We start from the raw sequence: 62481 nt of genomic DNA on the forward strand, positions 1-62481 counted from the left end.
TGTTGGCCCCTCACACAGAAATGATCGGTCTAACAATGGAATGTTGGCCCCTCACACAGAAATGATCGGTCTAACAATGGAATGTTGGCCCCTCACACAGAAATGATCGGTCTAACAATGGAATGTTCGCCCCTCACACAGAAATGATCGGTCTAACAATGGAATGTTGGCCCCTCACACAGAAATGATCGGTCTAACAATGGAATGTTCACCCCTCACACAGAAATGATCGGTCTAACAATGGAATGTTCGCCCTCACACAGAAATGATCGGTCTAACAATGGAATGTTGGCCCCTCACACAGAAATGATCGGTCTAACAATGGAATGTTGGCCCCTCACACAGAAATGATCGGTCTAACAATGGAATGTTGGCCCCTCACACAGAAATGATCGGTCTAACAATGGAATGTTCGCCCCTCACACAGAAATGATCGGTCTAACAATGGAATGTTCGCCCCTCACACAGAAATGATCGGTCTAACAATGGAATGTTCGCCCCTCACACAGAAATGATCGGTCTAACAATGGAATGTTGGCCCCTCACACAGAAATGATCGGTCTAACAATGGATTGTTCCCCCTCACACAGAAATGATCGGTCTAACAATGGAATGTTCGCCCCTCACACAGAAATGATCGGTCTAACAATGGAATGTTCGCCCCTCACACAGAAATGATCGGTCTAACAATGGAATGTTCGCCCCTCACACAGAAATGATCGGTCTAACAATGGAATGTTCGCCCCTCACACAGAAACGATCGGTCTAACAATGGAATGTTCGCCCCTCACACAGAAATGATCGGTCTAACAATGGAATGTTCGGTGTAACACTGAGAGACAGAATACAACAACAAATTCACCAGAAATGCGTCTAACAAATGATGCAAAAAACCAACAAGACTTTTGCACAAGAACAGACATAAGATCACCAATGAGGACGCTTCCCATCCCGCGATCGCTCAGGAAGGTGAGTTCTATTACCGCCCCCCCAATACTTTTCCTGCTTTGGTCTGATTCCCATCTTCGGATCGCTAGGGTTGTTTTCTCTCTCCTGACTATTCTAAAAATAAAGCACCTCCCCCCCCCCGCACGGTCCCTATAATGAGCCGGTATTAGTCATCTATATAACCAGGGAGCTGAATGCAAGGAGCACAAAGCCGGGTGTTCTGCCCTGCCGCAGTCCCAGGCCGCCCCCCCCCCCCAGTCCCAGGCCGCCCCCCCCCCAGCTCCAGGCAGTCCCCCCCCAGTCCCAGGCCGCCCCCCCCCAGCTCCAGGCAGTCCCCCCCCAGTTCCAGGCAGTACCCCCCAGTCCCAGGCCGCCCCCCCCCCAGTTCCAGGCAGAACCCCCCCAGTCCCAGGCTGCCCCCCCCCCAGCTCCAGGCAGTCCCCCCCCAGTCCCAGGCTGCCCCCCCCCCCACGGGTGAGCCCCGCTTTGTCTCCGATTCCTCTGTCAGGCGGTATTTAGGGGCCGCAGATGGGAGCATTGCTGCTAATTACAGGTTAGCCGGGAACTTGACATGTTCAGTGGGGTTGTGTAATCGCAGGGGGGGGCGGAGTGTACCATTCATTGGGTGCAGCAGGGGGCGACACACAGATGGAGCGGATTCTGCTGCATGACCTGAGTTACTCCGCGCTCAGCAACTTCACGAGTCTGCGTACATCTCCCCATCTACAGCAACACAACCATTCTACAGGAGCCTTCATTCCACCCCGGCTGAGGGGATGTCACCAGTCTGCTGCAGGCTGGGGGAAGCGTTTCCTCAGTCTCTCCTCCCCCAGTGATCAGACTGTACATTGTAACTTTGTAGGAGGAGGTGGCATTTCCTCAGTCCCCCCTCCCCCAGTGATCAGACTGTACACTGTAACATTGTAGAAGGAGGAGTAATTTCCTCAGTTTCCCCATCCCCCGGTGATCAGACTGTACATTGTAACTTTGTAGGAGGAGGCATTTCCTCAGTCTCCTCCCCCAGTGATCAGACTGTACACTGTAACATTGTAGAAGGAGGAGTCATTTCCTTAGTCTCCCCCAGCAAGTCACAAGGTGAGAGGCTGCAGCAGGGGCTGATCTGTGTCAGACATTTGTGAACACAGCCAGGAAGTGCTCCAGGATTTAAATAAATGTCATCTCAGTCCAGGAAGTAGAAGGTGGCCCTGGATGATGCCTGAACAAGGATGGTGCCACCCTCTTGCGGAGCAAAGCAGATGAAGGCGTTGTCAGGAGGAGTCCTGTGATCTGTGAGAGGTCTGGAGGCGTCTCTCTGACTTATTACGTAAAGTGCTTGTAAAGGAAAATAAATATATAAATCCCTAACATTACTTTCCTGCTCTGCGCAGTATATAGAAACGTTTTGTAGTGGGTGGAGCCTGCTGAGCCCCTCCCACAGCTCTGCTCTCTGCACAAGATACGCACAGCGCAGTGGTGCTGTCACTGTTACTTTTACAAGGTAATATCTGGGTTTGCACAGGGATTTGTGGCTAGAGAGGATTACATGGAAATGGATTGTGCCCAGAGATCGCAGTGGTAGACGTGACCGCGGCCCGACCTCTGGCTACACCTGTGCAAGACTGAAGGGGAGGAGCCACCTGTGCAAGAATAAAGGGGAGGAGCCATTACACCTGTGCAAGAGTAAAGGGGAGGAGCCGGCACGCCTGTGCAAGACTGAAGGGGAGGGGCTGGTACACCTGTGCAAGACTGAAGGGGAGGGGCTGGTACACCTGTGCAAGACTGGAGGGGAGGAGCCGGTACACCTGTGCAAAACTGAAGGGGGGGAGCCAATACACCTGTGCAAGAGTAAAGGGGAGGAGCTGGTACACCTGTGCAAGACTGAAGGGGAGGAGCCGGTACACCTGTGCAAGACTGGAGGGGAGGAGCCAGTACACCTGTGCAAGACTGAAGGGGAGGAGCCAGTACACCTGTGTAAGACTGAAGGGGAGGAGCCAGTACACCTGTGCAAGACTGAAGGGGAGGAGCCAGTACACCTGTGCAAGACTGAAGGGGAGGAGCTGGTTGGACATGTCTGTCCATCATCTCTCGGCATCTTTAAGTATGAATTAAAAAAAAAAAACGATTATTGGAGGATCGGTACCGTTGTGTCCACGGCAGGGACTGTGTTGGTGGCGATGTGCTTCTGGGGCGGGTCATCCTTGGAGACAATCACACATCCTTCCCCTCCCAGTGTCACCAGGACCAGGTGACACCCGCGCTCCAGCAGTGCACGGCCGGCCCTTCCTGCATCATCGCGGCTGCTCACCGAAATTCCCGTTAGGATCTCCGCCTGGGGAACAAACATGAGGCGGTGTCACTCAACTGATGAGAGTGACACCAACATTCTGTACATTACAGTCAATGGGAACCTGAATGTAGAAACCTTCACTACTGATACTCACCGCTGCAGCACCTCCACTACTGATACTCACCGCTGCAGCACCTCCACTACTGATACTCACCGCTGCAGCACCTCCACACCACTGATACCGCTGCAGCACCTCCCCACCACTGATACTCACCGCTGCAGCACCTCCACACCACTGATACTCACCGCTGCAGCACCTCCCCATCACTGATACTCACCGCTGCAGCATCTCCACTACTGATACTCACCGCTGCAGCACCTCCCCACCACTGATACTCACCGCTGCAGCATCTCCACTACTGATACTTACCGCTGCAGCATCTCCCCACCACTGATACTCACCGCTGCAGCACCTCCACACCACTGATACTCACCGCTGCAGCACCTCCACACCACTGATACTCACCGCTGCAGCACCTCCCCACCACTGATACTCACCGCTGCAGCACCTCCACACCACTGATACTCACCGCTGCAGCACCTCCCCACCACTGATACTCACCGCTGCAGCACCTCCCCACCACTGATACTCACCGCTGCAGCACCTCCACACCACTGATACTCACCGCTGCAGCACCTCCACACCACTGATACTCACCGCTGCAGCACCTCCCCACCACTGATACTCCCTGCTCCAGCACCTCCCCACCACTGATACTCACCGCTGCAGCACCTCCCCACCACTGATACTCCCTGCTCCAGCACCTCCCCACCACTGATACTCACCACTGCAGCATCTCCTTGCCACCCCTTCCGTGTCCTTTAGGATATGAGGGTGTATGTGAGCTCCTCCCAGAAAGCAGGGCTCAGGCCATTCCCCAGGTCTGAACATGTCATTTATTGAAGAGGAGGAAGGAGTTACCCTGTGTAAGCTCCATCACCACCCAACACAGAGCTTACACAGAGCGAACGCCTCCCTCCTCTTCATCAGATAACAGTGTTCAGGGCTGGGGATTGGCCCGAGCCCCGCTTCCTGGGAGGAGTTAGGACTCACGGATCCAATGGAGGAAAGCTGCGAAGGGTGAAGGGCGGTGACGGTATCAGCAGTGGAGCTTGCCCGCCATTTTGCCTGAATGTGCCGGGAGTGTCCAGAGTACAGTCATCCTTCTACCCCCTCCCCCACCCCCATGTATACTTACCTCACCTTGGCCATGGCCAGAACAGTCTGCGGCACCTTCACCCGCCTGCTGCTGTGCAGTACAACTCCATAGACTCCTATGAGGTCCACTGAGGAGCCAATCAAAAGGCAACTCCATAGAAGTTTATGGGGTTCCAAGACCAGCCAGAGGAAAGAAGAGCTTGTCTGGAGGAGATGAGGATTCCAAATGCAAATGGAAGTTTGGAAATAAACCCTTTCTGTTTTCAGTACAAATCGACATATCATCACTGGGTCTCTGTGCTTCTCAAGGCAATGCAGGCAGATCGTGGCCAGAGGGAGGGGGCTCTACATAGCTTCCTGACAACATCACAGCACCCTGCCTCAGTGCTCCTCTCAAAAGCCCTCACTCCTGACTCAAGCAGCCGGCTGGCCCTTGGAAGGAGCTAGCAAATATTCATTCCCTCGACCTTCTCGGCAGACGCACCACCTCCCTGTGTGGGTCACCCTGAAGCCTCCTTGTACAGGGCCAGCGGTGGGTGCCGATTGCTGGCGGAAGGAGACATCCGATGTATTATAGGATGGCGGTCTCACCTCGCTCTCATTACAGCAGAAGATGTCGGAGTGGGTGAAGAATTGCGCGTCCAGGTCCGCGACGGCCGGCGCCGGGTTGAAGATCGTCTTCACTAGAAATAATGGATGAAAAAGGACGGTAAGGAAACCGAGAACAATCTGTGTGTCTGCGAGAGTTGTCACCGTCATCTCTACAAGACAGGAAGTGAGGAAATATTTCCCCAAAAGGGGGACGCACCCAGCACTGAAAACCCCCACATGGAAAAATATTCTTCCCAAATATATTGCCATATACAGTGGGGCAAAAAAGTATTTAGTCCCCACAATTGTACAAGTTCTCCCCCTTACAGAGATGAGAGAGGCCTGTAATTGGCATCATAGGGAGACCTCAACTATGAGAGACAAAATGAGAAAACAAATCCAGACAATCTCATTGGCTGATCTGGAAAGAATTGATTTGCAAATTATGGTGGAAAATAAGTATTTGGTGAATATGAAAAGTTCATGTCAATACTTTGTTATATATCCTTTGTTGGCAGTGACAGAGGTCAGACGTTTCCTGGAAGTCTTCACAAGGTTGGCACACACTGTTGCTGGTATATCAGCCCATCCTCCATGCAGATCTCCTCCTCCATGCAGATCTCCTCCTCCATGCAGATCTCCTCTAGAGCAGTGATGTTTTGGGGCTGTCGCTGGGCAACACGGACTTTCAACTCCCTCCAAAGGTTTTCTATGGGGTTGAGATCTGGAGACTGGCTAGGCCACTCCAGGACCTTGAAATGCTTCTTACGAAGCCACTCCTTCGTTGCCCGGGCGGTATGTTTGGGATCATTGTCATGTTGGAAGACCCAGCCATGTTTCATCTTCAATGTCCTTGCTGATGGAAGGAGGTTTGCACTCAAAATCTCACGATACATGGCCCCATTCATTCTGTTCTGTACATGGATCAGTCGTCCTGGTCCCTTTGCGGAGAAACAGCCCCAAAGCATGATGTTGCCACCCCCATGCTTCACAGTAGGTATGGTGTTCTTTGGATGCAACTCAGCATTCTCTCTCCTCCAAACACGACGAGTTGTGTTTCTACCAAACAGTTCTATTTTGGTTTCATCTGACCATATGACATTCTCCCAATCCTCTTCTGGATCATCCAAATACTCTCTAGCAAACTTCAGAGGGGCCCCGGACATGTACTGGCTTAAGCAGGGGGCCACGTCTGGCACTGCAGGATCTGAGTCCCTGGCGGCGTAGTGTGTTACTGATGGTAGCCTTTGTTATGTTGGTCCCAGCTCTCTGCAGGTCATTCACTAGGTCCCCCGTGTGGTCCTGGGATTTTTGCTCGCCGTTCTTGTGATCATTTTGACCCCACGGGGTGAGATCTTGCGTGGAGCCCCAGATCGAGGGAGATTATCAGTGGTCTTGTATGTCTTCCATTTTCTAATTATTGCTCCCACAGTTGATTTGTTCACACCAAGCTGCTTGCCTATTGCAGATTCAGTCTTCCCAGCCTGGTGCAGGTCTACAATTTTGTTTCTGGTGTCCTTCGACAGTTCTTTGATCTTCACCATAGTGGAGTTTGGAGTGTGACTGTTTGAGGTTGTGGACAGGTGTCTTTTATACTGATAACAAGTTCAAACAGGTGCCATTGATACAGGTAATGAGTGCAGGACAGAGGAGCCTCTTAAAGAAGAAGGTCCAGGTCTGTGAGAGCCAGAAATCTTGCTTGTTTGTAGGTGACCAAATACTTATTTTCCACCATAATTTGCAAATAAATTCTTTCCAGATCAGCCAATGAGATTGTCTGGATTTGTTTTCTCATTTTGTCTCTCATAGTTGAGGTCTCCCTATGATGCCAATTACAGGCCTCTCTCATCTCTGTAAGTGGGAGAACTTGTACAATTGGTGGGGACTAAATACTTTTTTGCCCCACTGTATATGAAATGCTACAATTGTGGCCATAGTCAATATATTTAAAAAAAAAATATATATATATATAGATACAGTGCAGGAAATGTGTATTTGCTCCCCCCTGATGCTGAATGTTCGCCCATCCACCACCCATTTTCACTGCCCTGGCTGAGGGAAGAAGGTTCTCACCCAAGATTTGATGGTACATTGCCCTGTCCATCGTCCCTTTGATGCGGTGCAGTTGTCCTTTCCCCTTGGCAGAAACACCCCCAAAGCAGAATGTTTCCACCACCATGTTTCACAGTTGGGATGGTGTTCTTGGGGTCATAGGCAGCATTCCTCCTCCTCCAAACACGGCGAGTTGAGTTGATGCCAAAGAGCAGGATTTTGGTCTCCTCTGACCACAACACTTCCCACCAGTCCTCCTCTGCATCATTCAGATGTTCAGTGGCAGACTTCAGACGGGCCTGGACATGGGCTTTCTTGAGCAGAGGGACCGTGCGGGCACTGCAGGATTTCAGTCCTTGTCGGCGTAGTGTGTTACCAATTGTTTTCTTGGTGACTGTGGTCCCAGCTGCCTGGAGATCATTGACAAGATCCTCACGTGTAGTTCTGGGATGATTCCTCACTGTTCTCATGATCATTGACACTCCACGAGGTGAGATCTTGCATGGTGCACCAGACCTAGGGAGACTGACACTTGTTTTGTGTTTCTTCCATTTGTGAATGATTGCACCAACTGTTGTCACCTTCTCACCAAGCTGCTTGGCCATAGTTTGGTAGCCCAGTCCAGCCTTGTGTAGGTCTACCATCTTGTCCCTGACATCCTTGGACAGCTCTTTGGTCTTTGTCATGGTGGAGAGTTTGGAATCTGATGGTTTGATGGCTCCTGTGGACAGGTGTCTTTTATACAGGTAACACAATGAGATTAGCAGCACTCCCTTTAAGAGACTGCTTCTAATCTCAGCTTGTTACCTGTATGAGAGACACCTGGGAGCCAGAAATCCTGCTGAATGATAGGGGATCAAATCCTTCTTTCCCTCATGAACATGCAGATCAGTCATCATTTGTTAGACGCATTTCTGCTGAATTTGTTGTTGTATTCTGTCTCTCAGTGTTACACCGAACATTCCATTGTTAGACCGATCATTTCTGTGTGAGGGGCGAACATTCCATTGTTAGACCGATCATTTCTGTGTGAGGGGCGAACATTCCATTGTTAGACCGATCGTTTCTGTGTGAGGGGCGAACATTCCATTGTTAGACCGATCATTTCTGTGTGAGGGGCGAACATTCCATTGTTAGACCGATCATTTCTGTGTGAGGGGCGAACATTCAGCATCAGCCGGGGAGCAAATACACATTTCCTTCACTGTAGAGAACACAGTACACAGAGCACACAGTATATAGAGCACACAGTATACAGAGCACACGGTATACAGGGCACACGGTATATAGAGCACACGGTATACAGAGCACACGGTACACAGAGCACACGGTACACAGAGCACACGGTACACAGAGCACACGGTACACAGGGCACACGGTACACAGGGCACACGGTACACAGGGCACACGGTACACAGGGCACACGGTACACAGGGCACACGGTACACAGGGCACACGGTACACAGAGCACACGGTACACAGAGCACACGGTACACAGAGCACACGGTACACAGAGCACACGGTACACAGAGCACACGGTACACAGAGCACACGGTACATAGAGTACACGGTATATAGAGCCCCTGCAGTGATGAAAGGCTTCTGATCTGAATCAGCTGCAGCCGCTCTGTGGCCCCTTCTAACTAACGGCTCTGCAGATTCGGGGGCCCCACAGCTGGGGACAATCATCCCCTGTGAAGGGGGGGGGGTGTTCCTCTAACAACCTCTCCATTTTTTATAATAAATGTGGAATGTGCCCCCCCCCCCCCCCCCCCGGCACGCTCGGACGGCGGGCAGCAGATCAAACGCCTGGCGTATTTCATGGATCTCTTTATAGAGGGATCTGCAGGTCTACAGCCCGGGGTCATTACCTCTGGGGGGCCCCCCGCTCCCACATGGTGCTGGTACCTGACTCAATTACTGGGGCTTAGAGCCCCCCCAATGAGCCTCCAAGACGGCCTCTGGAGGAACACCAGATCTGTGCCATGGAGAGCTGTTAAAGCAGAACTCCGGGATAATAGATCCATCGGTCATGTGACTTCTGGAATCTCAGTGAGCTTTGTGTATATTCCAGATCTGGGCAGTAATCTGGTGTGAGACTTCCTGGAATAAAGACCGCTCGCTGCTGCCCTCTCTCCTTGTGCAGGGTGAGTGGTCTGGTCTCCGCCCCCTCCTGTAGTTTTCTGTAGTGGGTGGAGCCTTCTGGGCCCCTCCCCGCAGCTCTTCTCTGCCCTCTCTCCTTGTGCAGGGTGAGTGGTCTGGTCTCCGCCCCCTCCTGTAGTTTTCTGTAGTGGGTGGAGCCTTCTGGGCCCCTCCCCGCAGCTCTTCTCTGCCCTCTCTCCTTGTGCAGGGTGAGTGGTCTGGTCTCCGCCGCCTCCTGTAGTTTTCTGTAGTGGGTGGAGCCTTCTGGGCCCCTCCCACAGCTCTTCTCTGCCCTCTCTCCTTGTGCAGGGTGAGTGGTCTTGTCTCCGCCCCCTCCTGTAGTTTTCTGTGGTGGGTGGAGCCTTCTGGGCCCCTCGTACAACTCTTCTCTGCTCTCTCTCCTTGTGCAGGGGACTGGTCTGGTCTCCGCCCCCTCCTGTAGTGGGTAGAGCCTTCTTGGCCCCTCCCACAGATCTGCTCTCTCTCCTTTTGCAGGGGACTGGTCTTGTCTCCGCTCCCTCCTGTAGTTTTCTGTAGTGGGTGGAGCATTCTGGCCCCTCCCACTTCTCTGCTCTCTCTTCTTGTGCAGAGGGACTGGTCTGGTCTCCACCCCCTTCTGTAGTTTTCTTTAGTGGGTGGAGCCTTCTGGGTCCCTCACACTTCTCTGCTCTCTCTTCTTGCGCAGAGGGACTGGTCTGGTCTCCACCCCCTTCTGTAGTTTTCTTTAGTGGGTGGAGCCTTCTAGGCCCCTCCCACTTCTCTGCTCTCTTTCCTTGTGCAGGGTGACTGGTCTGGTTTCTGCCCCCTCCTGTAGTTTTCTGTAGTGGGTGGAGCCTTCTGGGCCCCTCCCACTGCTCTTCTTTGTCTCTCCTTGTGCGGGAGGACTGGTCTTGTCTCCACTCCCTCCTGTAGTGGGTGCAGTCTTTGGGCCCCCCCACTTCTCTGCTCTCTCTCCTTGTGCAGGGGGACTGGCCTGGCCTCCACCCCCCTCCTGTAGTTTTCTGTAGTGGGTGGAGCCTTCTGGGTCCCTCCCACAGATCTACTCTCTCGTGCAGCAAGACTGGTCTTGTCTCCACCCCCTCCTGTAGTTTTCTGTAGTGGGTGGAGCCTGTTGGGCCCCTTCCACATCTCTGCTCTCTGAAGATGTCACTGCTACATTTACAAGGTAATATCTGAGATCTGAGTTTGTAAAAGCAATCAGTGCACACCAAGTGAATGTACAGTTGTGGCCAAAATTATTCAACCCCCACTGAAATTGAGTGTTTTGGCCAGTTTGACATTGCTTTTGATCATTCAGTCATCTTGCTTACATTTACATTAAAGAGGCACTTGTAGGTCAGACAAATATAACATAACAGTTATAATGAAATAACCACAAATGTCTTTTCTGTGCTCACAGCATTATCAGTTTTATTCAACCCCCAAGTGACATTCAATCTTAGTACTTAGTACAGCATCCTTTTACAGTTATAACAGCTTTTAAACGTGAAGCATAGCTTGACACAAGTGTCTTGCAGCGATCTACGGGTATCTTCGCCCATTCTTCATGGGCAAAGGCCTCCAGTTCAGTCACATTCTTAGGCTTGCGCACTGCAACTGCTTTCTTTAAGTCCCACCAGAGGTTCTCAATCGGATTTAAGTCTGGTGACTGCGATGGCCACTCCAAAATGTTCCAGCCTTTCCTCTGCAACCATGCTCTAGTGGACTTGGAGGTATGCTTGGGATCATTGTCCTGTTGAAAGGTCCAACGTCTCCCAAGCCTCAGGTGTGTGACGGACTGCATCACGTTTCCATCCAATATCTCCTGGTACTGAAGAGAATTCATGGTACCTTGCACACGCTGAAGCTTCCCTGTACCTGCAGAAGCAAAACAGCCCCAAAGCATGATTGACCCTCCACCATGCTTCACAGTAGGCAAGGTGTTCTTTTCATCATAGGCCTTGTTCTTCCTCCTCCAAACATAGCGTTGATCCATGGGCCCAAACAGTTCTAATTTTGTTTCATCAGTCCACAGAACACTATCCCACAACTTTTGTGGTTTGTCCACATGGCTTTTGGCATACTGCAGTCGACTCTTCTTATTCTTTGGAGACAGCAAGGGGGTACGCCTGGGAGTTCTGGCACGGAGGCCTTCATTACGCAGTGTGCGTCTTATTGTCTGGGCTGAAACTTCTGTACCCACATCTGACAAATCTTTTCTCAGTTCCTCAGCAGTCACACGGGGACTTCTCTCCACTCTACGCTTCAGGTAGCGCACAGCAGTCGAAGTCAGCATCTTCTTTCTGCCACGACCAGGTAGCGTTTCAACAGTGCCCTTTGCCTTGAATTTGCGAATGATGCTTCCTAAGGTGTCTCTTGGTATGTTTAACATCTTTGCAATCTTCTTATAGCCATTGCCCTTCCTGTGAAGAGAAATCACCTCTTCTCTTGTCTTCCTGGACCATTCTCTTGCCTTCACCATGTTTGTAACCACACCAGTAAATGTCTAGAAGGAGCTGAGTATCACAGTCATTTTAAAGCTGCCTAATTGGTGCTTATTATGCTTGATTGCTGCTCGGTGACATCCACAGGTGTTTTCAATACCTGATGGAAAGCACCTGTATGAACCTCTGTTCTTCAGAGTGGTAGTCTTTAAGGGGTTGAATAATTGTGGCAATGAAGAAACCACATAAGAACCATTTACTACTGTATTACATAAACAATTGATGTCATTTTAGTTGCATTTGGGTAGTTACAACGTCCTTGTAGGATTTGATTCTGAATACAATTCCAAATGTACACTATAGTCCCTAAACCCCTTTACAGCATTGGGGGTTGAATAATTTTGGCCACAACTGTATATCCTTTGTGGCTATTCAGAAATACATCTGAGTACAGTTTTTGTGCCCGGGGTCCAGCTTGTAGAACTGATCTTAGAAGGGTTAAAACTACGTGAAATAGGCAATATATTCCTTCAGCATTCATCTCCAATTTTTTGTGTCAGAATGAGAATGTGTGTGTGCGAATAAAGCTTTGTACACACTGGCGCTGGATGCAGAAGCAGATCAGTCACCTCTGTGGCTCAGGAACATATTGGTGCTGGCCATCAGACTGTGGGAAAGCCTACTGAGAAGTATTGCTAGAAAATGGGCCTGCTACGCCACAGCAAAAAAAAATGTGGATTCGTACTCAACGCAACACGTTACATTCGTATTAAGCATTCCGTTTATTGTATATGGCCGAACGTTTGTGGACACCTGACCATCATACCTACCTATATAGCCAAAAACATGTGGACCTCCTCTGGGTGAAGAACCTTTTCTGTTTCAGCATGACTATGACCCTGTGTACAAAGCCAGCTCCATGAAGACATGGGTTGACCAGTTTGGACCAGCTCCATGAAGACATGGGTTGACCAGTTTGGACCAGCTCCATGAAGACATGGGTTGACCAGTTTGGACCAGCTCCATGAAGATATGGGTTGACTGGTTTGGACCAGCTCCATAAAGACATGGGTTAACCAGTTTGGACCAGCTCCATAAAGACATGGGTTGACTGGTTTGGACCAGCTCCATAAAGACATGGGTTAACCATTTTTGGTGTGGAGGAACTCCAGTGTCCTCCACAGAGCCCTGACCCCATACCTACTTAACACCTTTGGGATGAATTGGAACTACCATGGTGAGCCAGGTCTTCTCATTCAAAATCAGTGACTGACCTCACAAATGTTCTTTTGCCTTAATGGACATAAAGTTCCTCAGACACACTCCAGAGTTTTGATGGAAGCTTTCCCAAAAAAGTGGAGCCAGCTCCATAAAGACATGAGTTGACCAGTTTGGACCAGCTCCGTGAAGACATGGGTTGACTAGTTTGGACCAGCTCCATAAAGACATGGGTTGACCAGTTTGGTGTGGAGGAACTCAAGTGTCCTCCACAGAGCCCTGACCTCCTCCCTACTGAACACCTTTGGGATGAATTGGAACTCCAATGGTGAGCCAAGTCTTCTCATCCAACATCAGTGGCTGACATCACAAATGTTCTTTTGGCTTAATGGACATAAAGTCCCTCAGACACACTCCAAACGTTTGTGGGAAGCCTTCCCAAAAGAGAGGAGCCAGCTCCATAAATACATGGTTTGACCAGTTTGGTGTGGAGGAACTGACCTCAACCCTACTGAACACCTTTGGGATGAATTTGAACACTGATGGTGAATCAGGTCTTCTCATCCAACATGAGTGGCTGACCTCATCAATGGGCACACATTTCCACAGACACCCTCCAAAATCTTGTGGAAAGCCTTCCTAGAAAAGTGGAGGAACTCAAGAGTCCTGACCTCAACCCTACTAAACTCCTTTGAACTGAATTGTTAGCCGGATCTTTTTTTTTTTTTTGGCACCCAACATATGAGTCAGTTCTTCTCATCCAACCCCAGTACCTACGAGCACACATTCCCACAGATACCTTCCAAAATCTTGTTCAAAGCCTTCCCAGAAGAGCAGAGGAACTCAAGAGTCCTGAACTCAATCCTATTGAACACCTTTGGGATGAACTGAATGCTAATTGTAAGCAAGGTCTTATTCAACATCAGTACCTTACGTCACAAATGGGCACAAATTCCCACAGAGAAGCTCCAAAATCTTGTGGAAAGCCTTCCTAGAAGAGTGGAGGAAGTCAAGAGTCCTGACCTTAACCCTACTGAACACCATTGCACTGAATAGTTAGCCAGCTCTTTTATTTTGTGCCCAACATGGGGCCCAACATATGAGCCAGGTCTTCTCATCCAACATCAGTACCTGACCTCACCAATGGGCACAAATTCCCACAGACACCCTCCAATATCGTGTAGAAAGCCTTCCGAGAAGAGTAGAGGAAGTCAAGAGTCCTGACCTCAACCCACTGAACACCTTTGGGATGAATTAGATGCCAATTGTAGGCAAGGTCTTCTCATCCAACATCAGTACCTGACCTCACCAATGGGCACAAATTCCCACAGACACCCTCCAATATCTTGTGGAAAGCCTTCCCAGAGGAGTGGAAGCTGCCACAAAGAGGGTCAGTCCATATAGGTGCGATGGTCAGGTGTCCACTATATAGTGTGCAATTGGTGGCTGGTGTTTGGGGGCTTGCTGTGTTTGAAAGCATACAAATGAGGCCCAACGGAGAAGTTGGACAACTTACCTCCACTATTGCGCGCCATTTTTAAAGCTTCCAAGGACACCTGTGGACTTATCTCCAGCTGACACACCATCACCTTGGCACCACAAATAGCCTTAGAGGCCTTGGCCAAGTCTTCGGAATCCAGAAGTAGGTTGGCCCCAGCGACGATCACAATGGCGTTCTGGCCTGTGGAAGAAACAATGCTTATTGTGAAGAATAGCCGGCTCTAATCTGTTCAAAATGTGGATCTGAAGATGCCTATATTTACTATTGTATAGTATTCCATTCTTTTCTATTCCTTTTTTTCTATTCTATTCTTTTCGAAACTCGAATTTCGGAAGATGGCTATATTCTTACTATTTTATTCTATTATATTCTTTTCTATTCTATTTGTTTTTATTTTCTATTCTATTAGAAATTCTGGAAGATGGCTATATTCTTACTATTTTATTCTATTATATTCTTTTCTATTCTATTTTTTTTTATTTTCTATTCTATTAGAAATTCTGGAAGATGGCTATATTCTTACTATTTTATTCTATTACATTCTTTTCTATTCTATTTTTTTTTTAATTTCTATTCTATTAGAAATTTTGAAAGATGCTATTTTATTCTATTATATTCTTTTCTATTCTATTTTTTTTTAAATTTCTATTCTATTAGAAATTCTGGAAGATGGCTATATTCTTACTATTTTATTCTATTACATTCTTTTCTATTCTTTTTTTTTTTTTAATTTCTATTCTATTAGAAATTTTGGAAGATTGCTATATTCTTACTATTTTATTCTATTTTATTCTTTTCTATTCTATTTTTTTTATTTTCTATTCTATTAGAAATTTTGGAAGATTGCTATATTCTTACTATTTTATTCTATTTTATTCTTTTCTATTCTATTTTTTTTATTTTCTATTCTATTATAAATTTTGGAAGATGGCTATATTCTTCATATTTTATTCTATTGTATTCTTTTCTATTCTATTTTTTTTGTATTTTCTATTCTATTCTTTCAGAAGTTTTGGAAGATGGCTATATTCTTCATATTTTATTCTATAGTATTCTTTTCTATTCTATTTTTTGTATTTTCAATTTTATTAGAAATTTCGGAAGATGGCTATATTCTTACTATTTTATTCTATTGTATTCTTTTCTATTCTATTTTTTTTATTTTCTATTCTATTCTTTCAGAAATGTCGGAAGATGGCTATATTCTTACTATTTTATTCTATTGTATTCTTTTCTATTCTATTTTTTTTATTTTCTATTCTATTCTTTCAGAAATGTCGGAAGATGGCTATATTCTTACTATTTTATTCTATTGTATTCTTTTCTATTCTATTTTTTTTATTTTTCTATTCTATTAGAAATTTTGGAAGATGGCTATATTCTTACTATTTTATTCTATTGTATTCTTTTCTATTCTATTTTTTTTATTTTTCTATTCTATTAGAAATTTTGGAAGATGGCTATATTCTTACTATTTTATTCTATTGTATTCTTTTCTATTCTATTTTTTTTATTTTCTATTAGAAATTTTGGAAGATGGCTATATTCTTCATATTTTATTCTATAGTATTCTTTTCTATTCTATTTTTTTTATTTTCTATTTTATTAGAAATTTTGGAAGATGGCTATATTCTTCATATTTTATTCTATAGTATTATTTTCTATTCTATTTTTTTTTTATTTTCTATTCAATTCTTTCAGAAATTTCGGAAGATGGCTATATTCTTGCTATTTTATTCTATAGTATTCTTTTCTATTTTTTTTTAATTTTCTATTCTATTAGAAATTTTGGAAGATGGCTATATTCTTACTATTTTATTCTATTGTATTCTTTTCTATTCTATTTTTTTTTATTTTCTATTCTATTCTTTCAGAAATTTCGGAAGATGGCTATATTCTTACTATTTTATTCTACTGTTTTCTTTCCTATTCTGTACTTTTATTTTCTATTCTATTCTTTTTTGAAATTTGAACTTCGGAAAACAGCTATATGCTATTCTATTTGATTTTTTCTATTCTATTTTTATTTTATTCTATTCTTTCAGAAATTCGGAAGACGGCTAAACTCGAATACACAGTCTTTGAAGGAAAGCAATAGTCAGCAATATAATTACATTTCTAATTTGTTTTCAAATTTGTTTGAAATCAAGATAATTTGTTATTTCGGACGAAATTTCGTTTCGGCATTTTGGATTTGTTACTATTGTAATTCGGATACATCCGAATCTCGGCATAACGAATAGTTAGTCCGAATTTCGATTCAAAAGAAATGAACCACACGTGTCTAATACTGTAGGCCTGACTCCACCAGGTTCGTGTCAGACCTCTGCAGAGAGACCACTGCTTTCCCATGGAGAGAGTCCTTCTCTGCTGCATGCTGGCAGGGGACAGGCTTTTCTCCTCAGGCTGTGGCTACTTTCTAAAGAAAACATACGGTAAGACTTTCTACGCCTTTTGTTTTGATGCCCCTGGAATTGTTTAGCTGATCTAAGCTGATCTAAGCACAGTTGGGTTGGCCTCCAAGTTCTAAAGCCAAGTTTGTTTGTTCTGAATAGGAGATGGAAGGTCTGACGCGTCTTTTATTGCAGTCCGTGTTCATGCCGGGGGGCTCCAGCCCTTTATATTGATTCTGGTGACAAGTGTCCCCAGTTGTGGGAAAATCTAGAATTTCGGGCTGTCATTGGTACAGCGGTGACATATGTCTAAGATGGGGGGGGGTCAGCAACAGATCAGTGGTAATGGGCAGATTGTGACCTGGTCATTTGTGTGCCAGAAACACCCCCCCCCCCCCATTCCCCTCTACCCAACACAGTGAGCTTCCATTGGCTGCACCTATGGCACAGGAGGCAGGGCCAGTGCTAGACTATTTTGTGCCCTAGACAAGGTAGTTACTTGCACCCCCCAAAAAAAAAAAAATTAAAAATAAATAAAAATTTAAAAAACCAGTAGAAAATAATAAATAAATAAAACATGAAACTGCTAAATTTTTTTAATTTGCAAAAATAAGCGCCATGAGATGCCACCGACACCAATATTAACCCCTTGGCGCTGGCGCCTCCCGGCCCTTTAAGGGTTTCAGAAGCCGGGAGGGGGGGCGGAGTTTTAAGGTCATGTGACTGCCATGATTCGCTGTCACGGCGGTCACATGATCGGGAAACAGGAGATCGGGACCTTTCCGTGAGTCCCGGACATGTGTGCTGGGACCGCACAGGGCGTGCGCTCTCAGTACATATGTTTTTGTTAATTGCACCCAAATGTGCGGCTGCTCGGCATCTAGGCCCAGACGATGGGAGGTCACACATTTGTGTGCGGCTGGCATGAAGAGGTTAAAGACACAATCAGTGTCCCGGGCGGACGGTATCTGTGGCTGGCAGTGGCGGGGTGGCAGTCGATCTGTGGCTGTAAGTGGCGGGGTGACAGTCGATCTGTGGCTGGCAGTGGCGGGGTGACAGTTGATCTGTGGCTGGCAGTGGCGGGGTGACAGTCGATCTGTGGCTGGCAGTGGCGGGGTGACAGTCGATCTGTGGCTGGCAGTGGCAGGGTGACAGTTTATCTGTGGCTGGCAGTGGCGGGGTGACAGTTGATCTGTGGCTGGCAGTGGCGGGGTGACAGTTGATCTGTGGCCGGCAGTGGCGGGGTGACAGTCGATCTGTGGCCGGCAGTGGCGGGGTGACAGTCGATCTGTGGCCGGCAGTGGTGGGGTGACAGTCGATCTGTGGCCGGCAGTGGTGGGGTGACAGTCAATCTGTGGCTGGCAGTGGTGGGGTGACAGTCAATCTGTGGCTGGCAGTGGCGGGGTGACAGTCAATCTGTGGCTAGCAGTGGCAGGGTGACAGTCGATCTGTGGCCGGCAGTGGCGGGGTGACAGTCGATCTGTGGCTGGCAGTGGTGGGGTGACAGTCGATCTGTGGCTGGCAGTGGCGGGGTGACAGTCGATCTGTGGCTGGCAGTGGTGGGGTGACAGTCGATCTGTGGCTGGCAGTGGCGGGGTGACAGTCGATCTGTGGCTGGCAGTGGCAGGGTGACAGTTTATCTGTGGCTGGCAGTGGCGGGGTGACAGTTGATCTGTGGCTGGCAGTGGCGGGGTGACAGTTGATCTGTGGCCGGCAGTGGCGGGGTGACAGTCGATCTGTGGCCGGCAGTGGCGGGGTGACAGTCGATCTGTGGCTGGCAGTGGTGGGGTGACAGTCAATCTGTGGCTGGCAGTGGTGGGGTGACAGTCGATCTGTGGCTGGCAGTGGCGGGGTGACAGTCGATCTGTGGCCGGCAGTGGCGGGGTGACAGTCGATCTGTGGCTGGCAGTGGCGGGGTAACAGTCGATCTGTGGCTGGCAGTGGCGGGGTGACAGTCGATCTGTGGCCGGCAGTGGTGGGGTGACAGTCGATCTGTGGCTGGCAGTGGTGGGGTGACAGTCAATCTGTGGCTGGCAGTGGTGGGGTGACAGTCAATCTGTGGCTGGCTGTGGAGGGGTGACAGTCAATCTGTGGCTGGCTGTGGAGGGGTGACAGTGGCGGTGAGTGGAGGAGGATGGATCCACACTCTGACAGATCCCAGGCTGGAATTCCCCCGGCAATGGGGGGAAGTAAAACGCTGTGACAGCAGGCAGCTGAACTGAGCGATCCCACACAGTGACAGATCCGACACAACACACCACCACCAGCACAGACACAGATCAGCAGGCACTAGAAGAGCAGGGTGGGGGATCGCGATGATGTCATCACTCCCTGACACAGATCAGGAGGCACTAGAAGAGCAGGGTGGGGGATCGCGATGATGTCATCACTCCCTGACACAGATCAGGAGGCACTAGAAGAGCAGGGTGGGGGATCGCGATGATGTCATCACTCCCTGACACAGATCAGGAGACCCTAGAAGAGCAGGCTCTGGGATCTCGAAGATGTCATCACTCCCTGACACAGATCAGGAGGCACTAGAAGAGCAGGCTGTGGGGCCGCGATGATGTCATTACCCCCTGACACAGATCAGGAGGCACTAGAAGAGCAGGCTGTGGGGTCGCGATGATGTCATCACTCCCTGACACAGATCAGGAGGCACTAGAAGAGCAGGCTGTGGGATCGCGATGATGTCATCACTCCCTGACACAGATCAGGAGGCACTAGAAGAGCAGGCTGTGGGATCGCGATGATGTCATCACTCCCTGACACAGATCAGGAGGCACTAGAAGAGCAGGCTGTGGGATCGCGATGATGTCATCACTCCCTGACACAGATCAGGAGGCACTAGAAGAGCAGGCTGTGGGATCGCGATGATGTCATCACTCCCTGACACAGATCAGGAGGCACTAGAAGAGCAGGCTCTGGGATCTCGATGATGTCATCACTCCCTGACACAGATCAGGAAGTACTAGAAGAGCAGGCTGTGGGGTCGCGATAATGTCATCACTCCCTGACACAGATCAGGAGGCACTAGAAGAGCAGGCTGTGGGATCGCGATGATGTCATCACTCCCTGACACAGATCAGGAGGCACTAGAAGAGCAGGCTGTGGGATCGCGATGATGTCATCACTCCCTGACACAGATCAGGAGGCACTAGAAGAGCAGGCTGTGGGATCGCGATGATGTCATCACTCCCTGACACAGATCAGGAGGCACTAGAAGAGCAGGCTGTGGGATCGCGATGATGTCATCACTCCCTGACACAGATCAGGAGGCACTAGAAGAGCAGGCTGTGGGATCGCGATGATGTCATCACTCCCTGACACAGATCAGGAAGTACTAGAAGAGCAGGCTGTGGGATCACGATGATGTCATCACTCCCTGACACAGATCAGGAGGCACTAGAAAAGCAGGCTGTGGGATCGCGATGATGTCATCACTCCCTGACACATTGCACACGTGATAGCCGGTCGGGTCACACTCACACAGACATGAGACATCAGAGTCAGACATTACCTTCCTCCACAGGCGTAGCTCCGCCTCCAGTGATGAATGGGAAGAGAAGTGCTGGAACTCCACAGTGATCAGCAGCCACCAGCCCACATGCAGTAAGGGATGGAGTCTGAGAGGAACACTGGAAGGAGTGGTAGCTCAGTTGCTACACTGGCCCCAGACACCCGGCATCTTCCTCTGTCCTTTATTCCCCCTGTCTGCCACCCCTCCCCTCAGCTGAAGGATCATTCAATCAGAAAATGCTTTGCATTCATTGAGAGAATACAAAGCCTTCTCTGAACAGCGCCTGTGCCAAGTGGTCGACTCTCTGTGTTCACAATGCAGCAGGACAGCCACTCGGCACCACACTCAGAGGATAGTAGGGATCAGTGTAGTAGTGGCATAGACTTGGGGTAGTGGTGGTTGTATAGTGGTGGTGTAGTAGTGGTGAGGTGATTGTGTAGTAGCTGTGTGTTGGTGGTGTAGTAGTGGTGAGGTGGTGGTGTAGTAGCGGTGTGGTGGTGTAGTAGTGGTGAGGTGATTGTGTAGTAGCTGTGTGTTGGTGGTGTAGTAGTGGTGAGGTGGTGGTGTAGTAGCGGTGTGGTGGTGTAGTAACAGTGTGGTGGTTATGTAGTGGTGGTGTAATAGTAATGTATTGGTGGTGTAGTAGTAGTGTAGTGATGATGTAGTAGCGGTGTGGTGGTGGTGAAGAGGTGTGGTGGTTATGTAGTGGTGGCGTAGTAGCGCTGTGGCGGTGTAGTAGCAGTGTGGTGGTGGTGGCTTAGTAGCAGTTAAGTGGTGGTGTAGAAGTGATGAGGTGGTGCTGTAGTAGAGGTGAGGTGGTGGTATAGTAGCAGTATGGTTGTGGTGTAGTAGCAGTGTGGTGGTGGTGTAGTAGCAGCGTGGTGGTGGTGTAGTAGCAGTGTGGTGGTGGTGTAGCAGCAGTGAGGTGGTGGTGTAGTGGACTTGCCAATGGTGGTGGGACTCACCTGCCTTGTGGGCTGCAGTACCAGGGCTAGCCAGCGGGTGCTCTCAGCAACCAGAAGCTCACTCCTGCAATCAGCCATCACCTGAAGCTGATTGCAGGAGGTGTATTTAAGGAATGGCCAGACCTGCAGTCAGTGCCTTGGTGTTTGTTTCCCATGTGCCCTGTTTCCTGTCTCCTGCCTGCTCGACTCTCCTGCTTGACTCTGACTCTGATATAACTTCGCCTGCCCTGACCCCGGCTATTCCTGACCATTCCTCTGTCTGCTCCCGTTGTACCTTTCTGCCTGATTGTTCCTGACCCGGCCTGCCTGACCACTCCCCCTCTCCAGCCCTGACTGCACCTCTACCTATTAGTTTAAGGTTTGTTTTGTTTTGCAGCTCATAATAAATATTATTATTTAATCATTTCTGAAGTCTGCGTTTCCCTGTGTCAGTCCACACATCTCTGGTCATACCCGGATCCCTGACATGTAGTAGTGGTGTAGTAGCAGTGTGGTGGTGTAGTAGTGGTGTAGTAGCAGTGTGGTGGTGGTGTAGTAGCAGTGTGGTGGTGGTGGTGTATTAGCAGTGAGGTGGTGGTGTAGTAGTGGTGTAGTAGCAGTGTGGTGGTGTAGTAGCGGTGTGGTGGTGGTGTAGTAGCGGTGTGGTGGTGGTGTAGTAGTGGTGTAGTAGCGGTGTGGTGGTGGTGTAGTAGTGGTGTAGTAGCGGTGTGGTGGTGGTGTAGTAGCGGTGTGGTGGTGTAGTAGTGGTGTGGTGGTGTAGTAGTAGTGGTATAGTAGTGGTGTAGTAGCGGTGGTATAGTAGTGGTGTGGTGGTGGTGGTGGTGTAGTAGTGGTGTAGTAGCGGTGTGGTGGTGTAGTAGCGGTGTGGTAGTGGTGTAGTAGTGGTGTAGTAGCGGTGTGGTGGTGTAGTAGTGGTGTAGTAGTGGTGTGGTGGTGTAGTAGCGGTGTGGTGGTGTAGTAGCGGTGTGGTGGTGTAGTAGTGGTGTGGTGGTGGTGTAGTAGTGGTGTAGTAGTGGTGTAGTAGTGGTGTAGTAGCGGTGTGGTGGTGTAGTAGTGGTGTAGTAGCGGTGAGGTGGTGGTGTAGTAGTGGTGTGGTGGTGGTGTAGTAGTGGTGTAGTAGCGGTGTGGTGGTGGTGTAGTAGTGGTGTGGTGGTGGTGTAGTAGCGGTGTGGTGGTGGTGTAGTACGGTGTGGTGGTGGTGTAGTAGCGGTGTGGTGGTGGTGTAGTAGCGGTGTGGTGGTGGTGTAGTAGCAGTGAGGTGGTGGTGTAGTAGCGGTGTGGTAGTGTAGTAGTGGTGTGGTGGTGTAGTAGTGGTGTAGTAGCGGTGTGGTGGTGTAGTAGTGGTGTGGTGGTGTAGTAGTGGTGTAGTAGCGGTGTGGTGGTGTAGTAGCGGTGTGGTGGTGTAGTAGTGGTGTGGTGGTGTAGTAGTGGTGTAGTAGCGGTGTGGTGGTGTAGTAGTGGTGTAGTAGCGGTGTGGTGGTGGTGTAGTAGTGGTGTAGTAGCGGTGTGGTGGTGGTGTGGTGGTGTAGTAGCGGTGTGGTGGTGGTGTGGTGGTGGTGTAGTAGCGGTGAGGTGGTGGTGTAGTAGTGGTGTGGTGGTGGTGTAGTAGTGGTGTAGTAGCGGTGTGGTGGTGGTGTAGTAGTGGTGTGGTGGTGGTGTAGTACGGTGTGGTGGTGGTGTAGTAGCAGTGAGGTGGTGGTGTAGTAGCGGTGTGGTAGCGGTGTGGTGGTGTAGTAGTGGTGTAGTAGCGGTGTGGTGGTGTAGTAGTGGTGTAGTAGCGGTGTGGTGGTGTAGTAGTGGTGTGGTGGTGTAGTAGTGGTGTAGTAGCGGTGAGGTGGTGGTGTAGTAGTGGTGTAGTAGCGGTGAGGTGGTGGTGTAGTAGTGGTGTAGTAGTGGTGTGGTGGTGGTGTAGTAGTGGTGTAGTAGCGGTGAGGTGGTGGTGTAGTAGTGGTGTGGTGGTGGTGTAGTAGTGGTGTGGTGGTGGTGTAGTAGTGGTGTAGTAGCGGTGAGGTGGTGGTGTAGTAGCGGTGAGGTGGTGGTGTAGTAGTGGTGTGGTGGTGGTGTAGTAGTGGTGTAGTAGCGGTGTGGTGGTGGTGTGGTGGTTGTGTAGTAGTGGTGTAGTAGTGGTGTGGTGGTGTAGTAGCAGTGTGGTGGTGTAGTAGTGGTGTAGTAGCGGTGTGGTGGTGTAGTAGTGGTGTAGTAATGGTGTGGTGGAGTAGTGGTGTAGTAGCGGTGAGGTGGTGGTGTAGTAGTGGTGTAGTAGCGGTGTGGTGGTGGTGTAGTAGCGGTGTGGTGGTGGTGTAGTAGCGGTGTGGTGGTGGTGTAGTAGCGGTGTGGTAGCGGTGTGGTGGTGTAGTAGTGGTGTAGTAGCGGTGTGGTGGTGTAGTAGTGGTGTAGTAGCGGTGTGGTGGTGTAGTAGTGGTGTAGTAGCAGTGAGGTGGTGGTGTAGTAGTGGTGTAGTAGCGGTGAGGTGGTGTAGTAGTGGTGTGGTGGTGGTGTAGTAGTGGTGTAGTAGCGGTGTGGTGGTGGTGTAGTAGCGGTGTGGTGGTGGTGTAGTAGCAGTGTGGTGGTGGTGTAGTAGCGGTGAGGTGGTGGTGTAGTAGCAGTGAGGTGGTGGTGTAGTAGCGGTGTGGTGGTGGTGTAGTAGCAGTGAGGTGGTGGTGTAGTATCGGTGTGGTGGTGGTGTAGTAGCAGTGAGGTGGTGGTGTAGTAGCGGTGTAGTAGCAGTGAGGTGGTGGTGTAGTAGCAGTGAGGTGGTGGTGTAGTATCGGTGTGGTGTAGTAGCGGTGTGGTGGTGGTGTAGTAGCGGTGTGGTGGTGGTGTAGTAGTGGTGAGGTAGTGGTGTAGTAGCGGTGTGGTGGTGGTGGTGTAGTAGCGGTGTGGTGTAGTAGCGGTGTGGTGGTGGTGGTGTAGTAGTGGTGAGGTAGTGGTGTAGTAGCGGTGTGGTGGTGGTGGTGTAGTAGCGGTGTGGTGGTGGTGGTGGTGTAGTAGCGGTGTGGTGTAGTAGCGGTGTGGTGGTGGTGTAGTAGTGGTAAGGTAGTGGTGTAGTAGCAGTGTGGTGGTGGTGTAGTAGCGGTGTGGTGTAGTAGAAGCGGTGTGGTGTAGTAGCGGTGTGGTGTAGTAGCGGTGTGGTGTAGTAGCAGCGGTGTGGTGTAGTAGCGGTGTGGTGTAGTAGCGGTGTGGTGGTGGTGTAGTAGCGGTGTGGTGTAGTAGCGGTGTGGTGGTGGTGTAGTAGTGGTGTGGTGTAGTAGCGGTGTGGTGTAGTAGCGGTGTGGTGTAGTAGCGGTGTGGTGGTGGTGTAGTAGTGGTGTGGTGGTGGTGTAGTAGCGGTGTGGTGGTGGTGTAGTAGTGGTGTGGTGGTGGTGTAGTAGCGGTGTGGTGGTGGTGGTGTAGTAGCGGTGTGGTGGTGGTGGTGTAGTAGTGGTGTGGTGGTGGTGTAGTAGCGGTGTGGTGGTGGTGGTGTAGTAGCGGTGTGGTGGTGGTGGTGTAGTAGTGGTGTGGTGGTGGTGTAGTAGCGGTGTGGTGTAGTAGCGGTGTGGTGGTGGTGTAGTAGCGGTGTGGTGTAGTAGCGGTGTGGTGGTGGTGTAGTAATAATTGGTCCTCATGGAAAATTAATCATTTTTCCAGGTATCAGTCAGTGTTCTGATCACGTATCATTCTGTGTATGGTCCATGTTCTGATCACGTATCATTCTGTGTATGGGCAGTGTTTGGATCACGTATCATTCTGTGTATGGGCAGTGTTCTGATCACGTATCATTCTGTGTATGGTCCGTGTTCTGATCACGTATCATTCTGTGTATGGGCAGTGTTTGGATCACGTATCATTCCGTGTATGGGCAGTGTTTGGATCACGTATCATTCTGTGTATGGTCCATGTTCCGATCACGTATCATTCTGTGTATGGTCCGTGTTCCGATCATGTATCATTCTGTGTATGGTCCGTGTTCCGATCACGTATCATTCTGTGTATGGTCCATGTTCTGATCACGTATCATTCTGTGTATGGTCCGTGTTCCGATCACGTATCATTCTGTGTATGGTCCGTGTTCTGATCACGTATCATTCTGTGTATGGTCCATGTTCTGATCACGTATCATTCTGTGTATGGTCCGTGTTCTGATCACATATCATTCTGTGTATGGTCCATGTTCTGATCACGTATCATTCTGTGTATGGTCCATGTTCTGATCACGTATCATTCTGTGTATGGGCAGTGTTCTGATCACGTATCATTCTGTGTATGGTCCATGTTCTGATCACGTATCATTCTGTGTATGGTCCGTGTTCCGATCACGTATCATTCTGTGTATGGTCCGTGTTCCGATCACGTATCATTCTGTGTATGGGCAGTGTTTGGATCACGTATCATTCTGTGTATGGTCCGTGTTCCGATCACGTATCATTCTGTGTATGGTCCGTGTTCCGATCACGTATCATTCTGTGTATGGGCAGTGTTTGGATCACGTATCATTCTGTGTATGGTCCGTGTTCCGATCACGTATCATTCTGTGTATGGTCCATGTTCTGATCACGTATCATTCTGTGTATGGTCCATGTTCTGATCACGTATCATTCTGTGTATGGGCAGTGTTCTGATCACGTATCATTCTGTGTATGGTCCGTGTTCCAATCACGTATCATTCTGTGTATGGTCCGTGTTCCGATCACGTATCATTCTGTGTATGGTCCATGTTCCGATCACGTATCATTCTGTGTATGGGCAGTGTTCTGATCACGTATCATTCTGTGTATGGGCCGTGTTCTGATCACGTATCATTCTGTGTATGGGCAGTGTTTGGATCACGTATCATTCTGTGTATGGTCCATGTTCCGATCACGTATCATTCTGTGTATGGGCCGTGTTCTGATCACGTATCATTCTGTGTATGGGCAGTGTTCCGATCACGTATCATTCTGTGTATGGGCAGTGTTTGGATCACGTATCATTCTGTGTATGGGCAGTGTTCTGATCATGTATCATTCTGTGTATGGTCCATGTTCTGATCACGTATCATTCTGTGTATGGGCAGTGTTCTGATCACGTATCATTCTGTGTATGGTCCATGTTCTGATCACGTATCATTCTGTGTATGGTCCATGTTCTGATCACGTATCATTCTGTGTATGGTCCATGTTCTGATCACGTATCATTCTGTGTATGGGCAGTGTTCTGATCACGTATCATTCTGTGTATGGTCCATGTTCTGATCACGTATCATTCTGTGTATGGGCAGTGTTTGGATCACGTATCATTCTGTGTATGGTCTGTGTTCTGATCACGTATCATTCTGTGTATGGTCCATGTTCTGATCACGTATCATTCTGTGTATGGTCCGTGTTCTGATCACGTATCATTCTGTGTATGGTCCATGTTCTGATCACGTATCATTCTGTGTATGGTCCATGTTCTGATCACGTATCATTCTGTGTATGGGCAGTGTTCTGATCACGTATCATTCTGTGTATGGTCCGTGTTCCAATCACGTATCATTCTGTGTATGGTCCGTGTTCCGATCACGTATCATTCTGTGTATGGTCCGTGTTCCGATCACGTATCATTCTGTGTATGGGCAGTGTTTGGATCACGTATCATTCTGTGTATGGTCCGTGTTCCGATCACGTATCATTCTGTGTATGGTCCATGTTCTGATCACGTATCATTCTGTGTATGGTCCGTGTTCTGATCACGTATCATTCTGTGTATGGTCCATGTTCTGATCACGTATCATTCTGTGTATGGTCCGTGTTCCAATCACGTATCATTCTGTGTATGGTCCGTGTTCCGATCACGTATCATTCTGTGTATGGGCAGTGTTCTGACCACGTATCATTCTGTGTATGGGCAGTGTTTGGATCACGTATCATTCTGTGTATGGTCCATGTTCTGATCACGTATCATTCTGTGTATGGTCCGTGTTCCGATCACGTATCATTCTGTGTATGGGCAGTGTTTGGATCACGTATCATTCTGTGTATGGTCCGTGTTCCGATCACGTATCATTCTGTGTATGGTCCGTGTTCTGATCACGTATCATTCTGTGTATGGTCCATGTTCCGATCACGTATCATTCTGTGTATGGTCCGTGTTCCGATCACGTATCATTCTGTGTATGGGCAGTGTTCTGATCACGTATCATTCTGTGTATGGTCCATGTTCTGATCACGTATCATTCTGTGTATGGGCAGTGTTTGGATCACGTATCATTCTGTGTATGGTCCGTGTTCCGATCACGTATCATTCTGTGCATGGTCCGTGTTCTGATCACGTATCATTCTGTGTATGGTCCGTGTTCCGATCACGTATCATTCTGTGCATGGTCCGTGTTCCGATCACGTATCATTCTGTGTATGGTCCGTGTTCCGATCACGTATCATTCTGTGTATGGTCCATGTTCTGATCACGTATCATTCTGTGTATGGGCAGTGTTTGGATCACGTATCATTCTGTGTATGGTCCGTGTTCCGATCACGTATCATTCTGTGTATGGTCCGTGTTCCGATCACGTATCATTCTGTGTATGGTCCATGTTCTGATCACGTATCATTCTGTGTATGGTCCATGTTCTGATCACGTATCATTCTGTGTATGGGCAGTGTTCCGATCACGTATCATTCTGTGTATGGTCCGTGTTCCGATCACGTATCATTCTGTGTATGGTCCATGTTCTGAACACGTATCATTCTGTGTATGGTCCATGTTCTGATCACGTATCATTCTGTGTATGGTCCATGTTCTGATCACGTATCATTCTGTGTATGGTCCATGTTCTGATCACGTATCATTCTGTGTATGGGCAGTGTTCTGATCACGTATCATTCTGTGTATGGGCAGTGTTCTGATCACGTATCATTCTGTGTATGGGCAGTGTTCTGATCACGTATCATTCTGTGTATGGTCCGTGTTCCGATCACGTATCATTCTGTGTATGGTCCATGTTCTGATCACGTATCATTCTGTGTATGGGCAGTGTTCTGATCACGTATCATTCTGTGTATGGTCCGTGTTCCGATCACGTATCATTCTGTGTATGGTCCATGTTCTGATCACGTATCATTCTGTGTATGGGCAGTGTTTGGATCACGTATCATTCTGTGTATGGTCCGTGTTCTGATCACGTATCATTCTGTGTATGGTCCATGTTCCGATCACGTATCATTCTGTGTATGGTCCATGTTCCGATCACGTATCATTCTGTGTATGGTCCGTGTTCTGATCACGTATCATTCTGTGTATGGTCCATGTTCTGATCACGTATCATTCTGTGTATGGGCAGTGTTTGGATCACGTATCATTCTGTGTATGGGCAGTGATTGTACATCTACCCGATACTGATGGATAACAAATATTCACCTTCTGCGTTGACAATAATGGATGCCGCTCCAGTGGCCGCTGCCGCCGTCTGAGCCACGAAATCTGCGATGGGAAAGGCATGTTAGTACAGAAGCCGGTTTCCTTCTCTCGTCATGCAGTTGGACGTACAGAACAACTATAATTGCAGGAATATTAACACGCGTGTCTGAGGTTGATCCAGAAATACTGAACGCACCACATCAAACCGGCCAGACAGAGCCAAGGAAAAAAACAACAATTTCATTTTTTTAACAGAAACAGATGTGCTGAATGGATACAGAGATGGTTTTCTGTCATGTCTGCACTCCTTCATACATAGGAGATAATATCACCGACCTCCCGCAATGTCCCGAGATGCTGGGCAGGGGAATAAAGAGGAACTCCACCTTACAATGGACATGAAACCCTTGGTTGGTGTATGGACATGGAACCCTTGGGTGGTGTATGGACATGGAACCCTTGGGCTGTGTATGGACATGAAACCCTTGGGTGGTGTATGGACATGGAACCCTTGAGTGGTGTATGGACATGAAACCCTTGGGCGGTGTATGGACATGAAACCCTTGGGCGGTGTATGGACATGAAACCCTTGGGCGGTGTATGGACATGAAACCCTTGGGCGGTGTATGGACATGAAACCCTTGGGCGGTGTATGGACATGGAACCCTTGGGCGGTGTATGGACATGAAACCCTTGGATGATGTATGGATATGAAACCCTTGAGTGGTGTATGGACATGGAACCCTTGGGTGGTGTATGGACATGAAACCCTTGGGCGGTGTATGGACATGAAACCCTTGGGCGGTGTATGGACATGAAACCCTTGGGCGGTGTATGGACATGAAACCCTTGGGCGGTGTATGGACATGAAACCCTTGGGCGGTGTATGGACATGGAACCCTTGGGCTGTGTATGGACATGAAACCCTTGGGTGGTGTATGGACATGAAACCCTTGGATGATGTATGGATATGAAACCCTTGAGTGGTGTATGGACATGAAACCCCTGGGTGGTGTATGGACATGGAACCCTTGGGCTGTGTATGGACATGAAACCCTTGGGTGGTGTATGGACATGAAACCCTTGGGTGGTGTATGGACATGGAACCCTTGGGTGGTGTATGGACATGGAACCCTTGGGCGGTGTATGAACATGAAACCCTTGGGCGGTGTATGGACATGAAACCCTTGGATGGTGTATGGACATGAAACCCTTGGGTGGTGTATGGACATGAAACCCTTGGGTGGTGTATGGACATGGAACCCTTGGATGGTGTATGGACATGAAACCCTTGGGTGGTGTATGAACATGAAACCCTTTGGTGGTGTATGGACATGAAACCCTTGGGTGGTGTATGGACATGAAACCCTTGGGCGGTGTATGGACATGGAACCCTGGGGTGGTGTATGGACATGAAACCCTTTGGTGGTGTATGGACATGAAACCCTTTGGTGGTGTATGGACATGAAACCCTTGGGTGGTGTATGGACATGAAACCCTTGGGTGGTGTATGGACATGGAACCCTTGGGCGGTGTATGGACATGAAACCCTTGGGCTGTGTATGGACATGGAACCCTTGGGTGGTGTATGGACATGAAACCCTTGGGCGGTGTATGGACATGGAACCCTTGGGTGGTGTATGAACATGAAACCCTTGGGTGGTGTATGGACATGAAACCCTTGGGTGGTGTATGGACATGAAACCCTTGGGTGGTGTATGGACATGGAACCCTTGGGTGGTGTATGGACATGGAACCCTTGGGCTGTGTATGGACATGAAACCCTTGGGCTGTGTATGGACATGGAACCCTTGGGCTGTGTATGGACATGAAACCCTTGGGCGGTGTATGGACATGGAACCCTTGGGCTGTGTATGGACATGAAACCCTTGGGCTGTGTATGGACATGAAACCCTTGGGTGGTGTATGGACATGGAACCCTTGGGTGGTGTATGGACATGGAACCCTGGGGCGGTGTATGGACATGAAACCCTTGGGTGGTGTATGGACATGAAACCCTTGGGTGGTGTATGGACATGGAACCCTTGGGTGGTGTATGGACATGGAACCCTTGGGTGGTGTATGGACATGGAACCCTTGGGCTGTGTATGGACATGAAACCCTTGGGCTGTGTATGGACATGGAACCCTTGGGCTGTGTATGGACATGAAACCCTTGGGCGGTGTATGGACATGGAACCCTTGGGTGGTGTATGGACATGAAACCCTTGGGTGGTGTATGGACATGAAACCCTTGGGTGGTGTATGGACATGGAACCCTTGGGTGGTGTATGGACATGAAACCCTTGGGTGGTGTATGGACATGGAACCCTTGGGTGGTGTATGGACATGGAACCCTTGGGCTGTGTATGGACATGGAACCCTTGGGCTGTGTATGGACATGAAACCCTGGGGCGGTGTATGGACATGGAACCCTTGGGTGGTGTATGGACATGAAACCCTTGGGTGGTGTATGGACATGAAACCCTTGGGTGGTGTATGGACATGAAACCCTTGGGCTGTGTATGGACATGGAACCCTTGGGCGGTGTATGGACATGAAACCCTGGGGTGGTGTATGGACATGAAACCCTTGGGCGGTGTATGGACATGAAACCCTGGGGTGGTGTATGGACATGGAACCCTTGGGTGGTGTATGGACATGGAACCCTTGGGCGGTGTATGGACATGGAACCCTTGGGCGGTGTATGGACATGGAACCCTTGGGTGGTGTATGGACATGGAACCCTTGGGTGGTGTATGGACATGGAACCCTTGGGTGGTGTATGGACATGGAACCCTTGGGTGGTGTATGGACATGGAACCCTTGGGTGGTGTATGGACATGGAACCCTTGGGTGGTGTATGAACATGAAACCCTTGGGCTGTGTATGGACATGGAACCCTTGGGCGGTGTATGGACATGAAACCCTTGGGTGGTGTATGGACATGGAACCCTTGGGTGGTGTATGGACATGGAACCCTTGGGTGGTGTATGGACATGGAACCCTGGGGTGGTGTATGGACATGGAACCCTTGGGTGGTGTATGGACATGGAACCCTTTGGTGGTGTATGGACATGGAACCCTTGGGCGGTGTATGGACATGAAACCCTTGGGCGGTGTATGGACATGGAACCCTTGGGCGGTGTATGGACATGGAACCCTTGGGTGGTGTATGGACATGGAACCCTGGGGTGGTGTATGGACATGGAACCCTTGGGTGGTGTATGGACATGGAACCCTTTGGTGGTGTATGGACATGAAACCCTTGGGTGGTGTATGGACATGAAACCCTTGGGTGGTGTATGGACATGAAACCCTTTGGTGGTGTATGGACATGAAACCCTTGGGTGGTGTATGGACATGGAACCCTTGGGTGGTGTATGGACATGAAACCCTTGGGTGGTGTATGGACATGAAACCCTTGGGCGGTGTATGGACATGAAACCCTTGGGTGGTGTATGGACATGAAACCCTTGGGCGGTGTATGGACATGGAACCCTGGGGTGGTGTATGGACATGAAACCCTTTGGTGGTGTATGGACATGAAACCCTTGGGCTGTGTATGGACATGGAACCCTTGGGTGGTGTATGGACATGAAACCCTTGGGCGGTGTATGGACATGGAACCCTTGGGTGGTGTATGAACATGAAACCCTTGGGCTGTGTATGGACATGGAACCCTTGGGCGGTGTATGGACATGAAACCCTTGGGTGGTGTATGGACATGGAACCCTGGGGTGGTGTATGGACATGGAACCCTGGGGTGGTGTATGGACATGGAACCCTTGGGTGGTGTATGGACATGGAACCCTTTGGTGGTGTATGGACATGGAACCCTTGGGCGGTGTATGGACATGGAACTTCTTTCATTACCTGTACACACATCGTTGTTTCTGAAGTTCTCGATGTAATTGCTGCCAAAGGAATCTTCTCCAACCTGCAGAAAAACAGAGAACAAACAAACCCGGAATCAGTGGACCAGCACAGACATTTTTCTGTTTCTTTTCCTCTCGGACTGCCTGTGTGTGCCGGGGCGGTTGGAGTTTGCATGTCTGGCTGTAGTGCAAACAAAAAGGGTGGCCCACAGGAGCCTGCAAGGCAACGTAGCCACCCAAAAACCGGAAAGCTGGGGCAGCCATCTTGGGACAGGCTGAATTTGGAAGAAAGGAAACCCTTCAAAGAGGAAGAAGCAGCAGACAAGTGCTGAGCTCAGCATTGTATTGTCATTGCTACAGGGCAGCCGCTCTATGCAGAATCTTGTATACAGTATATATACGTGATTCTGCATCTCCGGGTAGGGGGCGCACGTGCCTGCACCTACCCGCTCTGTCATTGGCTTCTGTAGGTGTCAATCACCGGTTCCCGGCCAGCGATTTATAGCCGGGACCCAGTGACCGGCGAAGACACTGACAGGAGACAGACCTGTGAATGGAAACAACACCGATCTCTCTCCTGTCAGCGGGATGTGCAGTTTTTTTTCTTGGTGCACAGCAGGGAGATAAAAACCAGCACATCCACACAGTACACAGCAATCACACTCCCTGGCACACAGTTAACCCTTTGATCGCCCTAGATGTAAATCCCTTCCTGCCCAGTGCCATTAGTACAGTGTCAGTGCTTTTTATTAGCACTGATCCCTGTATTGGTGTCATTGGAGAAGTCAGTGGCAGTTAGTCAGTTCCCACCCAGTGTCAGTTAGTGTCAGAATGTCCGCCGTACTATCACAGTCTCGGTATAAGTCGGTGATCACCACCATTACTAGTATATAAAAAAATTCCAGTATCTATACCATTGTTTGCAGGGTTGTGGATAAGGGGTTACCACCAGTCCCCCTGTACAAGGGCCCAGGGCGGCATGGGGGGCCAAGGCAGCTGGGTGAATTGGATGGGGGCAGGGAGGGTGATCGGCATGGCAAGGGGGCAATTACTGGAACCGGTCCCCTGTATGGGTCTCTCTGCAGCAGCTGAAAGCCGGCTTCTTCTCCTCTCCCTCCTGCTGCTGCAGGAACAACCATACAGGGGATCGGTTCCAGCAATTGCCCCTCCCAGTGCACCCATCACCCTCCCTGTGCACCATACGTTTCCCTTTACTGCCCAGACCCCCCCCCCCTGTGTGCCCCCACCCCCGCAGTGCTGCCGGCTTTCCTCCTCTCCTTCCTGCTGGCTTTCAGCTGCTGCAGGAACAGCCATACAGGGGATCAGTTCCAGCAATTGCCCCTCCCAGTGCACCCATCACCCTCCCTGTGCACCATACGTTTCCCTTTACTGCCCAGACCCCCCCCCCCCCCCGTGTGCCCCTGCAGTGCTGCCGGATTTCCTCCTCTCCTTTCCACCGGCAGTTGCGAGCACACAATGGGAAAGGGGGGAAGTAAATATGTCACATTTACCAGCCCCTTCCTTTCCTGAATGAACACAATGAGTGACTGCTACTGATCACTCACTGTGTTAATTCATAACTCAAGCCTAGTAAACTGTTTTTTTTGGGGGGGGAACCCTGTCAGGTTGGCTGTATGGGGCCCCGTGGTTTCTAACAGCAGCCCTGATTATTTGTAGATGCTGTAATTTGCACACAAACCAATTAATACACATTTATGCAGGCCATAGACGGGTCAAAAACCGGACGTTTTTTTATTAAAAAAAAAATCGATCGGCCAATGTTACCACCAACAGTAAAAAAAAAAAAATCGGCTGATTTTCATCCCGTCTACGGCCGGCATTTAATGACTTCTGTCCCTGCAGAGAGCTCCGCTATTATATTTGACATGAAAGTCTTGCGGTTGCAACAATGTATCTATTTGTATCCATTTCAGATACAGATGTTTTTATTCGGCTACAAATGGATACATTGTTGCAACCGCAAGACTTTCATGTCAAATATAATAGCGGACTGGAATTCTTCTTCTTCTTCCTCCAGGTCACGGCTCATGCGCAGATTTTTTATCAGAAAAATGATCGGCCGATTTGCCCATCATTGCCGGGAAAATCGGCTGATTGGCAAAAACGGCTGTTTTTTTCCCAACTTTACCGATAAAAGAAATGTGTCAAAACCCCGAAAAACGGCCGACCAATTAACCCACTAACGGTGCGAAAATCAGCCGATTTTTTTTTTCGATGTGCGGCAGCATACATTTTGTCCTAAATTTCTGAAGAATTGTTATTTTTTTTTTTTAATGTTTTATATCAGAAAGTAAAAAATATTGTGTTTTTTTTCTAAATGTTTGGTCTTTTTTTGTTAGTGACCCCAGCGGTGATCGAACGCCACCAAAAGAAAGCTCTACTGGTGTGAAAAAAAAATGCTATAAATTTAATTTGGGTACGGCATGGCATGACTGCGCAATTACCAGTAAACGCAGCGCCGTATAGCAAACAATGGCCTGGTCATGAAGGGGCGGGGGGGGGTAAATCTTCCGGAGGGCAGGTGGTATAATTACAGTTTAGAGACCTTTCTGTCTCTATTTCTTCTGTCAGATGTAACGAGGAAGTATTAATGTTCTCTCTGCATGTTTTATATATAGGTTGGTTTGTGTTGCCGGATTCCTGAGGCGGAGGAGATGGAGCGGCTCCAGGATTCTGCATAAAAATAGCCGTCCTAATGGCGGCGCAGCGCGGGTCCAATAATAGCCGGCAAGGTGCTGGATATAGACCTGTTTATGGGGAGTCGGGAATAGCCGCTTGTTAAGCCCGGCTGTGGAATTTCGTGAAGAATAAACACATCTTCCAGGCACGCCGGGCTCCTCCGATTGGTTACCCGGGAGATTTTCCAAACTTCATCCTGAGCAAACATTTCTGGGGGAAAAAAACCCCCCCACAGTCCGGGCAATTAATGCGTCACGCAGCGTTCGCAACATGGACAGGGCGACTAAAGAGAAACAATTCTGGGACTTAGATCCAATTAGATCCAAGGAAGTCTGTGCAGAAAGGAACCTTTCATGGGAGAAATTGGTGGCCTGCTGATACTACCCCCTCCTAAAAATGGCAGTTGCAGGGCTGTCTTTAAAGCCGATCCTCAGTGTTCGTAACATGGCGTGTCCATGGACAGGGCGACTAATGAGAAACAATTCTGGGACTTAGATCCAAGGAAGTCACTCAAAGTCTGAATAATCTTTAGATAAAGGGAACCTGTCATGGGAGAAATTGGTGGCTGATACTAAATTCCTCCTAAAAATGGCAGTTGCAGGGCTGTCTTTAAAGCCGATCCTCAGTGTTCGTAACATGGCGTGTCGATGGACAGGGCGACTAAAGAGAAACAATTCTGGGACTTAGATCCAATTAGATCCAAGGAAGTCTGTGCAGAAAGGAACCTTTCATGGGATAAATTGGTGGCCTGCTGATACTACCCCCTCCTAAAAATGGCAGTTGCAGGGCTGTCTTTAAAGCCGATCCTCAGTGTTCGTAACATGGCGTGTCCATGGACAGGGCGACTAAAGAGAAACAATTCTGGGACTTAGATCCAAAGAAGTCACTCAAAGTCTGAATAATCCTTAGATAAAGGGAACCTGTCATGGGAGAAATTGGTGGCCTGCTGATGCTAACCTCCTCCTAAAAAATGGCAGTTGCAGGGCTGTCTTTAAAGCAGGACCATCCGAACCCCCTCCCCCCCACACACAATTTTTTTTCTGCCGCTAACTAGGGGTTACTTTCTGCACAAATCAGATACCCAGCCAATGGATCCAGAATTGTACCGCTGAGATCCTCTTCTGGTTTGCCTCTGGTCGGTCCTGCGATGTCAAGTTCAGGTGTGACGTCATCGGTAGGCTCTGGTTTTTTCAGGTTCGGTCGGCCCACCAATGACACACCACATGACCCCCCCCCCCCATATCCTCACCCCCCCCCCCGATTTTTTTTCTTTCACTGCTAACTGGGGGCTATCTTCTGCACAAATCAGACACTCACCACCCAGCGGATCCAGCGTTGTCATGAAAACCAATTCATCCGTTCATATTGCAGGAAAAATTTGTATACTGAGACATTATTTTCATTCGTAAACCAAAGTACCGAAAACACTTCATTTCTTTTTATTATCCACAGCAAACTCCCACATCATCCATCCATCCATGTCTCCATCCATCCATTCATCCTCCCACTCCCACATCCATCCATGTCTCCATCCATCCATCCATCCATCCATGTCTCCATCCATCCATCCATCCATCCATGTCTCCATCCATGTCTCCATCCATCCATCCATGTCTCCATCCATCCATCCATCCATCCATCCATGTCTCCATCCATCCATCCATCCATCCATCCATTTATGTCTCCATCCATCCATCCATGTCTCCATCCATCCATGTCTCCATCCATCCATCCATGTCTTCATCCATCCATCCATGTCTTCATCCATCCATCCATGTCTTCATCCATTTTTCCATCCATCCATGTCTCCATCCATCCATCCATCCATGTCTCCACCCATGTCTTCATCTATTCATCCATGTCTTCATCCATCCATGTCTCCATCCATCCATGTCTCCATCCATCCATGTCTTCATCCATCCAAGAAGAAGAAGAAGAAGAAGAAGAAGGAAGAGGAAGATGGTGTCATCTCTGTAAACATTCTGTATCCTTCTGTGGATGTCGGACAGCCTGCACCCCATCCATGGAGTGTCACCACCATGACGGAACACCCAGCTCTCATGGGTCACCACCTTGACAGGATTTCGAGGCGCTGTTTCCAAAAATGTCAGTGGCGGTGATCCTACAAACATCACCCCTCCCTCCAGCACGAAGAAGGAAGAAGAAGAAGGAAGAAGAAGAAGGAGGAAGAAGAAGGAAGAAGAAGAAGGAAGAAGAGGAAGAAAGAAGAAGAGGAAGAAGAAGGAAGTAGAAAGAAGAAGGAAGAAGAAGGAAGAAGAAATAAGAAGGAAGAAGAAAAAGGAAGAAGAAGAAGAAGGAAGAAGAAGAAGGAAGAAAAAAGAAGAAGAAAGAAGAAGAAGGAAGAAGAAGAAGGAAGAAGAAGAGGAAGGAAGAAGAAGAAGAAGGAAGAAGAAGGAAGAGGAAGGAGGAAGAAGAGGAAGGAAGAAGAAGAGGAAGGAAGAAGAAGAGGAAGGAAGAAGAAGAAGGAAGAAGAAGGAAGAGGAACGAGGAAGAAGAAGGAAGAAGAAGAAGGAAGAGGAAGGAAGAAGGAGAAGGAAGCAGAAGGAAGAAGAAGAAGGAGGAAGAAGAAGTAGAAGAAGGGGGAAGAAGAAGGAAGAAGAAGGAAGCAGAAGGAAGAAGAGAAGATGGTGTCATCTCTGTAAACATTCTGTATCCTTCTGTGGATGATCGGACAGCCTGCACCCCATCCATGGAGTGTCACCGCCATGACGGAACACCCAGCTCTCTCATGGATCACCACCTTGACAGGATTTCGAGGCGCTGTTTCCAAAACTGTCAGTGGCGGTGATCCTACAAACATCACCCCTCCCTCCAGCGTGAGCTCCGGGAATAGGAAGTTTCTGCGATTAATCTGCTGGGATATTACAATGGAATGGTGAAGAGATTTCATACAGACCAGGGAGGAGGTTTTATTTAGTCTTCAGGCTGCAGGAATTTCAGCTCTGAACCTAAATCATTGTGCAGGGATTTCCCGCATGTGCTGGTCGCAGACAGAAAACTCCCACCTAAGGGTCGGCCAGCGAGGTCAGAGAGCCCCCTTACCTTACACACCATGGCGGTCCGTGCGCCTAGCCTGGCGGCCTGTACACATTGGTTGGCTCCTTTCCCGCCGAACCCGATGAAGAACTTGCTGCCATGTATGGTCTCTCCAGCTTTAGGAAGGCGGGGGGTCACACTACAAAATATTACAGGAGGGACACTAATTATTTTTCATATTGATATATATAGGCGAGTATGGCTGACAGTAGCATGATGGGGTGTCAGGACGGACGCAATGTGAGGGACACCCCTATACTGACCCCTATTATGGAGCAGTCTGCAAAGCACACATGGGCCGGATGCACTACTATGAATCAACGCAGACCCTTCACTCTAACATTCGTCTTTGCCCCATTGTTTTCTTTCTCTGTATTTATGGGTTCTTTTTAATTGTTTGACACCATTCTCTTCTAGGCAACAATGCTGTCATCCTGCTCCTGTAGCCCAGTGACACCCACCTTCAGATATCCCAGGAGGCATTGGCTGAGGCTTACCAGTGCTGGAGGAGGGTGGACCCGGTGGTGGAGGAGGGTGGACCCGGCGGTAGAGGAGGGTGGACATGGCGGTGGAGGAGGGTGGACCCGGCGGTGGAGGAAGGTGGACCCGGCGGTGGAGGAGGGTGGACATGGCGGTGGAGGAAGGTGGACCCGGCGGTGGAGGAAGGTGGACCCGGCGGTGGAGGAAGGTGGACCCGGCGGTGGAGGAGGGTGGACCTGGCGGTGGAGGAGGGTAGACCCGGTGGTGCTTCATCAGGGGGATGTTAGAAGAACCCAGAACATACAGCCAGCTCCCCATGACAAGAAACAATGGAGACGGCAGTAAATTACTTCAGGGTGCCGAGTGGGAAAGCACATTCGTTCTCTGCTCTATACTGCAACGAATGAACCAGGAAGCAACAAGAATATCATAGATTTGGGTTCAGACATGGCATTCCCCAACTACTGTGCTTGTGTACCCCGACAATCAAGCATGATCCAGAACTCTTGACTGGTAGTGTGTGCATATATATATACACACACAGTGAAGGAAATTCGTATTTGCTCCCCGGCTGATGGTGAATGTTCGCCCCTCACACAGAAATGATCGGTCTAACAATGGAATGTTCGCCCCTCACACAGAAATGATCGGCCTAACAATGGAATGTTCGCCCCTCACACAGAAATGATCGGTCTAACAATGGAATGTTCGCCCCTCACACAGAAATGATCGGTCTAACAATGGAATGTTCGCCCCGTCACACAGAAATGATCGGTCTAACAATGGAATGTTCGGTGTAACACTGAGAGACAGAATACAACAACAAATTCAGCAGAAATGCGTCTAACAAATGATGACGGATCTGCATGTTCATGAGGGAAAGAAGGATTTGATCCCCTATCATTCAGCAGGATTTCTGGCTCCCAGGTGTCTCTCATACAGGTAACAAGCTGAGATTAGAAGCAGTCTCTTAAAGGGAGTGCTGCTAATCTCATTGTGTTACCTGTATAAAAGACACCTGTCCACAGGAGCAATCAAACCATCAGATTACAAACTCTCCACCATGGCAAAGACCAAAGAGCTGTCCAAGGATGTCAGGGACAAGATGGTAGACCTACACAAGGCTGGACTGGGCTACCAAACTATGGCCAAGCAGCTTGGTGAGAAGGTGACAACAGTTGGTGCAATCATTCACAAATGGAAGAAACACAAAACAAGTGTCAGTCTCCCTAGGTCTGGTGCACCGTGCAAGATCTCACCTCGTGGAGTGTCAATGATCATGAGAACAGTGAGGAATCATCCCAGAACTACACGTGAGGATCTTGTCAATGATCTCCAGGCAGCTGGGACCACAGTCACCAAGAAAACAATTGGTAACACACTACGCCGACAAGGACTGAAATCCTGCAGTGCCCGCAAGGTCCCTCTGCTCAGGAAAGCCCATGTCCAGGCCCGTCTGAAGTCTGCCACTGAACATCTGAATGATGCAGAGGAGGACTGGTGGGAAGTGTTGTGGTCAGAGGAGACCAAAATCCAGCTCTTTGGCATCAACTCAACTCGCCGTGTTTGGAGGAGGAGGAATGCTGCCTATGACCCCAAGAACACCATCCCAACTGTGAAACATGGTGGTGGAAACATTTTGCTTGGGGGGTTTTCTGCTAAGGGGACAGGACAACTGCACCACATCAAAGGGACGATGGACGGGGCAATGTACCCTCAAATCTTGGGTGAGAACCTTCTTCCCTCAGCCAGGGCATTGAAAATGGGTGGTGGATGGGTGTTCCAGCATGACAATGACCCAAAACACACGGTCAAGGCAACAAAGGAGCGGCTCAAGAAGAAGCACATGAAGGTCCTGGAGTGGCCTAGCCAGTCTCCAGACCTTCATCCGATTGGAAATCTGTGGAGGGAGCTGAAAGTTCGAGTTGCCAAACATCAGCCACCAAACCTTAATGACTTGGAGAGGATCTGCCAAGAGGAGTGGGCCAAAATCCCTCCTGAGATGTGTGCGAACCTGGGGGCCAACTCCAGGAAACGTCTGACCTCTGTGATTGCCAACAAGGGATTGGCCACCAAGTACTAAGTCATGTTTTGTGAAGGGGATCAAATCCTTCTTTCCCTCATGAACATGCAGATCAGTCATCATTTGTTAGATGCATTTCTGCTGAATTTGTTGTTGTATTCTGTCTCTCAGGGTTACACCGAACATTCCATTGTTAGACCGATCATTTCTGTGTGAGGGGTGAACATTCCATTGTTAGACCGATCATTTCTGTGTGAGGGGCGAACATTCCATTGTTAGACCGATCATTTCTGTGTGAGGGGCGAACATTCCATTGTTAGACCGATCATTTCTGTGTGAGGGGGGAACATTCCATTGTTAGACCGATCATTTCTGTGTGAGGGGTGAACATTCCATTGTTAGACCAATCGTTTCTGTGTGAGGGGCGAACATTCCATTGTTAGACCGATCATTTCTGTGTGAGGGGTGAACATTCCATTGTTAGACCGATCATTTCTGTGTGAGGGGCGAACATTCACCATCAGGGGGGAGCAAATACACATTTCCTTTACTGTATGTCTTTCAGAGTGAATTCGTCGGTGACATCACCGGCTGCGACTTGATGGAATATCTCCTACATGCTACACGTTCAGATATTAATTTTACCTTTTTTATAATTTTATCTGTAGGTAAAAAAAAAAAAAAATCACAAAACCGAGTTTCCTACAACTTTAGTAACAATTGTGTCTACTTTTGTATCAGTTTTGGTCCAGCCATCGTGTATATGTTCCTTTAAGCATCCAGCCATCCCGGGAACACGAGTCCTGGGTGGTCCTACTCATAAATCGATCCCAGGGAGATCAGTCAATGGAATGGATGGAATTAGAGAAGGTGAGTCAGTATCTGCGGATCTAGGAGGCGGCTGTACCTTCCCCGGCTCCGTCGTTGGCTGTCATAGAGAATCAGCATCACCTCATTGTAAAGAACCAAGCCTGGAGTTGGAGCTTCCCATGCCAGCAAACACTCACTTGTCACGCCACTCACAATGAGATCATCTTCTGACCAGCAGAAGGACTCTGGACGTCTCCTGCTACAGATTGGGTTTTACGACTCCCTTCCTGCTGGTGATGTAAAGATGGGAATTAGGAAGTGCTGGGAACATGGAGATTAGCAGGATAATGGACCTCACGCTGGTAAATTCCTCTTTTAATGTGGCTCATTGTTAGAGAATAGAGAGGACCCCCCCCCAGTTCAGGGGGTTATGGGCCAGCCGGTCCTCGGGGATGTTATCATCAACCTTCTGACCCTGGACTAAACTCAGGCCTGGCCTTCTAATCTTGAATTTTATTGGTCTTCCTGCCCCCAGTAAGGAGAGAAGAGTTCTCGGTCTCCTCTGGGAGAGGTTGACCTGAACCCGGATTCTGCAGTAATGTGGAGAACACCTGACCTTGACTGATACCATGAGGTATTGTTACAAAATTGCACATATTTAAAAAAAACGCAATGGAAGATGTTGGGTTTTGGGTTCTTAAAACTCAGAGCAAAGATTTCCCGTTACCTATCTGTGGCTCCCTTAACGTGTTATTGAACCCTTAAAGTACATACAGCATGGAAAGCAGAGTTCACCTACTTCTCGTATTGCTGGTATCTTTCAGCAGAATCCTCCATCCAAATGTACGACCCCCTAGAGGGTGACTGCTGCCCCTACAAGGCCAATGATCGATGGCAGTTCTAGTCCAACAACCCCTCTGAGCCCTCTAAATCACTCCTCTGCTCCTCCCACAAGGCCAATGATTGACAGGACCTCCATTCCGACAACCCCTCTGAGCCCTGGCTCTAAGTCACTCCCTTGTCCCTCCCACCAAGACAATGATTGACAGGACCTCCATTCCGACAACCCCTCTGAGCCCTGGCTCTAAGTCACTCCCTTGTCCCTCCCACCAAGACAATGATTGACAGGACCTCCATTCCGACAACCCCTCTGAGCCCTGGCTCTAAGTCACTCCCTTGTCCCTCCCACCAAGACAATGATTGACAGGACCTCCATTCCGACAACCCCTCTGAGCCCTGGCTCTAAGTCACTCCCTTGTCCCTCCCACCAAGACAATGATTGACAGGACCTCCATTCCGACAACCCCTCTGAGCCCTGGCTCTAAGTCACTCCCTTGTCCCTCCCACCAAGACAATGATTGACAGGACCTCCATTCCGACAACCCCTCTGAGCCCTGGCTCTAAGTCACTCCCTTGTCCCTCCCACCAAGACAATGATTGACAGGACCTCCATTCCGACAACCCCTCTGAGACCTGGCTCTAAGTCACTCCCTTGTCCCTCCCACCAAGACAATGATTGACAGGACCTCCATTTCCGACAACCCCTCTGAGCCCTCTAAATCAATACTCTGCTCCTCCCACAAAGCCAATGATTGACAGGACCTCCATTCTGACAACTCCTCTGAGCCCTTTATATCACTCCTCTGCTCCTCCCACAAAGCCAATGATTGACAGGACCTCCATTCTGACAACCCCTCTGAGCCCTCTAATTCACTCCTCTGCTCCTCCCACAAAGCCAATGATTGACAGGACCTCCATTCTGACAACCCCTCTGAGCCCTCTAAATCACTCCTCTGCTCCTCCCACCAAGACAACGATTGACAGGACCTCCATTCTGACAACCCCTCTGAGCCCTCTAATTCACTCCTCTGCTCCTCCCTCAAGGCCATTGATTGACAGGACCTCCATTCCAACAACCCCTCTGAGCCCTCTAAATCACTCCTCTGCTCCTCCCACAGGAACTTCATTCTGGAAACCCCCTGACCCCTGCTCTAAGCCACTCCCCTGCTCCTCTAATGGGGCTAATGATTGACAGGACCTCCATTCTGGCAACCCCCTGACCCTTGCTTTAAGCCACTCCCCTGCTCCTCCCACAAGGCCAATGATTGACAGGAACGTCATTTAGACAACCCTGAGCCCTGGCTCTAAGTCACTCCCCTTCTTCTATTGTCCCCAATCCATCTGCCATAGTACAGAGCAGCAGTGCCAAGTCTGTACATGCTCAGTTTGGAGTGTATTGCTAGAGAGGTTTTTTTTTCTTGGGATCATTTGATCAGCACAGGGACAATCAGCACTGTCTGGACAGAGGTCAGGGGTTAACCAGTGCTCTGCTGCACACTGATAGAAGTCACAAGACTGCTCTATACTGCTGAAGAGAAAAGGGATTTAGCAGTTTATATTTGCTAAAATAATTGCATTTCCATGTTGTGTGTACTGTGGGAGAGCGGATACAGTGAATGCGGGGTCCGGGGAGAGCGGATATAGTGAATGCGGGGTCCGGGGAGAGCAGATATAGTGAATGCGGGGTCCGGGGAGAGCGGATACAGTGAATGCGGGGTCCGGGGAGAGCGGATATAGTGAATGCGGGGTCCGGGGAGAGCGGATACAGTAAATGCGGGGTCCGGGGAGAGCGGATACGGTGAATGCGGGATCCGGGGAGAGCGGATACGGTGAATGCGGGGTCCGGGGAGAGCGGATACGGTGAATGCGGGGTCCGGGGAGAGCGGATATAGTGAATGCGGGGTCTGGGGAGAGCGGATCTAGTGAATGCGGGGTCCGGGGAGAGCGGATATAGTGAATGCGGGGTCCGGGGAGAGCGGATAGAATGAATGCGGGGTCCGGGGAGAGCAGATATAGTGAATGCGGGGTCCGGGGAGAGCAGATATAGTGAATGCGGGGTCCGGGGAGAGCGGATATAGTGAATGCGGGGTCCGGGGAGAGCGGATATAGTGAATGCGGGGTCCGGGGAGAGCAGATATAGTGAATGCGGGGTCCGGGGAGAGCGGGTATAGTGAATGCGGGATCCGGAGAGAGCGGATATAGTGAATGCGAGGTCCGGGGACACCGGATATAGTGAATGTGGGGTCTGGGGAGAGCGGATATAGTGAATGTGGGTTCCGGGGAGAGCGGATATAGTGAATGCGGGGTCCGGGGAGAGCAGATATAGTGAATGCGGGGTCCGGGGAGAGCGGATATAGTGAATGCGGGGTCCGGGGAGAGCAGATATAGTGAATGCGGGGTCCGGGGAGAGCGGGTATAGTGAATGCGGGATCCGGAGAGAGCGGATATAGTGAATGCGGGGTCCGGGGAGAGCAGATATAGTGAATGCGGGGTCCGGGGAGAGCAGATATAGTGAATGCGGGGTCCGGGGAGAGCGGGTATAGTGAATGCGGGATCCGGAGAGAGCGGATATAGTGAATGCGGGGTCCGGGGAGAGCAGATATAGTGAATGCGGGGTCCGGGGAGAGCAGATATAGTGAATGCGGGGTCCGGGGAGAGCGGATATAGCGAATGCGGGGTCCGGGGAGAGCGGATATAGTGAATGTGGGGTCCGGGGAGAGCGGATATAGTGAATGCGGGGTCCGGGGAGAGCGGATATAGTGAATGCGGGGTCCGGGGAGAGCGGATATAGTGAATGCGGGGTCCGGGGAGAGCGGATATAGTGAATGCGGGGTCCGGGGAGAGCGGATATAGTGAATGCGGGGTCTGGGGAGAGCGGATATAGGGAATGCGGGGTCCGGGGAGAGCGGATATAGTGAATGCGGGGTCCGGGGAGAGCGGATATAGTGAATGCGGGGTCCGGGGAGAGCGGATATAGTAAATGCGGGGTCCGGGGAGAGCAGATATAGTGAATGCGGGGTCCGGGGAGAGCGGATATAGTAAATGCGGGGTCCGGGGAGAGCAGATATAGTGAATGCGGGGTCCGGGGAGAGCGGATATAGTGAATGCGGGGTCCGGGGAGAGCGGATATAGTGAATGCGGGGTCCGGGGAGAGCGGATATAGTGAATGCGGGGTCCGGGAGAGCGGATATAGTGAATGCGGGGTCTGGGGAGAGCGGATATAGTGAATGCGGGGTCCGGGGAGAGCGGATATAGTGAATGCGGGGTCTGGGGAGAGCGGATATAGTGAATGCGGGGTCCGGGGAGAGCGGATATAGTAAATGCGGGGTCCGGGGAGAGCAGATATAGTGAATGCGGGGTCCGGGGAGAGCGGATATAGTGAATGCGGGGTCCGGGGAGAGCGGATATAGTGAATGCGGGGTCTGGGGAGAGCGGATATAGTGAATGCGGGGTCCGGGGAGAGCGGATATAGTAAATGCGGGGTCCGGGGAGAGCAGATATAGTGAATGCGGGGTCCGGGGAGAGCGGATATAGTGAATGCGATTCTCTTTATAGCGGCACAGTCGACTTCTCGGACGATACTTCATATTATCCTGATATTGAGGGTGTACCGGGAGTACGGTCACATCCACCATCCCTGAACCCCCCCAACCCGAACTGGGGGGCACTTCTGCCCGCAGCGTCTTGTAATGCTATTGTTTGAATTTGGCGTTGCTGTGCCTGTCTCCGCCCACACACCGCGTCATCGAGGTCACTTCACACATGCGGCAGGGGCTGCCGCTCTTCTGAAAAGCGATCCACGCTCAGATCACTTTTCAGAAGTGTTTCACGAGCAGTGAAGGGCCTTCATGTTGTCTCCTCGCTGCCTGATGTAACCCTACAAATGCCGTAGTACAGTCGCACACATCGCACACGGCTGCAAACTGGCCCCATAGAACCGCGTGAGTTGCATTTGGCACCGCCTCCTGATAGCGACATACTGTTTCATTTTTTTTTCTTGCTGCGGCCACGAAACCCAGCATGGCAGCCGTGGTACGTGTAGAGCCAGCTGTATGTTAGTGTTCAGCGCGAAAAGGGGATGGTATAACGGCGGCTCAACCTCTTGGTTTTACTGCCCCCCCCAGCTACATGTGTGAACGACACCACGGACCCCCATTAATGCGCCTATTGCGTTATGACGTGCTATTGACCCCTATTGCGCACGCTTTTGCGTCGTGATAAATAGCGCTTTCCATGCCCCTCTGATCTACCCACCGATCCCTATATACCCACCGCTCCCTGTATACCCACCGATCCCTGTATACCCACCAATCCCTATATACCCACCGCTCCCTGTATACCCACCGCTCCCTGTATACCCACCGATCCCTGTATACCCACCGATCCCTGTATACCCACCGCTCCCTGTATACCCACCGATCCCTGTATACCCACCGATCCCTGTATACCCACCGCTCCCTATATACCCACCGCTCCCTGTATACCCACCGGTCCCTGTATACCCACCGGTCCCTGTATACCCACCGCTCCCTGTATACCCACCGATCCCTGTATACCCACCGATCCCTGTATACCCACCGCTCCCTGTATACCCACCGCTCCCTGTATACCCACCGGTCCCTGTATACCCACCGCTCCCTGTATACCCACCGATCCCTATATACCCACCGCTCCCTTTATACCCACCAATCCCTGTATACCCACCGATACCCCGTATACCCACCGATCCCTATATACCCACCGCTCCCTGTATACCCACCGCTCCCTGTATACCCACCGATACCCCGTATACCCACCGCTCCCTGTATACCCACCGCTCCTTGTATACCCACCGATCCCTATATACCCACCGATCCCTGTATACCCACCGCTCCCCGTATACCCACCGCTCCCCGTATACCCACCGATCCCTATATACCCACCGATCCCTGTATACCCACCGCTCCCTGTATACCCACCGCTCCCTGTATACCCACCGCTCCCTGTATACCCACCGATCCCTATATACCCACCGCTCCCTGTATACCCACCGATACCCCGTATACCCACCGCTCCCTGTATACCCACCGGTCCCTGTATACCCACCGGTCCCTGTATACCCACCGCTCCCTGTATACCCACCGATACCCCGTATACCCACCGCTCCCTGTATACCCACCGATCCCTATATACCCACCGCTCCCTTTATACCCACCGCTCCCTGTATACCCACCAATCCCTGTATACCCACCGCTCCCTGTATACCCACCGCTCCCTGTATACCCACCAATCCCTATATACCCACTGCTCCCTGTATACCCACCGATCCCTGTATACCCACCGCTCCCTGTATACCCACCGCTCCCTGTATACCCACCGATACCCCGAATACCCACCGGTCCCTGTATACCCACCGCTCCCTGTATACCCACCGGTCCCTATATACCCACCGGTCCCTATATACCCACCGCTCCCTATATACCCACCGCTCCCTATATACCCACCGCTCCCTGTATACACACACCAGTCACTATATGCCCCATCCCCCTCCATCTCCCATAGGCACTTGTAGCCTCCATGCAGAACTTCTGCACCAAAACGTGGAGTTACCCTTTAATAGGGACTGAGGCTTGGTGCACCGCACTGCGTGTGACATCATGTAGACCCCGCCCCCTCCATAAAGAGGACCTGTCACCGCCGATCGCGGTCACATGGGACCCTGACAGCAATAAAATGGATTTTTAAAAAATTAACTCGACAATGTACAAATAAAAAAAATTTTTTAAGCGTTTTTCCGTGGATATTGTACAGCAATTCTCGCGTGTTTTCATACAATGTTTTTGTAGCCATTTCTGAGCTTTGGTGGTTTTATCAGCCAATAGAGAACATTTCACCTGGCGGATACAATGTTTCCATCCAGGATTATATATAAAAGGTTTCCCGGCTCTCACCTGACCAGATCCGTCATGCATGACCCGACCACAACCACCTCCGGGACCTCCATGGCTCCGTGATTGGACAGTCTGAGAACAGAGAGACACGCAGCCTGGTCAGTACAAAGTTCTGCGGACAGACGGCGACCTTTCCCCTCCCCCGCAGATAATGATTGAATGGCGCCGGGAGGTAATTATTAAGTAGCAAATATCCGGCAGGTTCAAATCCCAACAGAGACACTACCTGCATGGAGTTTGCATGTTCTCTCTACGCTCACCTGGGTTTCCACCCACATTCCAAAGACGCCCTGACCGATACATTGGCTCCCGAGTATGTGAGACGGGGCCCTTAGATTGTAAGCTCCTTGGGTGCGGGAATCGCTGTGAATGTAAAGCACTGCAGGAATTGCTGGACTTATATAAATATTATATAAATCATAATATACCAGCTAAAGGCGGAAATCGTTCAAGCTCCATTCACATCTGAGCGCGGCGCTTTTCAACGTTTTTGTCACACGCGTTTTTGCGCATTTTTTTAGGCATTTTTTAACTTTGGCTTTTTTTTGTTATTAGCTAACAGAGAAAAATATTTTATTTATTTCAGGTACTTATATAGCGCCGTCAGTTTACGCAGCTTTACATATATATTGTACATTCACATCAGTCCCCGCCCCCGAGGAGCGTACAATCTAAGGTCCTCCTTCAGGAAATTCCATGTCAGTATTTCTCAGATCTGTGTGATGAACCTACCGCCCCTTCGGAATATTTCCTGTAGATGCAAATTTATTTTATTATTATTTATTTCAGGTACTTATATAGCGCCCAGGGGCGGACTGACCATTTGGAAACTCTGGCACTGCCCGAGGGCCCGGGGTCAGTAGGGGGCCCCATGAGATGCCCCTGGTACCTTTTTTATAGGCTTTTTTGAGTTTGGGCAAGGACACAGGGGCCCCATGATCCCCTATTGCCCGGGGGCCCCAAGAGTTGTCAGTCTGCCCCTGATAGCGCCATTAATGTATGCAGCACTTTACATATATATTGTACATTCACATCAGTCCCCGCCCCCGAGGAGCGTACAATCTAAGGTCCCTAACTCACATCCATACATACACATACTAGGGACAATTTAGACAGGAGCCAATTCACCTACCAGCATGTCTTTGGAGTGTGGGAAGAAACCGGAGCACCCGGAGGAAACCCACGCAGGCACAGGGAGAACATGCAAACTCCAGGCAGGTGGTGCCGTGGTTGGGATTCGAATCGATGACACTAGTACTGCTAGAAGGAAGTGCTAACCACTGAGCCACTGTGCTGCCCAAATATCATTTGTTGTTAGTTTTTTTTTTTTTTTTCCATCAGATTTAGTTTTTATTATTATTATTATTCACTTTTTATTGTTTTGTTATTTGTTAGGGTGCGGGGTTACGGATAGGATTGGGATTAGACTTTTATTTATTATTTTCTTCTTATTTATTTATTGTTCGGGTAATAATAATAATAAAAAAATGTAAAATAAATACACAAATAAATAAAAATATTCATAAATAAATACTTCATAGAAAATTAGTATATTAATAATATAATCAACCCAAAACCCAATCCTTCCTTCCTTCAATTGTTCGATATTTCCTTTTATCAATTCATCGATCCTTCCTTTTATCAATCGATAAATCCTTCCTTCCTTCCTTCGATCAATCAATCCTTCCTTCCTTCGATCAATCCTTCGTTTTATCAATCAATCGATTCTTTCTTCTTTCCTTTGATCGATCCATTGATGCTTTCTTTGATCGATCCTTCCTTTTATCGATCAATCAATCCTTCTTTTTATCAATCAATCCTTCTTTTTATCAATCGATCCTTCTTTTTATCAATCAATCCTTCTTTTTATCAATCGATCCTTCTTTTTATCAATCGATCCTTCCTTCGACTGAGGAATTCTTACTTCCTTTTATCAATCGATAGTTCCTTCCTTCCTTTGATCGATCCACTGATCCTTTCTTTGATCGATCCTTCCTTTTATCAATCCCTCCTGCCTTCAATCAATCGATCCTTCGATTTATCCTTCCTTAGATCAATCGATCGATCCTTCCTTACTTTTATCAATCGATCGATCCATTGATCAATTTGATCGATCCTTCCTTTTATTGATCAATCAATCCTTCCTTCGATTGAGGAATCCTTCCTTCCTTTTATCAATCGATACATCCTTTCTTCCTTCGATCAATCCTTCATTTTATCAATCAATCAATTCTTTCTTCTTTCCTTTGATCAATCCATTGATCCTTCCTTTTATCGATCAATCAATCCTTCTGTTTATCAATCGATCCTTCCTTCGACTGAGGAGATCTTACTTCCTTTTATCAATGGATAGTTCCTTCCTTCCTTTGATCGATCCATTGATCCTTTCTTTGATCGATCCTTCCTTTTATCAATCCCTCCTTCCTTCAATCAATCGATCCTTCCTTACTTTTATCAATTGATCAATCCATTGATCAATTTGATCGATCGATCCTTCCTTTATTGATCAATCAATCCTTCCTTCGATTGAGGAATCCTTCCTTCCTTTTATCAATCGATACATCCTTTCTTCCTTCGATCAATCCTTCATTTTATCAATCGATTCTTTCTTCTTTCCTTTGATCGATCCATTGATCCTTTCTTTTATCGATCAATCAATCCTTCTTTTTATTAATCAATCCTTCTTTTTATCAATCGATCCTTCTTTCGACTGAGGAATTCTTACTTCCTTTAATCAATCGATAGTTCCTTCCTTCCGTTGATCGATCTATTGATCCTTTCTTTGATTGATCCTTTTATCGACTAATTGATCCTTCCTTCCTTTTATCAACTAGCCCTTCCTTTGATCAATTGAAGGTTTAGTTTATCACTTAAAGGACAGAACGATCTATTGAAGGAAGGAATGATCGAAGAAAAGATAGATCGATTGAAGGGTTAGTTGACTGATCGATTGATCAAAAGGAAGGGTGGATCAATCTATAACAGGAAAGATCGACTGATAGCAGGAAGGAGGGAAGTCGCATGATTTCAAAGTCAAGGCACAAAACGCAGCATTTCCCACACCATGAACCCGGTCACACATGCGTTATTAGTGCGTTTTGCACACAGAGCAGTGCCAGGGTTAGCAGAACACCGGAAGTCACTGAAACTCTGCCATACCCCAGCATTGCCCGCTGATTCTCACACCCGCTGCCCAAAGGAGCCCATAGAAGCCCGAAACACCCCTTCTCACTCACTTCCTAGACTGTCCCGCGATGCCACATCAAAAATGGCCGCAGGCAACGCGCACCCTTCTCCAATCACGTCTCAACCGGCGCGTCATGTGACCACTCAAGCCTCCAACTAGGAAGTGCCTAACCAAAAGCTGGCGCGGTCACCACGGCAACACTTTCACTCCGTGAAGCTGTCCATAGAGGTGCCTGCTGCCGGGTTTGTACTCGAAACCGATCAAAACTTATTTTTGATGAGCAGTAGACATTTTTGTTCTAACATTTTTATTATTTTTGGAGGGTTTGGTAGGATTTTAGGTCAATGTCAGCGCGTTGTAGTCGTGTGTTAGAGACAGGCAAAGTAAGGGGCAGAGCGGCGCTGGGTCTTGGCGGAAGGTCCTCGGTGTTTCCGGTTTGAGGAGTTGTGCTGGGGGAGGTGAGTTCCTGCTGGTTGCTATGGGTGATGGAAGAGGAGGGAGGACTGGAGCCAGGGGGCCCCTGACATTTGGGGCCCCATTCACAGCAACCTATTATTTGTCCTTCTTGTAGTTGTCTCAATAATATATATAAATAAAGCTGTGTACCTGATGTCAGCCCCCTGTACAGCAGAGCTCAGACTGGGAGAGGGGGAAGCAGCACAAAGAGCCAGGCTGGCATTCTGCAGTGCAAGAAGCGTGCTGATTGGAGGGGAGAGCAGAGTGACAGAGAGATGAGCTCATCAGCCTTCTGCTCCTCCTTTCACTGACCAATCACAGACCGGGGAGGGCCAATCACATGAGGGACAAGACCTGTAAGTGTTGCTGACCGGCAGCAGAGACCTCGGGTCTCCTGGCCTGCTTTGTATCAGAGCTGTGCAAATCTCGAGACTGGATGGACAGGAATAGAAATCCGTTCACAGGTGCGGTGGCGGCCATTGTTCCGCATTCAGTGATTCACCCGGAGTTCAGCTTTAACTGACATCCCTGTAAGAAGTCCGGGTCTGTGTTTATGCCGGGATTCTCCTCCCCCTGCTCCTGTGATGGCTCCCTGCCTCTGTCATCCCCCCCGGCCTCCTACGCTTCATCAGACTATACAATCCCCCCCCAACAAGGACCCAGTCCGGGGTCCCACCCAATGTCCGCGACAGCGCCGGACCAATGATCAGCAAAGCGAAGAAATCCGCTCCTACTTCTGGTCTCTGGTCACATGACAAGAACATCACATGACTTGCAAGGGACAACTCCACCAGTGTGGTCTGAGGGGGGGAGGGTGTGTCTGATCTGAGGTGGGGGGGGTGTCTGATCTGAGGGCTAAAGGGGATTTTAAAGGGGGAGGGGTTTGATCTGAGAGCTAAAGGGGACCTTAAAGGGGGAGTGGTCTGATCTGAGGGGCTAAAGGAGAGGGGTCTTATCTGAGGGATGAAGGGGACTTTAAGGGGGAGGGGTCTGATCTGAGGGTTGAAGGGGACTTTAAGGGGGAGGGGTCTGATCTGAGGACTGAAGGGGACTGTATAGGGGGAGGGGTCTGATCTGAGGGCTGATGGTTCTGTAAAGGGGGAGGGGTCTGATCTGAGGGCTGATGGGGCCTGTATAGGGGGAGGGGTCTGATCTGAGGGCTGACGGGGACTGTATAGGGGGAGGGGTCTGATCTGAGGGCTGAAGGGGACTGTAAAGGGGGAGGGGTCTGATCTGAAGGCTGAAGGGGACTGTATAGGGGGAGGGGTCCGATCTGAGGGCTGAAGGGGATTGTATAGGGGGAGGGGTCTGATCTGAGGGCTGATGGTTCTGTAAAGGGGGAGGGGTCTGATCTGAGGGCTGAAGGGGACTGTATAGGGGTAGGGGTCTGATCTGAGGGCTGATGAGGACTGTATAGGGGGAGGGGTCTGATCTGAGGGCTGAAGGGGACTGTAAAGGGGAAGGGGTCTGATCTGAAGGCTGAAGGGGACTGTATAGGGGGAGGGGTCTGATCTGAGGGCTGAAGGGGACTGTAAAGGGGGAGGGGTCTGATCTGAAGGCTGAAGGGGACTGTATAGGGGGAGGGGTCCGATCTGAGGGCTGAAGGGGACTGTAAAGGGGGAGGGGTCTGATCTGAAGGCTGAAGGGGACTGTATAGGGGGAGGGGTCTGATCTGAAGGCTGAAGGGGACTGTATAGGGGGAGGGGTCTGATCTGAGGGCTGAAGGGGACTATATAGGGGGAGGGGTCTGATCTGGGGGCTGAAGGGGACTGTATAGGGGGAGGGGTCTGATCTGGGGGCTGAAGGGGACTGTATAGGGGGAGGGGTCTGATCTGGGGGCTGACGGGGACTGTATAGGGGGAGGGGTCTGATCTGAAGGCTGAAGGGGACTGTATAGGGGGAGGGGTCTGATCTGAAGGCTGAAGGGGACTGTATAGGGGGAGGGGTCTGATCTGAAGGCTGAAGGGGACTGTATAGGGGGAGGGGTCCGATCTGAGGGCTGAAGGGGACTGTAAAGGGGGAGGGGTCTGATCTGAAGGCTGAAGGGGACTGTAAAGGGGGAGGGGTCCGATCTGAGGGCTGAAGGGGACTGTAAAGGGGGAGGGGTCTGATCTGAAGGCTGAAGGGGACTGTATAGGGGGAGGGGTCTGATCTGAGGGCTGAAGGGGACTGTATAGGGGGAGGGGTCTGATCTGGGGGCTGAAGGGGACTGTATAGGGGGAGGGGTCTGATCTGGGGGCTGACGGGGACTGTATAGGGGGAGGGATCTGATCTTTGTTCTCTGTTTCCATCTTGTAGAGCCTCTCATGGAAGGTATTTGTGTTTTTTGCACAGGCTCGGAGTTGTCACAGTCCGGCAGAATGTCCCCGGAAGTCACATTGAACCGCATCGTCCCGGCACTGTCCCCGTTCATATCCAGCGTGGTCAGACATGGGAAGGTGGGCCTGGACTCTACCAGCTGTCTGAGGATTACTGACCTGAAATCAGGGTAAGGAGCGACCATCGGACAATCGGGGGCTGAGCCCAGCTCACCCGTCTCTTGTGTATGGTGATTGATACCAGAAATATGGCCGACAGGCAGTGTCACCCTGAGGCCCCATGTGGGGTCATTCCAGATAAGGCCACACCTGAAGGAAGAGGTTGGACACTTCAAGTGGTTGTAAACCCTCCATACACCCAGTGAAGTGACCGGCCTCAGGTGATACACAGAGATGATACAAATCCTATCTAAGTTGTACCTGTTTTTCTGATGGATTCTCTTCTCTACATAAATTCAGTGTCCTGAATTGATCAGCTCCAGAGTGCAGGGGGTGGGGATCTGAAGTGCACAGCACAGAGCAGGGAGCTGAGTGTAATCTGAGACCTGAGTAGAGGGAATGGACACCCCACCCACAGTCTCATAGGGAAACATGCATAGCTGAAGCTGTCAATCACCTGCTGTGTGCTGGAGGAGGGGGGGATGGAGCCATCTCCCGGGTTTGCCTGGTGTCTGCACAGAGTCAGAAGTGACTCATACTTATAGCAGAGGAAGGAGGGAGCAGACAGAGGTCACACTCAGTGCTTTTGGATAGAGGCAAGTACACACTATAGAGGGATGTGCTTTGTTCATTGAAGAGGTTTGCAACCACTTTACCTCTCCTACCATCTGTCTTGAACCCCCTATCCCCCTCCCCCCAGGATTGGTTCCCTGAAATCTGGGGTGAAATCGACCCTTCTGGAAGAGTCACTCCACAGTCCCCCATATTCTCACTGGTCTCTTTTGTAGACCTTCCGGGAGAAACACGAACCGATCACTACACCGGCCCGCTGCCAGTGTCATGTGATCGCTGTGACCAATCACAGCAGATCACATGACAATTGTAAACAATGGATGGCTTCCTTTCATGCCATCCATTGTATACAATTGTGTTGTTAGCCGTGATTGGTCACAGTGATCACATGGTACAGACAGGGCCAATCACAGCAGATCACGTGACAATTGTAAACAGTGGATGGCTTCGTTTCATGCCATCCATTGTATACAATTGTGTTGTTAGCCGTGATTGGTCACAGCAATCACATGGTGCAGACAGGGCCAATCACAGCCCATCTGTACCATGTGATTTCGCTTTGGCCAATCTCAGCTAATCACAACAAAAGACACTGAATGAATCAGTTTCATTCAGTAGAAATGGTTTCTTACAGCAATCATAATGTGTAAAAAAAGAAAAAATATCCCGATCACTTACCATATAGATGATATTTTTATCATTTGTTTCACACAAATAGAGATTTCTTTTGGTGGTATTTAATCACCACTGAGTTTTGTTCCATTTTTTTGTTAAAGAAAAGAAAACAAAAAAAGACCAAAAATTAAAAAAAAAAAACATTTTTCTTTGTTTCTGTTATAACATTTTGCAAATAAATAACCTTCTTCATAAATTTAGGTCAAAATGTATTCCGCTCCATCTCTATGGTGAAAGTACCCAAATCTGAAAATCGATCAGTCCTGATGTACTGACGGCCGATTTCATTTCTGAGGCCCTAAAGCTCCAGAACAGTACAAATCCCCCCAAATGTCAGGACAGTACAAATCCCCCCAAATGTCAGGACGGTACAAATCCCCCCAAATGTCAGGACGGTACAAATCCCCCCCAAATGTCAGGACGGTACAAATCCCCCCCAAATGTCAGGACAGTACAAATCCCCCCAAATGTCAGGACGGTACAAATCCCCCCAAATGTCAGGACGGTACAAATCCCCCCCAAATGTCAGGACGGTACAAATCCCCCCCAAATGTCAGGACAGTACAAATCCCCCCAAATGTCAGGACGGTACAAATCCCCCCAAATGTCAGGACGGTACAAATCCCCCCCAAATGTCAGGACGGTACAAATCCCCCCCAAATGTCAGGACGGTACAAATCCCCCCCAAATGTCAGGACGGTACAAATCCCCCCAAATGTCAGGACGGTACAAATCCCCCCAAATGTCAGGACGGTACAAATCCCCCCAAATGTCAGGACGGTACAAATCCCCCCAAATGTCAGGACGGTACAAATCCCCCCAAATGTCAGGACGGTACAAATCCCCCCAAATGTCAGGACGGTACAAATCCCCCCAAATGTCAGGACGGTACAAATCCCCCCAAATGTCAGGACGGTACAAATCCCCCCAAATGTCAGGACGGTACAAATCCCCCCAAATGTCAGGACGGTACAGATCCCCCCAAATGTCAGGACGGTACAGATCCCCCCAAATGTCAGGACGGTACAAATACCCCCAAATGTCAGGACGGTACAAATCCCCCAAATGTCAGGACGGTACAAATCCCCCCCAAATGTCAGGACGGTACAAATCCCCCCCAAATGTCAGGACGGTACAAATCCCCCCCAAATGTCAGGACGGTACAAATCCCCCCCAAATGTCAGGACGGTACAAATCCCCCCAAATGTCAGGACGGTACAAATCCCCCCAAATGTCAGGACGGTACAAATCCCCCCAAATGTCAGGACGGTACAAATCCCCCCAAATGTCAGGACGGTACAAATCCCCCCAAATGTCAGGACGGTACAAATCCCCCCAAATGTCAGGACAGTACAAATCCCCCCCCCCCAAATGTCAGGATGGTACAAATCCCCCCCAAATGGATCCATGGAAAGAGCAGAAGATGTCGGTTCGGTCATGTGATCAGCTGTGTCCAATCACAGCTGATCACATGTAAACAGGGAAATGCCAGTTATCGGCAATTCTCTCCTCACGAGCTGTTACGCTGACAGAGGAGAGGAGCGGAGAGCCGGTAATCGGCATTCCTCGGAAGGGACATGTGCACTGATCATCAGTGTAGCCCCATCAGTGCCACCTGTCAGTGTCCATCAGTGCCACATATCAGTGCCCATCTGAGCTGCCTTTCAGTGTCACCCATCAGTGCCAGTCAGTGCAACCTATCAGTGCCCATCAGTGATGCCTGTCAATGCCCATCAGTGCAACCTACCAGTGCCTCCTCATCAGTGCCCATCAGTGCCACCTATCAGTGTCCATCACTGCAGCCTCATTGGCGCACATCAGTGAAGGAGAAAAATCACTTATTTACAAAATTTTATAACAAAAACTAAGAAAAAAACCTTTCTTTTTTAAAAATTTTCAGTGGTTTTTGGTTTGTTTAAGAAAAAATAAAAATCCCCGAGGTGATTAAATACCACCAAAAGAAAGTTCTATCTGTCACAAAAAAATGATAAAAATTTCATATGGGTACAGTGTTGCATGACCGCGCAACTGTCATTCAAAGTGCAACAGCGCTGAAAGCTGGAAATTGGCCTGGGGGGGAAGGGGGTAGAAGTGTCCGGTAGGCAGGAAGGGGGTAGAAGTGCCCTGTAGGCAGGAAGGGGGTAGAAGTGCCCTGTAGGCAGGAAGGGGGTAGAAGTGTCCTGTAGGCAGGAAGGGGGTAGAAGTGCCCTGTAGGCAGGAAGGGGGTAGAAGTGTCCGGTAGGCAGGAAGGGAGTAGAAGTGTCCTGTAGGCAGGAAGGGGGTAGAAGTGTCCTGTAGGCAGGAAGGGGGTAGAAGTGTCCTGTAGGCAGGAAGGGGGTAGAAGTGTCCTGTAGGCAGGAAGGGGGTAGAAGTGCCCGGTGGGCAGCAACGGGGTAGAAGTGCCCTGTAGGCAGGAAGGAGGTAGAAGTGCCCTGTAGGCAGGAAGGAGGTAGAAGTGCCCGGTAGGCAGGAAGGGGGTAGAAGTGCCCGGTGGGCAGGAAGGGGGTAGAAGTGCTCTGTAGGCAGGAAGGGGGTAGAAATGTTCGGTAGGCAGGAAGGGGGTAGAAGTGTCCGCTAGGCAGGAAGGGGGTAGAAGTGCCCTGTAGGCAGGAAGGGGGTAGAAGTGCCCGGTAGGCAGGAAGGGGGTAGAAGTGCCCGGTGGGCAGGAAGGGGGTAGACGTGCCCTGTAGGCAGGAAGGGGGTAGAAGTGCCCGGTAGGCAGGAAGGGGGTAGAAGTGCCCTGTAGGCAGGAAGGGGGTAGAAGTGCCTGGTAGGCAGGAAGGGGGTAGAAGTGCCCGGTAGGCAGGAAGGGGGTAGAAGTGCCCTGTAGGCAGGAAGGGGGTAGAAGTGTCCGGTAGGCAGGAAGGGGGTAGAAGTGTCCTGTAGGCAGGAAGGGGGTAGAAGTGTCCGGTAGGCAGGAAGGGGGTAGAAGTGTCCTGTAGGCAGGAAGGGGGTAGAAGTGTCCTGTAGGCAGGAAGGGGGTAGAAGTGCCCGGTAGGCAGGAAGGGGGTAGAAGTGCCCGGTAGGCAGGAAGGGGGTAGAAGTGTCCTGTAGGCAGGAAGGGGGTAGAAGTGTCCTGTAGGCAGGAAGGGGTAGAAGTGTCCGGTAGGCAGGAAGGGGGTAGAAGTGCCCGGGGGGGCAGGAAGGGGGTAGAAGTGCCCGGCGGGCAGGAAGGGGGTAGAAGTGCCCGGCGGGCAGGAAGGGGGTAGAAGTGCCCGGCGGGCAGGAAGGGGGTAGACGTGCCCGGCGGGCAGGAAGGGTGTAGACGTGCCCGGCGGGCAGGTAGGGGGTAGAAGTGCCCGGCAGGCAGGAAGGGGGTAGAAGTGCCCGGTAGGCAGGAAGGGGGTAGAAGTGCCCGGCAGGCAGGAAGGGGGTAGAAGTGCCCTGTAGGCAGGAAGGGGGTAGAAGTGCCCTGTAGGCAGGAAGGGGGTAGAAGTGTCCTGTAGGCAGGAAGGGGGTAGAAGTGTCCGGTAGGCAGGAAGGGGGTAGAAGTGTCCTGTAGGCAGGAAGGGGGTAGAAGTGTCCTGTAGGCAGGAAGGGGGTAGAAGTGCCCGGTAGGCAGGAAGGGGGTAGAAGTGTCCTGTAGGCAGGAAGGGGGTAGAAGTGTCCTGTAGGCAGGAAGGGGTAGAAGTGTCCGGTGGGGCAGGAAGGGGGTAGAAGTGCCCGGGGGGGCAGGAAGGGGGTAGAAGTGCCCGGCGGGCAGGAAGGGGGTAGAAGTGCCCGGGGGGCAGGAAGGGGGTAGAAGTGCCCGGGGGGCAGGAAGGGGGTAGAAGTGCCCTGTAGGCAGGAAGGGGGTAGAAGTGCCCGGTGGGCAGGAAGGGGGTAGAAGTGCCCGGGGGGCAGGAAGGGGCTAGAAGTGCCCTGTAGGCAGGAAGGGGGTAGAAGTGCCCTGTAGGCAGGAAGGGGGTAGAAGTGCCCTGTAGGCAGGAAGGGGCTAGAAGTGCCCGGTAGGCAGGAAGGGGGTAGAAGTGCCCGGGGGGCAGGAAGGGGGTAGAATTGCCCTGTAGGCAGGAAGGGGGTAGAAGTGCCCTGTAGGCAGGAAGGGGGTAGAAGTGCCCGGTAGGCAGGAAGGGGGTAGAAGTGCCCGGTAGGCAGGAAGGGGGTAGAAGTGCCCGGGGGGCAGGAAGGGGGTAGAAGTGCCCGGGGGGCAGGAAAGGGGTAGAAGTGCCCGGTAGGCAGGAAGGGGGTAGAAGTGCCCTGTAGGCAGGAAGGGGGTAGAAGTGCCCGGGGGGCAGGAAGGGGGTAGAAGTGTCCTGTAGGCAGGAAGGGGGTAGAAGTGCCCTGTAGGCAGGAAGGGGGTAGAAGTGCCTGGTAGGCAGGAAGGGGGTAGAAGTGCCCGGGGGGCAGGAAGGGGGTAGAAGTGCCCTGTAGGTGAGGGTTAAGAACTTCAGGCGGAGGGTTGGGGTGACTCTTTATAGGGATTTCTTTGCTGATTTGGGTGAGTTGCTGAGCTGAAGAGGTTTGTTTGTGTGTTTCAGGTGCACCTCTCTGACCCCGGGCCCCAGCTGCGATCGCTTCAAACTTCACATCCCCTATGCCGGTGAGACGCTGAAATGTAAGTACCTTGGTGCTCAGTACAATGGAGATGCAGGAGGATGTCCTTGATGCACTGTGAGGTGTATGGTTGAGTCTTTCCTGTCTGCCTACGTGGCCCAGCAGTTTGGCGTTTGCACCGTGTGGCAGAGTATCTCACAATCCATATTAGGGTTCACCTACCAAAGGCCTTGTTTTGGGACTCCGGTTTGTGTTCAGGGCCAAGCTAGCCATTGCAGACTGGACAACCTGATCCGAAGGCCGGCTCACCCAGGTGAAGTCATGGCAGTCAGCCTAGTTGCAGTGTACCGGTGGTCCTGGCATCATACACCGATCAGCCATAACTTGACCACCCTCCTAATATGGAGTAGGTCCTCCTTTTGCCAAAACAGCCCTCATCCATCGAAGGTTTGGACTCCTCTAGACCTCTGAAGGTCTGGAGGAGTCCATGAAGGTATGCTGTGGTGGCACCAAGCCATCAGTAGCAGATCCTTTAAAGCAGAAGTCCAAGAAAACATTTTTTTGACCCGTTCAGTGGGCCTGTGCCGGCACAGCACGGGTCAAATGCTCGTTTTGTTCTAGGGGAGAAGACACCGAAGATATACTCACCTGAACCGCCAATCCTCCCCGCGCAAGACTGGCCTCTTTGGCTCCTGCCACCCCCCATTGTCCAGCGGTCTTGTAAATGGGTTGTTCCTGGCCTCAGCACGCCCAATGCGCACTCCACAGACAGGAGCAGTTCACCATTGGACCGCAGGGGAGTGCGGTTTTCCATTGGGTCGGCAGGTCAGTTGAGTATGAGTGCAACCGATCCATGCACTGGGAGCACAGCCCCACTGCATGTTAAAAGAAGAAAATCTAACTGGAGTTCTGCTTTAAGTCCTTTAGGTTGCAAGGTGGGGCCTCCATGTTTTTCCAGCACATCTCGCAGATGCTCAATTGGATTGAGATCTGGAGAATTTGAAGGCCAAGTCAACAGTTCAAACTTGTTGATTTCCTCCAACCATTTTTGAAAAATGTTTGAGGTGTTTCCAGGCGCATTATGCTGCTAAAAGAGGCCACTGCCATCAGGGAATACTGTTTCCAGCAATGTTTTCAGTTTTTAGGTAGGTCAAATAATATCCACATGAATGGCAGGAGCAGGGGTGGACTGGCAACTCATGGGGCCCCTGGGCAATAGGCGATCATGGGCCCCCTGTGTCCTTGCCCAAACTCAAAAAAGCCTATGAAAAAGGTACCAGGGGCATCTCATGGGGCCTTTTACTGACCCCGGGCCCTTGGCAGAGCCCGAGTTTCCAAATGGTCAGTCCGCCCCTGGGCAGGCGCCAAGGTTTCCCAGCAGAACATTGACCCAAAGCATCACACTACCTACGCGGGCTTGTCTTCCTTCGTCCAAGATGTAGATCGATCTGTATGGAGCCATCAAGGAACAAAATTGCCTCAATTGCTATCTATCGATACCACCAGGTGAAGAGGTCATGCTGGAAACACCTGATGGGACGGGCCACGGAAAGCTCACACTAGGGTCCCCCGCAATTGGCAAATCACACCACAGATACCACTTGGTATGTAAAAAGCCGTCCGTTCTTGGGGAGAAAATGTCCCCCCTGTCCATACAGGTAATGCCAATAGATAATATATTATAGGGGGATATCGGGGGCTTCCAGCGTGACCTCTTCACCTGGTTGTATCAATACATAGCAACTGAGGCAATTTTATTCCTTGGTGGCTTCATACAGATTGATCTACATCTTGGACGAAGGGGGATCCAGTCATCACTTCTCTGCAGCTTATCCCGATGAAAGAATTAACCACTTCCAGTCCGGACACTTTCCCCCCCTTCCAGTCCGGACACTTTCCCCCCTTCCAGTCTAGACACTTTCCCCCCCTTCCAGTCCGGACACTTTCCCCCCTTCCCAGTCCGGACACTTTCACCCCCTTCCAGTCCGGACACTTTCCCCCCCTTCCAGTCCGGACACTTTCCCCCCCTTCCAGTCCGGACACTTTCCCCCCCTTCCAGTCCGGACACTTTCCCCCCCTTCCAGTCCGGACACTTTCCCCCCCTTCCAGTCCGGACACTTTCCCCCCCTTCCAGTCCGGACACTTTCCCCCCCTTCCAGTCCGGACACTTTCCCCCCCTTCCAGTCCGGACACTTTCCCCCCCTTCCAGTCCGGACACTTTCCCCCCCTTCCAGTCCGGACACTTTCCCCCCCTTCCAGTCCGGACACTTTCCCCCCCTTCCAGTCCGGA

The 62481-nt window shown here is 50.0% G+C and overlaps 1 protein-coding gene and 1 long non-coding RNA gene across 2 annotated transcripts; one reads left to right on the forward strand and one right to left on the reverse strand.

Annotated features, from left to right (window-relative positions):
- Positions 1–3088: 3088 nt before the first annotated feature.
- On the reverse strand, positions 3089–51698 carry RBKS (ribokinase; the record flags this gene model as incomplete). The annotated part of the gene is made up of 8 exons (XM_089663190.1): positions 51566–51698; positions 48330–48401; positions 38253–38385; positions 32488–32551; positions 28613–28675; positions 14397–14561; positions 5046–5137; positions 3089–3277 (listed from the first exon to the last, which is right to left on the reverse strand). Coding segments are annotated over exons 2-8 (759 nt in total), but the record flags the coding sequence as incomplete, so codon positions are not given.
- A 212-nt stretch (positions 51699–51910) lies between these two features.
- Positions 51911–60256, forward strand: LOC149434937 (uncharacterized). The gene is made up of 3 exons (XR_016308592.1): positions 51911–51974; positions 54307–54460; positions 60176–60256. It is a non-coding gene; the product is annotated as an uncharacterized LOC149434937 (long non-coding RNA).
- Positions 60257–62481: the final 2225 nt, after the last annotated feature.

This window comes from Staurois parvus, unplaced genomic scaffold (genome assembly GCF_062004578.1).
Source record: "Staurois parvus isolate SC_StPar_1 unplaced genomic scaffold, SC_StPar_1.0 ptg001638l, whole genome shotgun sequence".
NCBI lineage: Eukaryota > Metazoa > Chordata > Amphibia > Anura > Ranidae > Staurois > Staurois parvus.